This window comes from Zingiber officinale, chromosome 7A (genome assembly GCF_018446385.1).
Source record: "Zingiber officinale cultivar Zhangliang chromosome 7A, Zo_v1.1, whole genome shotgun sequence".
In the NCBI taxonomy this organism is placed as follows: domain Eukaryota; kingdom Viridiplantae; phylum Streptophyta; class Magnoliopsida; order Zingiberales; family Zingiberaceae; genus Zingiber; species Zingiber officinale.
This window is the reverse complement of record NC_055998.1, coordinates 33,690,672-33,762,760: the sequence shown is the minus strand read 5'-3', so window position 1 is coordinate 33,762,760 and position 72,089 is coordinate 33,690,672. Positions and strand designations below refer to the sequence as shown.

At 36.2% G+C, this 72,089-nt stretch overlaps 3 protein-coding genes and 1 pseudogene across 7 annotated transcripts; 3 read left to right on the top strand and 1 right to left on the bottom strand.

Annotated features, from left to right (window-relative positions):
* The first annotated feature begins 21,406 nt into the window (after window positions 1-21,406).
* Window positions 21,407-31,924, top strand: LOC122001301 (syntaxin-32-like). 3 transcript variants are annotated; one of them, XM_042555983.1, is made up of 6 exons: window positions 21,407-21,492; window positions 21,796-22,150; window positions 26,693-26,943; window positions 27,038-27,210; window positions 27,544-27,747; window positions 31,512-31,924. In XM_042555983.1, the coding sequence occupies exons 2-6, from the start codon at window positions 21,913-21,915 to the stop codon at window positions 31,669-31,671; spliced, it is 1,026 nt and encodes a 341-aa protein (XP_042411917.1). In that variant the 5' UTR covers window positions 21,407-21,492; window positions 21,796-21,912; the 3' UTR covers window positions 31,672-31,924. The 3 variants fall into 3 exon arrangements, with proteins under 3 accessions (XP_042411917.1, XP_042411916.1, XP_042411915.1); XM_042555982.1 differs by having other exon boundaries at window positions 21,458-21,689; XM_042555981.1 differs by having other exon boundaries at window positions 21,458-22,150.
* Window positions 31,925-33,000: 1,076 nt separating this feature from the next.
* LOC122001300 lies at window positions 33,001-43,805 on the top strand. Of its 3 annotated transcripts, XM_042555980.1 has the most exons (6): window positions 33,002-33,208; window positions 33,303-33,385; window positions 33,457-35,854; window positions 39,154-40,896; window positions 42,482-42,728; window positions 42,805-43,805. In XM_042555980.1, coding segments are annotated over exons 2-6 (4,926 nt in total). In that variant the 5' UTR covers window positions 33,002-33,208; window positions 33,303-33,383; the 3' UTR covers window positions 43,341-43,805. The 3 variants fall into 3 exon arrangements, with proteins under 3 accessions (XP_042411913.1, XP_042411914.1, XP_042411912.1); XM_042555979.1 differs by having other exon boundaries at window positions 33,001-33,208; window positions 33,303-35,854; window positions 39,157-40,896; XM_042555978.1 differs by having other exon boundaries at window positions 33,303-35,854.
* A 4,345-nt stretch (window positions 43,806-48,150) lies between these two features.
* Window positions 48,151-48,738, top strand: LOC122000044 (annotated as a pseudogene).
* Window positions 48,739-53,126: 4,388 nt separating this feature from the next.
* LOC122001299 (leucine-rich repeat extensin-like protein 4) lies at window positions 53,127-55,636 on the bottom strand. The gene has a single exon (XM_042555977.1). It carries the CDS (start codon window positions 55,465-55,467, stop codon window positions 53,668-53,670), a length of 1,800 nt encoding a protein of 599 aa, XP_042411911.1. The 5' UTR covers window positions 55,468-55,636; the 3' UTR covers window positions 53,127-53,667.
* Window positions 55,637-72,089: the final 16,453 nt, after the last annotated feature.

Here is a 72,089-nt window from a genome sequence, read left to right as displayed (position 1 = left end):
GGAATTAGGTTATTGTTTGATAGTAATCTCCACTCTTGATCTTGATCCTCTCCTTGCTGCTAATCTAGGTCACGGATTGGTGAGGTTTTGTGTATTGTGGGGTGTTTTTGATTCCGACAGCAACCCCATCCTGCAGCATCCTGTTCCAGCACCAACAGTGGTTAGGTAGTGAGGTAAGGAGTAGAGAATTGTATCCTTGTTGTAGATTCTGTGTTGTTTGGACTATTGTGATGATAGATTTGATTTAGATATGAAGTAGAACTGGCTGTGGTGATTGTTCTTGGTGCTGGGCAGCAACTCCATCTAGCTATTCTCTTTGATTTCCAACAGCAAGAACGGCTGTGGAATTTGAGGTAAGGGAAGGGTTTTGATTATGTGTTGATTAGGGTTCGTTAATTGTGTTGGATTGGTTAGTTGGATCCAATTTAGAACTTCTTAATTGGATTAGAATTTAGTTTAGCTAATGGTTGTATGATAAAAATTAGTTAAACTAGGCATTATGTTTGATACCACAGGACTTTGACGCGAGACGAGTATCTGTTCCGGTTAGTCACTACCCGATACTTGTTTTGCATCTCATGTTATTTCTTACCTGCTTATACATGCTTATAGGGGGTAGTGATATACCATGCTTCACCATGTTCAGGACCTAGGTTTTATACCTTGTCTTATCTATGTACCTTTGATTTGATTCATTGACCTAAGGTGCACCTTATATATATATATGGATTAGCTCAGGATATTTCCATGGTTAATGGCATGCATCATTAACATGATTGCATGTTGTGCGATGTTCCACTCAATTATTGTTGAGCACATCGCCAGTTACATGGATCTACACACACCACCACTCATGGGTTAGTGGTCGATTCAGGCAGAGTGTGTTGCAGCAGGGACTTTGTTTGGCTTCGTTGGTCCGCTCATGGGTAGTGTGACGCAGCGTGGTAGCCGGCAGAGATCGGGAGATGAGAGCATTGTGCTCCCCCATTTATGATTTGGAGTAGGAGGATAGGTGTACTCCGACAACATCCCGTCCACTCGGTCACTCATCAGGAGCAGTGACGACAGAGTGCACGGTTGTCACAACCCTACCCTCTCTGTCTCACTATTGTGTGTGAGATGGTTGACTGGTGTCAGGGGTGACCAGGACGCATCATTGGCATCATATGCATTGATGCATTTATTTCTTGTGATTGTGTTTGCTGCATTTATTTGCTGCATTTTGGTTGGATGGCCATGCTTGACATGCATACAGGATTTCTATACCTCTCGGACTGTTTATCCTTGCACCAGGTCCTGGTTAGTACAGTTTGCTCCTGTTTACTACAGTTGCATTTTATCCTTCTTATATCAGGAGATTGTACGCATGATTAGTCTAGATGTTAATTCTCTACTATGTATATTAGTTGTTACCCGCTGAGGAGTTGACTCACCCCGTGGATATTTACTATTTTCAGGTTGATGCTATCAGAAGAGAGTTTCAGTTGCTAGTCCCCTGCAGCCCACGAGGATGTTTAGTTATATTTTGGCTTTATGTACTAGACTATGTTTGGACTTGTTTTGTTTTTGATACTTGGAGCATGCATGGATTGTACTTGTCGATGGATTTTTAATTGGATTTGTTTTACTATATGTCTGCCTAGATGGCAGAAGAGGTAAGTTGATTTGATCGTCGGATCTGTGTTTTATGGGTGTAGTTGAGTAGGGTGGATTTTGAGTCTTATTATCATTGCTTATTAAACTACGTGGATGTCTTTATGTTGTGATTTGTTTATTATTGTTATTTATTCCAGCCGCATGTGGCTGAGGTATTTGGTGATGTAGTAAAGTTTCAGATTGTCCGCCGTACAGGGGAGATGCTGCCAAAATTTCTTCGGACTGGGAACTCCTCCGGGGCGTGACAATGGTAATCTGGTATAATTTGTTACGAGCAATAAATATTGTGAGTAAATTTATTCAATCTAAAGATATGGATATTGATATTACAATCAACCTTTTACAAGGACTTGATCAATTTCTTGATAAGTTTAGAGAAGAGGGATTTGCTAGTTCCATGAATGAAGCTGTGCAAATCGCAAGTGAAATGGGGATTGAACCTAAATTTCGAGAAAAATGTATCATTCAAAGAAAGAAACAATTTGATGAAAGTGACAATGATGTTGTGACGTGATCAGGTGAAGGGTCTTTTAGAGTTGAATATTTTCTATTTATAATTGATCAAGCTCGATCTTCTCTTCAAGTTTGATTTGTACAATTTAAACAATATCAAGAGATTTTTGGGTTTTTATTGAATTTGGAAAAGTTAAAGAGTGAGCCTTTAACTAGCCTGATGAAGTCTTGTATGCAGCTTCAATAATTTTTGAGTCACAATAGACGTTCAAATATTAATGGTGATGAGTTGTGTTAAGAGTTGATGGTCGTGAGATGCTATTTAACAAATGAAAAACGAGAAATTGATATGCTACAATGTATGACAAAACTGAATGGTTTATGCCCAAATACTTACATTGCCTATAAGATTTTGTTAATAATACCAGTACCAATTGCATCGGCAAAAAGAAGTTTCTCGAAGTTGAAGTTAATTAAGAATTATCTTCGATCAACAATGTCACAGAATATACTAAATGGGCTAGCAATGTTGTCGATTGAGAAAGAAATAATCAGAGAATTAGATTATACAAATTTGATAAATATTTTTGCTTTTAAAACAGCTAGACGAGTAGTTTTTATGTAATTATTTCAAATATGTATTAACTTTTTATTGATATAATATATTATTTTTGGTTTATTTATGTATTTAGTGTATTGTTATGTGTAAACTGAGCATTACATTTATTTATCGTCACAAAAGGGCCACTTTTAATTTTTGCTCCTGAGAATAGCCAGGCAGAACCTTCAACAGAACACACCAATACTCCTATCAGACCAGAGTACCTAACTTTGGCTCAACTTAAAGAACAAAATAAGGCTACAGCTTTACAAAGAGCATCTGAGATGCGTCTGGCAGGTTTCCCAAATACTATTCCTAAGGATATTCATACTTATGTTCGCAGTCTGGCTGAAAAATCTACTTTACAAACATTTATAGAATTATGTGAAGCCCTAAAAGCTTTTCACAAAACACCTCCTGAAGGAATGACTATTGTATATGAAGCTGAGTTCAGCCCAAAACTTAAATGCCAGAAGAAAGGACCACCTTGCATAGAATCAGATAAATATGGATGCCAATGCCAGCTTCTCTATGCTTTCAGAAGAGCTAACAAGGATTATGAATCCTACATTACTACGGCTTACAAAGGGAGACAAATTACCCCTTTTACTCTTCTTGATTATGGCCTCTTACATAAATTATGGATTCATGACCCAGATTCAGTTAAAGATTTCCCAAAGAAACTTGGTACTGTTATTTCTACTGCTTCGGAAGAAGAAGAAACGTTTGTAGTATGCACATTTGATAGTACTCCTCCAGAGTGGTTGGATCTCAAGATAGAGCCGGCCCGACATTTAGTAAAAATTGACGTAAATGAAGTTGGCGGTTACCAAGCCGAGTTACATGACTATCCTACAGACCCAGACTGTGATTGGGAAGCTCCTCCCTCCTTTTCAGACCAACTCAAACATTGGAGAGCTTCAATCCAAGGGACGCATAGGGGCTGGGACAGACTTGAAGATCATGATACCTATCTCCTGGTTGGCGAATCATTCATTGAAAAAATTTATTGGCCAAAAGATATGGGTACCAGATTTTTCCCTTTTCACTTTACTACACAGCATACAACCCTGTTTCAACATTACCAGAAGAAGACAGAGAGAATGAGTAACAAGAGATTAGCAAGTTCTGCCCTTTCAGCTAGAGTTTATCGAGTTGCCTTAGCCAGACACAGAGCACCAAATCAAGCTTCCAGCTCACAAGCACCATCTTTAGACTCAACCGGAGAAGACAACATTAATAATATGATGGACAGCTAAGAATGACAACCACCGTACTCAACAGCACCACCACTACTCAACATCTATATGATGGACAGCTAAGAATGACAACCACCGTACTCAACAGTGCCACCACTCACCAATATCTCCACTAAAACCAATACTACTTTCCACCTGTCTCTTTTGCATATGCCTTCCTTTCACCCTAAACAACACCTTCCTTCCACCTATCTTACTTTCCAAGATGCTTTCCTTCCCTCCTAAGCAAATGTTTCCTTCCTCCCGAAGACATCTCTCTACTCTTGCCTATAAAAGGCCATCTTCCTCTGCCTCCCAAGGCAATTCCCCAAGCACAACCTTCTCTCACTCTTTACCTCCTCAAGCTCTTGCAACTCCCTTTCCAGCTCTCTTTTAAAACCCTTCTTTTCCCCTGTAAGTATGTAAAATATGTCAATTTCAGTATGTAATGTCTTTTAAAAATTTCGATCTCAGTATGTAAAAACTATGTAATTATTAGTTTGCTAAGTGTAATCCCTTGTAAAATTTCTCCACTACATAAATATATGCTTGTTTTATAATGAATTGAGTTCTGTCTTGGTTCTTTTCCTCAGTCCTTATCTCAGTAACCAACAGGTGAACAGTAACTGTATCAGGAATAACCAAAATCATATAAGACCTGTGCTGGCTAAGTAAGAAGGGTATAAACCCAAAGTCTTACGCATAAGCCGGGGCACTGATTGAAGGTGAGATCCTAAACAGGTGAGGCTCACTGGAAAACAAACAAGAAAAGAAAGCAGAGTAAAAAAAAAGAGTAAAAATTACAAAATCATTATATTTACCTGCAACAGTACATTACTGTGGTGATCTACTTAATTTATGTAATTCACTACTACTGTAATTTTTTTACTATTTACTATTTACTGTCTTTTTACTTTTGTTACTGTTTACTATCTACTATTTACTTTTTACTGTTATTAAACTTTTTACTATCTACTGTCTGTTTACTTTGTTACTGTCTATTGTTTACTTTTGTTACTGTTTACTATATACTGTTTACTTTTGTTACTGTTTACTATTTACTGTCTGTTTACTTTTGTTACTGTTTACAATCTATAAAAAAAATCTATAAAAAAAAAATTTTTGGTATCAGAGCCTTAAGATTCTCTTCGGACTAGTTTATGAACAAGCTCCAATTTTCTAATTCTCATTACGAGAAAGCTTTAGACTATTCCCAACAATTTGCTAAATCCAAAGACATACGCTATAGCAATTCTGCTTTAGTAAGCCAAGGAGACCAAATTCTAGTACAACAGAATAATACGATCCTAGCCTTACTTACTTCTTTGCACTACAGACTTACAGTCTTAGAAAATCAAATTCTTACTTTGGAAAATCACATACATAAAAACACTCATACACAGGATCTAATGCAAACATTAGAAAATATAAATAAAGATCTTAGTAAACATTCCCTAAGAAAAACTATTACTAAACACCCACCTACCACATATAAATTCTTAAAAATACAAGATTCACCTACTAATGGCTCTACAAACAAAAACACAAGTTGAAAGTTTTTCTGGCACCTCACATACACTAAGACCTCAAACTAATCTCTCCATGATATCCAGAAAATCTACAAGCACTCAGGCTACCTATCAATTAGAAGAACTTATAGATATTGACCAAAACTTAGACACTTTCTCTAATGAACAATTAAATACACTAAACCCAAAATGATTATATCATCAGGGATTGTTATCTTTTTCCACTTCATTTTATAGACATCATAGAACCCAACCATTACACCTACCCGATGGGGGAGAAGAAAGATTTAACCTTATGAATGTAGATCTGCTAGACTACTCTTACAAAGAAAACATAACTATATTCACCTAGGACTTATTGTGTTTGGCCTCAGAGGACTTACTCGAAAAAGCATAGGAGCTAAAGTTTTCTTAGTACTATATGACTCAAGGTTCTCTGACAATGACAAAGCGGTTATTGGACTCATAGAAGTATATATGAATAGTAATCTAGGAATTATGTATTTTTGTCCTAATTTTAATATGACCATTCCAGACTTTATTGACCATATTAAAATTTCTGTTCAAGCCAGGGGATATGGTGATTTTCAGAAACATAATATTCAAATAGACCTAATATATCTTGGAAAAACAATGACTAGCATAAATAACAGTTTTAAAGTACAAATTAATAATATAATAGAAACTCTCATGACAAGGGGAATTTATTTCAAAAAACCCAAAGACTTTTCATCTGACTTACTTGCTGGATTAGACTGGAATCTTAACATAGATCTAAATATTACCCCACAAACACTACAACCAAGAGAATCCATAATCTATAAAGATAGACATGGTAAATCAATAGTAAGATTTCATAATTATAAAACCTCAACTTCCCAAGAAGATAGTCAGGAAAATAACCAACCTACTTTAAATCTAATGAACATAGAGATTAATATACACTCACAAAAAGAAAAAGATAACTTCCTATTTTATGATGATTTAAATGAATACGTCTACCTTCCATTTGAAATAGCTAATTATTTTACACAAGAAGATCTTACAGAATTAGAAACTTTTGACATACTGCATCATAAGCTAGACGAAGATTGGATGTTATATTTTGATAAAGACCATAATATTATAGATAAAAAGAAAGACTACTTTTCCAACGTTGCTTTAATGAATCCTGCAAAATCTAGTGCTACCAATACACCACAACCTTTACAGGTAAGATACCGAGAAAGTTCTATGAGAACTATGGATTATGGAGAATGGCATCCTCCAAGAACACAAATTCACCCTTATACCAACAATAATCCTTTGTTAAGAACTATAGGGAAAAGAAGACCACTAGAAATTACATACTTTGGAAAGAATTCAGTCTTACTTAATGTAGGAGAATGTGACGACCCACAAATGTATGACACTTATTTAGAACAATGGATAGTCTCTGTCAAAAGAGACTACCAGGCAAAACATGAATTAGATATAGAATCTGTTGAAGCCATGATAAGAGTAGGAGAAAATTATTTAGGTGATGTAGCTAGAGCAGCATGGGAATCTTATAAAACTACTCACCCTGAAGAAATAGCTAGGATTGCTTCACAAGGTAATAATATACTTAATTTTTGTTATACTATCCGCAGACTTTTTACAGCAAGAGACGCTAATACAGGATTAGATATTAGACAAAAAGAGGCTATGAGAGATTTAGAACAATTACAACTTTTTAATTAGAATTGGATTAAACCTTTTTGCAATGACTTTCTTGCCTTAACAGCAGTATCAGGAAATTACTGTAACCCAGAATTAGGAGAAAGACTATTTAGCAAACTTCCAGGGGAATTAGGAAAGGAAATACACAAGGCCTGGACAGACATGAAAGTAACACCACAATATGACAATATAGGAATACGTATATAACACATAATTTCTATATTAAAAGAAAAATGTACTTATATCCATATTCAAAAACAACTTAAAAACCAGCAATATGGGTTTTGTAGTCAAATATATACCCCCCAACAGTATGGTTCAATGGCACCTAAACAAAAACAAAAGCATTATCGAAATACTAAAGCAACTACACAACCTGCTAAAACTAAAAATGTCAGGCCAAGAAAAACATATTATGTTAGGAAAAGAAGAGAAAAGAAACCATATTTAAATAAAGAAAAACATGTCAGAAAATATAAACCAAAGAAAACATATGCTAATACTATTACTTGTTTTGCTTGTAATGAACCAGGACATTTGTCATCTGCCTGCCCAAATAAGAAAAACTTATACACTAGAGAAGCTAAATTAGTTACTTGTACAAATTTAGACTTAGTAGAAATTCAATCAGATGTCTCAGACACATCTTCTATCTATTCTATTATTTCTGTAGATGATATGGAAGAAACTCCCCCCCTCTTTCACTTATAGCTTAGTAAATTCCTTTCTACAACACTCATATTATACAGACTTTGATTACAATTCAATAAACTTAGAACCAGAATTATCGAATGACTCTCCTTTCATGGATACCAACTTAATGCTCACACAACTAAATACAAACTTAGGTGACTCTAATTGTACACATGATTGGAAATTAAAAACAGGAACAGATAACATACCCTGCTATTTGTGCAGTTATTATCCAGCTATTGATAAAAGAGGTACCTGTATAACTTGCAAGAAACATGCCTGTAATTTGTATCTTCAAAGTTATTTTAATGTTCTAATCCCAATAACACAGCCCATTAAAAGTAGTACTAGAAATATCCTTTTAGAAACAAGAGTATCAACATTAGAAACCAGAATAAACCAACTAGAAACTCATGTGGATATAATAACAAATCAAATAGAAGAACTAATATCACAGGAGTCGTTACCATCTAACAAGGGTAAAACTTTACAAATAACAGAGTCACCAAACACTGATATGGTTTTTATAAAACCCCTAGTATTTGTAATACAAATAAAACTCTTGATGTTAGGGTAAAATGCTTAGTAAATATACATGGCCATGAATTTACATTACAAGCTTTCTTAGATAATGGAGCCACTAATTCAACTATAGATGAGGCTACACTTCTGTCTATTTTACCTAAAAATTTGATTAAACTTCATCATAACCTTTAATTAGTACACAATTTGATGGCCAACAACTTACTAGTACTCAATTTGTCACAAACATACATATAAAATTTTATAATAACTGTGGCACCTATAGTACTCCCCAAACTCTCTCCAAATTATGGGTTAAACCGTTACTACATCAGAATATCCACCTTATCCTAGGACTAAATTTTCTTATATCACTAGACAGGGCCTTTTTACTTACAAAAGATGATGCTCTATTCTTCTCTAATCCAATAGTTGCACCTATTGTATCAGACTACCCCTCGGTAGTTAAGCCTTTAACAGCTTCAATAGAAACCCGAACCCAGTCTAAGGACAATACTTGCCAGTGTACTATAAAAGGGACATGTAAACAGATGTCATCTTGTGACCTTGCCTTTTCTGAATATCAGGAAAACTAGACTTACTTGGCTGGACAAACCCTCTAAATGATCTTTCCTCCTGGGATATTCCTAATGATCTACTTCTCCCTAAACAATTGCTTCAAACAATTAACACCCATCAGCCAGATATAGATTCTCTTATATCTCGACTAGAAAAACTAGAGATTATTGGCGATAACCCAACCAAATACTGGGAAAGAGATAAAATTTATTGTAAATTAGCAATCATTAATCTAGACCTAACTATTAAGGCCCAAGACTTAAGATACACAAACTGGGGAACTGAAGAATGCAAAACACATATTCAATAATTACTCCATTTAGGAGTCATTCAACGATCTACCTCTAGACATAGAAGCCCATCTTTTATAGTAAATAAAGGAGCTGAACAAAAATGAGGTCAATCCCGAATGGTATTTAATTACAAAAGGCTAAATGATAACTGCCAGGAAGATGGCTACAAAATACCAGATAAAGACCAACTTCTGAATAAAATTCAACATTCTAAATGGTACTCAAAGTTCGATATGAAATCAGGATTCTGGCAGGTACGAATGCACCCAGACTCAATAGAATGGATAGCTTTTTCCTGTCCTGAAGGCCACTTTGAGTGGCTTGTTATGCCTTTTGGTCTTAAAACAGCTCCTCAAATATTTCAACGAAAAATGGATGATATTTTTAGAAATGTTGCTCACTTCACCTGTGTCTATATAGACGATATCTTAGTTTTTTCCAAAACTAAACAAGAACACTATGCTCATTTACACACAATCTTCAATCTATTTGAAAAACATGATTTGATTATTTCACGAAAGAAAATGAAACTAGCTGTTACATATGTTGAATTCTTAGGGGCTGAAATAGTCCAAGGACAAATCACTTTACAACCTCATATTTCAGCTAAGATTCTGGCCTTTCCAGACAAAATGGAAGACACTAAACCTTTAAGAGCTTTTCTAGGTCTTCTAAATTATGCAAGACCCTATCTAAAAGATATAGGAAAAATTAGTGGACCATTATACAATAAGACATCTTTGATAGGACAAAAACATTTTAACCAACAAGATATTGCTTTAGTTCAGCAAATCAAACAACTGGTTAAAACTATCCCTAAGTTAACTTTACCCCTTGACTCAGATTATTTAATTATTGAAATAGATGGTTATGAGACTGGTTGGGGTGGTATCTTATATCGCAAAACTTCCAAATATGAACCTAAATCATCAGAAGATTTATGTCGTTATGCCTCTGGAAAATACCATGAAAAAGGACTCTTAACATCATTAGATTATGAAATTTTAGCTGTTATTTACTGCTTAGAAGCTTTTAGACTATTTATTTGTAATAAACCAGAAAATCCTTATTAGAACAGATCGTGAAGCCATAGTCAAATATGGTCAACAAACTAAAACAGTCAGAAAAGGCCTCAGTACAAAGCGTTGGTTAAAATTTACAGATGCCATAATAAATAAAGGACTTAAAATACAATGGGAACATATTAAAGGGGTTAATAATTCTTTAGCGGATACATTATCAAGATTGTTACATTAACATTTTTAATCCTTACAGGATGGACAGACCAAGGAAAGTTCGTACTTTTCCCACTAAAACCATGCGTTTTGGCACTCAAGATTTATAACTTTTCACACAACCATAAGATCATTTTCGCTTTGTTGGCAGAGACAGACTTGACCACATCCAAAATCGTCTTATTGACAGTATTTGGCATATCCCTACACTTCCAGGAAGCTCTGGACATAAAATTACAGTAATAAATGATCTTTCCAACTACTTTCTTACCACTATCCAGAAACCAGCAGGAAAGAAATTTTCCTGTTACGTGGTCTTTTCAGGACCCCAGGCAGGGGTATACTCTACATGGGAAGAAACCAATTTAGCCATTCAAAACCTAGAACATCCATACTTTAAAGGCTACTATTCACTTGATGAGGCTTTTACAGCAGCCAGAGCCCATCTAGGACCACATTTCTTTGTGAGTACAACTCTACAAACAACACCAATACAAGCTACTAGCCCTGATACAAATACTTTTACTTATGCTCAAGTTGTGCAACATACTCCTAAGAATAGCCTGGCAGGACCTTCAACAGAACACACCAATACTCCTATCAGACCAGAGTACCTAACTTTGGCTCAACTTAAAGAACAAAATAAGGCTACAGCTTTACAAAGAGCATCTGAGATGCGTCTGGCAGGTTTCCCAAACACTATTCCTGAGGATATTCATACTTATGTTCGCAGTCTGGCTGAAAAATCTACTTTACAAACGTTTATAGAATTATGTAAGCCCTAAAAGCTTTTCACAAAACACCTCATTAAGGAATGACTATTGTATATGAAGCTGAGTTCAACCCAAAACTTAAATGCCAGAAGAAAGGACCACCTTGCATAAAATCAGATAAATATAGATGTCAATGCCAACTTCTCTATGCTTTCAGAAGAGCTAACGTGGATTATGAATCCTATATTACTACGGCTTACAAAGGGAGACAAATTACCCCTTTTACTCTTCTTGATTACGGCCTCTACATAAATTATAGATTCATGACCCAGATTCAGTTAAAGATTTCCCAAAGAAACTTGGTACTGTTATTTCTACTGCTTTGAAAGAAGAAGAAACGTTTGTAGTATGCACATTTGATAGTACTCCTCCAGAGTGGTTGGATCTCAAGATAGAGTCAGCCCGACATTTAGTAAAAATTGACGTAAATGAAGTTGGCGGTTACCAAGCCGAGTTACATGACTATCCTACAGACCCAGACTGTGATTGGAAAGCTCCTCCCTCCTTTTCAGACCAACTCAAACACTGGAGAGCTTCAGTCCAAGGGACGCATTAGGGCTGGGATAGACTTGAAGATCCTGATACCTATCTCCTGGTTGGCGAATCATTCACTGAAAAAATTTATTGGCCAAAAGATATAGGTACCAGATTTTTCCCTTTTCACTTTACTATACAGCATACTACCCTGTTTCAACATTTCCAGAAGAAGACAGAGAGAATGAGTAACAAGAGGTTAGCAAGTTCTGCCCTTTCAGCTAGAGCCTATCGAGCTGCCTTAGCCAGACACAGAGCACCAAATCAAGCTTCCAGCTCACAAGCACCATCTTTAGACTCAACCGGAGAAGACAACATTGATAATATGATGGACAGCTAAGAATGACAACCACCGTACTCAACAGCACCACCACTACTCAACAGCTATATGATGGACAGCTAAGAATGACAACCACCGTACTCAACAGTGCCACCACTACTCAACAGTGCCACCACTCACCAATGTCTCCACTAAAACCAATACTACTTTCCACCTGTCTCTTTTGCATATGCCTTCCTTTCACCCTAAACAACACTTTCCTTCCACCTGTCATACTTTCCAAGATGCTTTCCTTCCCTCCTAAGCAAATGTTTCCTTCCTCCCGAAGACATCTCTCTACTCTTGCCTATAAAAGGCCATCTTCCTCTGCCTCCCAAGGCAATTCCCCAAGCACAACCTTCTCTCACTCTTTACCTCCTCAAGCTCTTGCAACTCCCTTTCCAGCTCTCTTTCAAAACCCTTCTTTTCCCCTGTAAGTATGTAAAATATGTCAATTTCAGTATGTAATGTCTTTTAAAAATTTCGATCTCAGTATGTAAAAACTATGTAATTATTAGTTTGCTGAGTGTAATCCCCTGTAAAATTTCTCCACTACATAAATCTATGCCTGCTTTATAATGAATTGAGTTCTGTCTTGGTTCTTTTCCTCAGTCCTTATCTCAGTTACCAACATGTGAACAGTAACTATATCAGGAATAACCAAAATCATATAAGACCTGTGCTGGCTAAGTAAGAAGGGTATAAACCCAAAGTCTTACACATAAGCCGGGGCACTGATTGAAGGTGAGATCCTAAACAGGTGAGGCTCACTGGAAAACAAGCAAGAAAAGAAAGCAGAGAAAAAAAAGAGAGTAAAAATTACAAAATCATTATATTTACCTGCAACATTACATTACTGTGGTAATCTACTTAATTTATGTAATTCACTACTACTGTAATTTTTTTACTATTTACTATTTACTATCTGTTTACTTTTGTTACTGTTTACTATCTACTATTTACTTTTTACTGTTATTAAACTTTTTACTATCTACTGTCTGTTTACTTTTGTTACTGTCTACTGTTTACTTTTGTTACTGTTTACTATCTACTGTTTACTTTTGTTACTGTTTACTATTTACTGTCTGTTTACTTTTGTTACTATTTACAATCTATAAAAAAAATCTATAAAAAAAAAATTGGTATCAGAGCCTTAAGATTCTCTTCGGACCAGTTTATGAACAAGCTCCAATTTTCTAATTCTCATTACGAGGAAGCTTTAGACTATTCCCAACAATTTGCTAAATCCAAAGACATACGCTATAGCAATTCTGCTTTAGTAAGCCAAGGAGACCAGATTCTAGTACAACAGAATAACACGATCCTAGCCTTACTTACTTCTTTGCACTACAGACTTACAGTCTTAGAAAATCAAATTCTTACTTTGGAAAATCACATACATAAAAACACTCATACACAGGATCTAATGCAAACATTAGAAAATATAAATAAAGATCTTAGTAAACTTTCCCTAGGAAAAACTATTACTAAACACCCACCTACCACATATAAATTCTTAAAAATACAAGATTCACCTACTAATGGCTCCACAAACAAAAACACAAGTTGAAAGTTTTTCTGGCACCTCACATACACTAAGACCTCAAACTAATCTCTCCATGATATCCAGAAAATCTACAAGCACTCAGGCTACCTATCAATTAAAAGAACTTATAGATATTGACCAAAACTTAGACACTTTCTCTAATGAATAATTAAATACACTAAACCCAAAATGATTATATCATCAGGGATTGTTATCTTTTTCCACTTCATTTTATAGACATCATAGAACTCAACCATTACACCTACCCGATGGGGGAGAAGAAAGATTTAACCTTATGAATGAAGAATCTGCTAGACTACTCTTACAAAGAAAACATAACTATATTCACCTAGGACTTATTGTGTTTGGCCTCAGAGGACTTACTCGAAAAAGCATAGGAGCTAAAGTTTTCTTAGTACTATATGACTCAAGATTCTCTGACAATGACAAAGCGGTTATTGGACTCATAGAAGTAGATATGAATAGTAATCTAGGAATTATGTATTTTTGTCCTAATTTTAATATGATCATTCCAGACTTTATTGACCATATTAAAATTTCTGTTCAAGCCAGGGGATATGGTGATTTTCAGAAACATAATATTCAAATAGACCTTATCTTTCTTGGAAAAACAATGACTAGCATAAATAACAGTTTTAAAGTACAAATTAATAATATAATAGAAACTCTCATGACAAGGGGAATTTATTTCATAAAACCCAAAGACTTTTCATCTGACTTACTTGCTGGATTAGACTGGAATCTTAACTTAGATCTAAATATTACCCCACAAACACTACAACCAAGAGAATCCATAATCTATAAAGATAGACATGGTAAAAATAGCTAATTATTTTACACAAGAAGATCTTACAGAATTAGAAACTTTTGACATACTGCATCATAAGCTAGACGAAGATTGGATGTTATATTTTGATGAGGACCATAATATTATAGCTAAAAAGAAAGACTACTTTTCCAACGTTGCTTTAATGAATCCTGCAAAATCTAGTGCTACCAATACACCACAACCTTTACAGGTAAGATACCCAGAAAGTTCTATGAGAATTATGGATTATGGAGAAGGGCATTCTCAAAGAACACAAATTCACCCTTATACCAACAATAATCCTTTGTTAAGAACTATAGAGAAAAGAAGACCTCCAGAAATTACATACTTTGGAAAGAATTCAGTCTTACTTAATATAGGAGAATGTGACGACCCACAAATATATGACACTTATTTAGAACAATGGATAGTCTTTGTCAAAAGAGACTACTAGGTAAAATATGAATTAGATATAGAATCTGGTGAAGCCATGATAAGAGTAGGAGAAAATTGTTTAGGTGATATAGCTAGAGCAGCATAGGAATCTTATAAAACTACTCACCCTGAAGAAATAGCTAGGATTGCTTCACAAGGTAATAATATACTTAATTTTTGTTATACTATCCGCAGACTTTTTACAGCTAGAGACGCTAATACAGGATTAGATATTAGACAAAAAGAGGCTATAAGAGATTTAGAACAATTACAACTTTTTAATTGGAATTGGATTAAACCTTTTTGCAATGACTTTCTTGCCTTAACAGCAATATCAGGAAATTACTGTAACCCGGAATTAGGAGAAAGACTATTTAGTAAACTTCCAGGGGAATTAGGAAAGGAAATACACAAGGCCTGAACAGACATGAAAGTAACACCACAATATGACAATATAGGAATACGTATACAACACATAATTTCTATATTAAAAGAAAAATGTACTTATATCCATATTCAAAAACAACTTAAAAACCAGCAATATGGGTTTTGTAGTCAAATATATACCCCCCAACAGTATGGTTCAATGGCACCTAAACAAAAACAAAAGCATTATCGAAATACTAAAGCAACTACACAACCTGCTAAAACTAAAAATGTCAGACCAAGAAAAACATATTATGTTAGGAAAAGCAGAGAAAAGAAACCATATTTAAATAAAGAAAAACATGTCAGAAAATATAAACCAAAGAAAACATATGCTAATACTATTACTTGTTTTGCTTGTAATGAACCAGGACATTTGTCGTCTGCCTGCCCAAATAAGAAAAACTTATACACTAGAGAAGCTAAATTAGTTACTTGTACAAATTTAGACTTAGTAGAAATTCAATCAGATGTCTCAGACACATCTTCTATCTATTCTATTATTTCTGTAGATGATATGGAAGAAATTCCCCCCTCTTCCGCCTATAGCTTAGTAAATTCCTTTCTACAACACCCATACTACACAGACTTTGATTACAATTCAATAAACCTAGAACCAGAATTATGGAATGACTCTCCTTTCATGGATACCAACTTAATGCTCACATAACTAAATACAAACTTAGGTGACTCTAATTGTACACATGATTGGAAATTAAAAACAGGAACAGATAATATACCCTGCTATTTGTGCAGTTATTATCCAGCTATTGATAAAAGAGGTACCTGTATAACTTGCAAGAAACAGACCTGTAATTTGTGTCTTCAAAGTTATTTTAATGTTCTAATCCCAATAACACAACTCACTAAAAGTAGTACTAGAAATATCCTTTTAGAAACAAGAGTATCAACATTAGAAACCAGAATAAACCAACTAGAAACTCATGTGGATATAATAACAAATCAAATAGAAGAACTAATATCATAGGAGTCGTTACCATCTAACAAGGGTAAAAGTTTACAAATAACAGAGTCACCAAACACTAATATGGTTTTTATAAAACCCCCTAGTATTTGTAATACAAATAAAACTCTTGATGTTAGGGTAAAATGCTTATTAAATATACATGGCCATGAATTTACATTACAAGCTTTCTTAGATAGTGGAGCCACTAATTCAACTATAGATGAGGCTACACTTCTGTCTATTTTACCTAAAAATTTGATTAAAACATCATCACAACCTTTAATTAGTACACAATTTGATGGCCAGCAACTTACTAGTACCCAATTTGTCACAAACATACATATAAAATTTTATAATAACTGTGGCACCTATAGTACTCCCCAAACTCTCTCCAAATTATGGGTTAAATCGTTACTACATCAGAATATCCATCTTATCCTAGGACTAAATTTTCTTATATCACCAGACAGGGCCTTTTTACTTACAAAAGATTATGCTCTATTCTTCTCTAATCCAATAGTTGCACCTATTGTGTCAGACTACCCCTCGGTAGTTAAGCCTTTAACAGCTTCAACAGAATCCCGAACCCAGTCTAAGGATAATACTTGCTAGTGTACTATAAAAGGGACATGTAAACAGATGTCATCTTTTGACCTTGCCTTTTCTGAATATCAGGAAAACTAGACTTACTTGGCTGGACAAGCCCTCTAAATGATCTTTCCTCCTGGGATATTCCTAATGATCTACTTCTCCCTAAACAATTGCTTCAAACTATTAACACCTATCAGCCAGATATAGATTCTCTTATATCTCGACTAGAAAAACTAGAGATTATTGGCGACAACCCAACCAAATACTGGGAAAGAGATAAAATTTATTGTAAATTAGCAATCACTAATCTAGACCTAACTATTAAGGCCCAAGACTTAAGATACACAAACTGGGAAACTGAAGAATGCAAAACACATATTCAACAATTACTCCACTTATGAGTCATTCAACGATCTACCTCTAGACATAGAAGCTCAGCTTTTATAGTAAATAAAGGAGCTGAACAAAAACGAGGTCAATCTCGAATGGTATTTAATTACAAAGGCTAAATGATAACTGTCAGGAAGATGACTACAAAATACCAGATAAAGACCAACTTCTGAATAAAATTCAACATTCTAAATGGTACTCAAAGTTCGATATGAAATCAGGATTCTGGCAGGTACGGATGCACCCAGACTCAATAGAATGGACAGCTTTTTCCTATCCTGAAGGCCACTTTGAGTGGCTTGTTATGCCTTTTGGTCTTAAAACAGCTCCTCAAATATTTCAACGAAAAATGGATGATATTTTTAGAAATGTTGCTCACTTCACCTGTGTCTACATAGACGATATCTTAGTTTTTTCCAAAACTAAACAAGAACACTATGCTCATTTACACACAATCTTCAATCTATTTGAAAAACATGGTTTGATTATTTAACGAAAGAAAATGAAACTAGCTGTTACACATGTTGAATTCTTAGGGGCTGAAATAGGCCAAGGACAAATCACTTTACAACCTCATATTTCAGCTAAGATTCTGGCCTTTCCAGATAAAATGGAAGACATTAAACCTTTAAGAGCTTTTTTAGGTCTTCTAAATTATGCAAGACCCTCTCTAAAAGATATAGGAAAAATTAATGGGCCATTATACAATAAGACATCTTTGACAGGACAAAAACATTTTAACCAACAAGATATTACTTTAGTTCAGCAAATTAAACAACTGGTTAAAACTATCCCTAAGTTAACTTTACCCCTTGACTCAGATTATTTAATTATTGAAACAGATGGTTTAATTATTTAACTATCTTATATCGCAAAACTTCCAAATATGAACCTAAATCATCAGAAGCTTTATGTCGTTATGCCTCTGGAAAATATCATGAAAAATGACACTTAACATCATTAGATTATGAAATTTTAGCTGTTATTTACTGCTTAGAAGCTTTTAGACTATTTATTTGTAATAAACCAGAAATCCTTATTAGAACAGACCGTGAAGCCATAGTCAAATATGGTCAACAAACTAAAACAGTCAGAAAAGGCCTCAGTACAAAGCGTTGGTTAAAATTTACAGATGTCATAATAAATAAAGGACTTAAAATACAATGGGAACATATTAAAGGAGTTAATAATTCTTTAGCGGATACATTATCAAGATTGTTACATTAACATTTTTAATCCTTACAGGATGGACAGACCAAGGAAAGTTCGTACTTTTCCCACTAAAACCATGCGTTTTGGCACTCAAGATTTATAACTTTTCACACAACCATAAGATCATTTTCGCTTTGTTGGCAGAGACAGACTTGACCACATCCAAAATCGTCTTATTGACAATATTTGGCATATCCCTACACTTCCAGGAAGCTCTGGACATAAAATTGCAGTAATAAATGCTCTTTCCAACTACTTTCTTACCACTATCCAGAAACCAGCAGGAAAGAAATTTTCCTATTACGTGGTCTTTTCAGGACCCCAGGCAGGGGTATACTCTACATGGGAAGAAACCAATTTAGCCATTCAAAACCTAGAACATCCATACTTTAAAGGCTACTATTCACTTGATGAGGCTTTTACAGCAGCCAGAGCCCATCTAGGACCACATTTCTTTGTGAGTACAACTCTACAAACAACACCAATACAAGCTACTAGCCCTGATACAAATACTTTTACTTATGCTCAAGTTGTGCAACATACTCCTGAGAATAGCCTGGCAGGACCTTCAACAGAACACACCAATACTCCTATCAGACCAGAGTACCTAACTTTGGCTCAACTTAAAGAACAAAATAAGGCTACAGCTTTACAAAGAGCATCTGAGATGCGTCTGGCAGGTTTCCCAAACACTATTCCTGAGGATATTCATACTTATGTTCGCAGTCTGGCTGAAAAATCTACTTTACAAACGTTTATAGAATTATGTAAGCCCTAAAAGCTTTTCACAAAACACCTCCTGAAGGAATGACTATTGTATATGAAGCTGAGTTCAACCCAAAACTTAAATGCCAGAAGAAAGGACCACCTTGCATAGAATCAGATAAATATAGATGTCAATGCCAACTTCTCTATGCTTTCAGAAGAGCTAACGTGGATTATGAATCCTATATTACTACGGCTTACAAAGGGAGACAAATTACCCCTTTTACTCTTCTTGATTACGGCCTCTACATAAATTATAGATTCATGACCCAGATTCAGTTAAAGATTTCCCAAAGAAACTTGGTACTGTTATTTCTACTGCTTTGGAAGAAGAAGAAACGTTTGTAGTATGCACATTTGATAGTACTCCTCCAGAGTGGTTGGATCTCAAGATAGAGCCAGCCCGACATTTAGTAAAAATTGACGTAAATGAAGTTGGCGGTTACCAAGCCGAGTTACATGACTATCCTACAGACCCAGACTGTGATTGGAAAGCTCCTCCCTCCTTTTCAGACCAACTCAAACACTGGAGAGCTTCAGTCCAAGGGACGTATTAGGGCTGGGATAGACTTGAAGATCCTGATACCTATCTCCTGGTTGGCGAATCATTCACTGAAAAAATTTATTGGCCAAAAGATATAGGTACCAGATTTTTCCCTTTTCACTTTACTATACAGCATACTACCCTGTTTCAACATTTCCAGAAGAAGACAGAGAGAATGAGTAACAAGAGGTTAGCAAGTTCTGCCCTTTCAGCTAGAGCCTATCGAGCTGCCTTAGCCAGACACAGAGCACCAAATCAAGCTTCCAGCTCACAAGCACCATCTTTAGACTCAACCGGAGAAGACAACATTGATAATATGATGGACAGCTAAGAATGACAACCACCGTACTCAACAGCACCACCACTACTCAACAGCTATATGATGGACAGCTAAGAATGACAACCACCGTACTCAACAGTGCCACCACTACTCAACAGTGCCACCACTCACCAATGTCTCCACTAAAACCAATACTACTTTCCACCTGTCTCTTTTGCATATGCCTTCCTTTCACCCTAAACAACACCTTTCTTCCACCTGCTTACTTTCCAAAATGCTTTCTTTCCCTCCTAAGCAAATGTTTCCTTCCTCCCGAAGACATCTCTATACTCTTGCCTATAAAAGGCCATCTTCCTCTGCCTCCTAAGGCAATTCCCCAAGCACAACCTTCTCTCACTCTTTACCTCCTCAAGCTCTTGCAACTCCTTTCCAACTCTCTTTTAAAACCCTTCTTTTCCCCTGTAAGTATATAAAATATGTCAATTTCAGTATGTAATGTCTTTTAAAAATTTCGATCTCAGTATATAAAACTATGTAATTATTAGTTTGTTGAGTGTAATCCCCTGTAAAATTTCTCCACTACATAAATCTATGCTTGTTTTATAATGAATTGAGTTCTGTCTTGTTTCTTTTCCTCAGTCCTTATCTCAGTAACCAACAGGTGAACAGTAACTGTATCAGGAATAACCAAAATCATATAAGACCTGTGCTGACTAAGTAAGAAGGGTATAAACTCAAAGTCTTACGCATAAGCCGGGGCACTGATTGAAGGTGATATCCTGAATAGGCGAGGCTCACTGGAAAACAAGCAAGAAAAGAAAACAGAATAAAAAAAAAGAGTAAAAATTACAAAATCATTATATTTACCTGCAACATTACATTACTGTGGTAATCTACTTAATTTCTGTAATTCACTATTACTGTAATTTTTTTTACTATTTACTATTTACTATTTACTGTCTGTTTACTTTTATTACTGTTTACTGTTTACTATCTACTATTTACTTTTTACTTTTTACTGTTATTAAACTTTTTACTATCTACTGTCTGTTTACTTTTGTTACTATTTATTATCTACTGTTTACTTTTGTTACTATTTACTATTTATTATCTATTTACTTTTGTTACTGTTTACAATCTATAAAAAAAAAAAATTATATATATACATATATATCATATGGGGAGGTGTCCACATGTATGGTCCATGCGCGTTGTACATGTTAACAATTGTCTATAAATATATATATTAATTTTTTATTTTTTATTTTTATAAGGTTGATATAGTTGTCCTTAGTGTGTCTCAATATTTAAAAAAATGTATAAAAATTAGATAAATTTATTTCTAACCACCAGGTATCTCTTTCGTTTGCCGAAGCCGCAGGTACGGACTCCATGACAATGCTCCAGTTACTTTTCTAGTTTTCTTCCTCTTTGATCGACATCCTTCCGATTGGTTTCTACTTTATCTAAATCTCCGCGATATTTGATTCATCGCGACGTCTTCACCTCGGATCATAAAATTGGTGGAATCGAACCATGTTTATTCTCTGTTCCTGGGACCATGAGCCCGGATCTAGGGTCCTTTAACTCTTGCAAATTTGGATTCATCATTTTTTTTTGTTGATTTGGGCGACAATATATCCTTCTTCTTTTTTTTTTTTTTTTTTTACTTTCGATGTCTCAGATCTGGCCAGCCGATTCGACTCGTAGATGATGAAACCCTAAGGCCAACTTTGGTGGCGTTGATTCCTCGAATACTTCATCGTCGCTGTTCTTCATTGCGATTATAAGGTGATCCGCGATGAATTCTAGGGCGGGGCAAACGTCATATCGTGATCGGACGCATGAGTTCGTTAAGGCTGTTGAGAATTGCAAGAAGTCCTTCTCGTCGACTCTAAATGGGCCGAGCAGCAGCACTGCGCCTAACTTGGAAGGACCTAAATCAGCAGCCTCCATCCAGTCGGAGTTCAGCAGGAGGGCTTCGCAAATTGGACTTGGTATCCATCAGACTTCACAGAAACTTGCTAAGCTTGCGAAATGTAAGTAATTGGTTATGGTTGCATTTCATTTTTTACCTTTTTTTTTAAAGTTAAATTTGAAGCCGAAATTGTTATCATTCGATGGGGTCTCTGATATGAACAGTTCATGGTTAATACACGATCCTTGATTAGACATGTTTGCCGTCCAAAATTTTACATTTGTTAAATAACATTGGAAACTTGATACTGCATGTTCGCATCTCCTTAGTACAATCCTTAGAGCAGTCTTTGTGCTTCTTGGTTTGCTTGTGTGTGGTGTCACAGGTAATAGGTTATGGCCTCCCAACTTGTTAATGATTTTCAAAGTTGTATGAGCTGTTCTATCCATTACAAACTTGATTTTCAGGAGTTGGTTTTCCTATCTGAATATCATATATCAATGTCTTCTTCAGATATGAGTTCACTTTTAACCGTATCTCCTTTTATGCATACCCACAGCTTGTGTGTGTATGCGTGTGAAGTATGCATAAAGTAATATATTTTATCACATTTTTCTATAATTGTTATTTTGTTCATTAATTTGAAGAATATTACTTATTTAACCTACCTTTAAATAAAAAGATGTATGTTCTTAACAATAGTGCTTGTCAGGATTTTTGTTATATCCAAGTTATAAAATGAATGTAGCTTTTTTGAAATTTAAAAATTTTAGTCTGATTGACCCTATCTGATAATGTTTGTGTTTTCTTTTATTTAGGAGCACATGTTAATTTTTTTATTTTGGCATTTCCTGAATCAAAATATATTCTGTACTACTTTTGTTTGTCATACCATCACCTCTCACTAGCTTCATATGGGTATGAATCAAACAATATATATCTAACAATTGCGTCCAAAATACTATTTATATCCAATGGCAGTATTAAAAAGTTGCTTTCAATTCAATATTTTATTATTCAGCTTGCATACATATGAGTGGAGTCTAAATCATTGTAAGAAAGTATTTTTCTTGATAAAAATTGTAATTTGAACCACTGCACAAATTACAAGAAAGTTGTTTCCTGATAACAAATGTAATTTAAACTAACTCACCAAATATCTTGAAAACTTTGAACCAATTCCTTGTGGTTATTTTCTTGCCAGTAGATTGTTTTGTGTTGCTGTGTTGTTGTGTTGCATGTGCAGCCTTCAAGAGGAAGATGATAATTAGGTATTTATTGTATCTATAGTGTTTCCCATTTTTCTTGTCTAAAAAAAGTGTTTGGCTTGTGTGGACATGTATATCCTCCTCAGTTCCTATTTTAATTTGTATCAACCTTGTCAATAGTTTTTTTATAGTACCATGAACTGTATCACCATTAAATGTTGATTATGATAGTGTTCATGTGATTTTTCTCAGGCAGTTCTTGGGTTCATACGTAATTACTTTATACAGCTCATGCATAGGCTTTTACTTCTTTATTTTCTTTGGATGATGTTGTATCAAATTATTAATTATAGTCAATCGAGTTTTTTTTAATAGCATGTCCAATAGTGATCTTATCACTATGCTTAAGTTAGGGAAACAAAAGGAAAATTTCCTGTGCCCCATTGTGTTGTCAGGATAAAGGTTATATATATAGATTTATATATATTTGTAGCTTGAAAATGACTAAGCAAACTTTTCTCAATCCTTCACATTAATCTAGGAAGTGTTTGGAGCTAAGTTTATAGGTTTTGGAGTACTGATGGCTGTGACAGTTCACATTAACTAGGGAAGTGTTTGGATCTGAGCTTCTAGGTTTGGAATACTAGGGCTGTGAAAGTTTCATGCAGTTGTCTGCAAATAGTTTGGACATAACTTTGTCTTATTCATGGTCTAGAAACTTAAACAGTTAAACTTTGGCTATGCCAGTAAATGTTATTGTACTGATTTTATGAAGATAAAAAGTTAGACCTCAATTTTAATCTGATTATGTGAATTGTACATTTTGCGTTAATCATATATAAAAAAATCTTCACATTTTGCTTATATGCAAAACTTGCATCTGCCGATCTGCGATTGAACTGGACGCTACTATGGGTGATAAAGTGGAGATACCTAATAGACATTAGTACATTTTGCATGGATGCATTGTAACTTTATATAACTGATAATAGTATTTTTGCGATGATATTGAATGTTGTACTGCAATTGATAAATGCTATAATTAATTATCAAGTAAGGTTGTTGAAACGAGATTCAAATCCTGAATTGTTTTGTTGGTTTTACAAATCGCAAGTCATAAGCTTCATGTAAAACAACAATAACAACTAAGCCTTTTCCCACTAGGTGGGCTCGACTATATGAATCTTTTATACCATTGAGCTCTATCTTCTACTATATCATCATCTATACTTAAATAAATTTTATCTTGTTTTATTGTTGCTAACCAAGTCTTTATTCTGTCTTCTTCTTCCTCGTTTGATATGCGTATTTGTCATAGTTTCACATCGCCGAACTGGAACATTTATTGGTTGTCTAAATACATGTCCATACTATCTTAAACGTGTTCTCGAAGTTTTTCCTCAATAGATACAACTCTAACTTTCTCTCCAATGCTCTCATTTCTTATTCGATCCATTCTCGTATGTTCACACATCCACCTTACCATCCTTATCTTTGCAATCTCATCTTTTGCTTATGTGCTTGAGTCATAGCTTATCATTCAATTCCATATAATATATCTGGTCTAACTACGGTTTTGTAGAATTTTCCTTTAAATTTTAGAGATACTTTACGATCACATAAAATACCAGACGCTCTCCTCCATTTCAACTATCTTGTTTGTATTCTATGTAAGACATCTCTCTCAATCCCTCCATCATTTTGCAAAAATGACCCTAAATATCTAAATCTCTCGGTTCTAAACAACTCATCATCTTCTATCTTAATAATTGTCTCATTATATCTAATATTGCTAAACTTAAATTCTGCCCGTGACGAGATAGTCATGGGCGGTCCTAAGCCCGAATAAAGGAGGAGGGTTGCGTTGGGTTGCCAGCTAGTTTTAAAATTATGGCAAATATTCAATGAATGGAGCTTCAAGTGAAAATTATAAATAAATGTGAAAAAGATAAATAAAAAAAAATACCTTATTTAAATTTGCAAAAGCATTATATTTAATATCTAGTATAATTAATACATTGCCAATAAATAATAAAATACATTATATAATTAAAGAGTCTAAAGGCCGTATATCCTTAAACTTTTCATCTATGATTGGAATATATAAACAAAAACTTGTTAAAGAGACATGTCTAACTTGTATTACAATCACTATGTATTATCTCCACTTAAAATGTCCTCATCTTGGTTTAGTATAACCATTTGTTCCTCTTCTTTTCCTCTTCATCTTCATCCTCAATAATTGCTCTCACCTATGAAGGGAAGAAGCCTCTAACGTCTTATGAGCCAATAAGTTATCGCTATTAGCTGAAGACTAGGACTAGGAGACAACGATGTAATATAATTAAAGAAGCTTAGGAATAAATGAAGGTTGCTAAGAATGATAGATGTTCTCCGGTCGAAGGTACTCATGGAAGATAGTTGTCGAGAGGGGTTGCTTGGAGGACTCACTTAAAAAGTATAGATATCGCTTTCGGGATCCTCTAGCCGATGATTGATTACTGACAATAAGTGCCAAAAGGTGTTCTTTAGTTGCAGACACACAAAGAAGAAGTCATTAAAGCTTTGAATGAGCCAAACCACTTGAGAGATGTTCACCAAGGGTTGAAGACGACGAGCCACTATTGAATAAACAACCTTTGATGTGCTAAGAGTCTTAGACAATGAGTTGCCATCAAAGCAACAACCTCTGATGAGTAAAGGGCTGAAAACAATACAAGGTGCAAATGGTTGAAGAATTATTGAACAGGATAAAATACGAGATTTTTAAATCCTAAATTAATTATCTGTAACTATTTATTTGTTGGATTAGAGCTAATTAATATCTAAGTTTAGAATCAGGAATTAGTTGATTGGTATCGAATCGGTCCTAATTGTATCAAATGAGATCGATTCTAGAAACAAATGACTCGCCCATATGGTTCGAACCATTTTGGGTGTGAATCAAATCAAATTATGAATCATATGATTCTAATTATTATTAACATACTCATTTTTTAAAAATTCAAAGACTATTTTAATGCAAAATTTAGATGGAAATTAGGCTTTTGACAAAGTTGGTGATTTATTTTTCTAGGTTAAATTTATATCTTGAAAATATAACAGGAGAATTCTTCATAAGATAACCTAGTCTGTCAAACAGATAGTTTCCTGTCAATGTCATCTTAGCTGATAGCTTAAGTGTCTATGCAAGCAAATTTGATATACAATAATATTTGTATTAAATTGAATTGGGAAGTTGCTTAATTATGTTAGCAATTAGTTGGGTGTTATTAACATTCTACAAATACTAGCATTAATATATCTTACTTTTTTGAACTTATGGGATGGTAACATTAATTCATTATTTCTCACTTCTATTTATGTTAGACATTACATAATCTAAAGGTTTAGATGGTTGTATTTTTCCTTGTTAAATTTATCCATCATAGCTTAAATTGCTTCTTTGCTTTCAGTGGCAAAAAGGACATCAGTTTTTGATGACCCTGCTATGGAGATTCAAGAATTAACCTCAGTTATCAAGAAGGATATTACTGCTTTAAATAGCGTAGTTGTAGACCTGCAACTCCTCTGTAACTTGCAGAATGAAAGTGGCAATATGTCCAGGGATACTACCAATCACTCTACTACTGTTGTTAATAACTTAAAGAATCGTTTGATGAGCACTACAAAGGAGTTCAAGGAAGTATTAACCATGAGAACTGAGGTAAACTAAACCCTACCTTATATGACCTCTTGGTGATGCACCAAGATTTTTTATGTTTTAAAAAAATTAAATTTCTGGTTTTTTTTCTCTACAGAATTTGAAGGTTCATGAGAGTAGAAGGCAGCTGTTTTCTTCATCAGCATCAAAGGAAGCAGCTAATCCTTTCCTTAGACAGCAACCCCTTGTTTCTAAAGGAAGTAATGAGTCTCCTGCTCCCCCAGCACCATGGGAAAATGACTCAACATCTTCATCTCCTTTGTTTCCAAGGTAACTTCTTAAATTCTCAGAGCTTTGTAGACTTAAATATGATTATTATCCTTTGATTTAGGTGTTTTTTTTTATTAACTTAGCAACATGTGGCATTTTGTGGTTGTACCTTACATAATCCGATTCTGGCATTATTTCTAGTTTTCTATCATTTTCTGGAATGAAGTATTTCATTTTACTCTTTGTTTTCCTCAGTTTAAACTTCAGTTTGGTGTGTACGGAATGATCTTTTTATGCCTGTTAAAATAGTCCCAGGAATCCTTGATGTTGTGTATAAAATTTACCCTTGTGTTAATCTGCAACCATCTAATAATGATTCTCCTTGGTTGACAGGAGGAAACCAATTGGGGACCCATCATCTACACAGCCTTTAATTCCGCAGCAGCAACAGCAACAACAAATGGTTGCAATACAGGATAGTTACATGCAGAGTAGAGCGGAAGCTCTTCAAAGTGTTGAGTCAACAATTCATGAGCTGAGTAATATTTTTACACAACTAGCTACTATGGTTTCACAGCAGGGAGAGCTAGCAATCAGGTATTTTGTTTTTTTTATTGGTATCCTTTTTCTAATATTTCCTTTGCCCATTTAAGATTGGACATGTGTCATTCCAATGAAGAATATGATTTGACCTTCAAGCTTCTGCTGTCATGATTCGTGTAGAAGCATTTCTTTTTGAACAATTGAGTATAAAAAACATGCTTCAAATGCATTTACTCGATTATATGCATATGCAACATAAAATTTTCCCTTCATGACAATATTAGACGATGTGAAACTATGATAAATGCCCATATTAAATAAAGAAGAGGAAGACCAAACAAGACTTGGTTAGTAATAATAAAATAAGATAAAATTTATTTAAATATAAATGATGATATATTAGGGGATAGAGTCCAATGGTGTATAAGGATCTATATAACCGATCCCACCTAGTGGGATAAGGCTTGGTTGTTATTGTTGGTGATGACAATATTGTAAGGTGAAGGCTTCCCTAAAAACTTACATATTGTTGCTCAGATTGCCACTTGGGCAGCGATACCTTTGACACAAGTATGAATCTATGCCAGATGTAGGATATTTACTAAGTGAAGACACTAGTGCTTGGTAGTAAAAAGTCCAAATTTTAGACATGGGTTCAAGGACACAACAAAGCTTCATTGGCAGAACAGTGGGCACAAGAAGAGAGGGAGTGGCATGTACAACAGTGGTGGAAGTGACAGTAGTACAAGGACATCTTGTCTTCCCCATAGGTTCTATCAATTCTTCCTCTTTGGAATTTGGAGGCATTGCAAGGTTTAAAATTTCGACCCGTGCCGAGGTTTCGGTTTCAGACCAGAACGATACGGTTTCGGTATTGTATCGTGCCGTGTCGATATAGTTTCGGTATTTTTTTTATTTATATATAATAATTATAAGATAAATATAATTATGGTCTATATATAAAAATAAGTTGTATATTGATTTTGTATAAATTTTCAATTATTGAACAATTTAGGGGGCGTTTGGTTTGCGTTTTCCACGCTGTTTTCTGTTTTCATTTTCTGAGAAAATGGAAAACGCGTTTGGTTTGCGTTTTCCACGTTCATTTTTAAGAAAATGAGAGCGTTTTCTAAGAAAATGAAAAACGCGGAAAAGTCATTTTCTAAAAAACGAAAAATGTGCGTTTTTAAGAAAATGAAAATGAAAATGGGATAAACCAAACACACCCTTAACATTGTTAGAAAAAATAATTAAAAATAGTTTTATTTAAATAAAATTGATAGATCAATAATTCGAATTAAATGGATCTATCTATAGTAATAAGTATAAAAATTAATATAAGATATTACTTTATATATAATAATAATTATATAAATTAACTATTTATTTATTAAATAATATATATTTTTAATAGTAAAAAATATCAAGTAAAAAAAATATAAAATAATAAAAAAATATCAGAATATAAATATTATTTATTAGATTTTTAAAAAATAATTTAGAATTTTAAAGAATTTTTAAAAAATTTTAAATGAAATTTAAAATAATACAAAATATTAAAAAAATATAGTAGAAATTTTTAAATGAAATTTAAAACATTAAAAAATCAGAATATTAATTAATAAAATTTATTGAATTTATTTTAATTTTAAATATATTTTTATATATTTTATTAGGATATTTTAATTAGGGTTTATAAAAGCCTATTCGAAATATCACCGATCCTTAGGAATTGTTTAAATTAATTAAATAAAATAATTATTTATCAGAAAAAAAAAGAAAAAAAAGTGATCGTGAACCCGCTATCGCGATAGCGAACCCACGATCGCTCACCGCGATCGCCGCGGGGGGCGTCCGGCAGCGCCGGAAGGGTCGTCCGGCGACGCCTTCGGCGCCGCAAAAGACTTCGCTCCACACTTGCCTTCGATGCCGAAGGCTTCGCGAGACCGCCGGAGGCGTCTCGCAACTTCTCCAGCGCCACCGGAGACATCCCGCGTCTCCTCCTGCGCCGCCGGAGGCGTCCGCGACTCCTCGAGACGTCCCCGTCTCCTGTGCCAGTTTCGACCGCCCGGCGGAACAGTAAAAACCGTTCGTGCCGGGCGGCACGGAACGACATTTGATTCCTTGAGGCATTGTTCTTTCTTCCTCGTCAAGACACAAAAGTGGTCGACTATGAAGTCTCCCTTCTTCCTTCAAGACATGGTGCAAACATCTATCATGCCCTTGTGTCTTCCTGTTTGACATGGCACCCTATCACTATCCAACCAGCAAACCTTCATCTTTCTCTTCAATGTGGTTCCTTTTCTTTCATAGAGATGTGGCATTAGAGGCAATTCTCCTCTGCTTCTTTTCTTTCCTCTTGTCCGAGTATCATAAGTTGTCCATATTGCTGGAAAATACTTTTTTGTTCATCATTCTATATTATGAGCTGTTCATTGTTTTTTAAAAGAATCTTGTTGTAGGACAAAAAAAATATATTTGTTTTTAATCTTCATCTGCTTATTATGATATAAATCTCCATTCCTTGTGGAGAGAATACCTTCTCTTCAGTTCCTCAACTTGATCAACTGTGAATTTCTCAAAGAAGCCCAAACTATCTTCTTTTTCGTTTATCATTTTAAATTGTTTATGTATCTCCTATTTTTTAATTCTCTTGCTTTTTTAGTGTAAATAACTCAGAGATAAGATGTTTCCATATGGTAAATGGAAATTTATGATATTCATAGAAGCACTAATTATATAGTTTACTATCAAGAAAGCAGAATAAAATAGATTGATCTTTGCCTATTATTATTATTATTATTATTCCAATAGTAGCCCTACTGCATTCATTTTTATTGGAAGCCTAACACAAATAACAAATAACAAATAACATAACGCATAAGTAAAGAATATGAAAATGAAAAAAAGAATGTGTTTCTTTGGCCATGGCACATCAATCTCATTCCTTTCATGGGAGATGTGCTTCTAAAGTTGAGGTAGCGAATTAACTTTTGTTTTTGCAAAATATATAAAAGAACTCAACACGTTTTAAAATTCCTGATAATGGGATGTTTAATCCATTATATTTTTAAGCTTTTAGCATTCATTTCCTTTTCTTATTTTTTTTCTTGGTTTTATAAATGATTGTTTTCTGCAATTAAAATAAAACTACTTAACAAAGTGGTGTATATATTCCTGTTTTGATTGAATTCCTACGTTAATAGCATTATGTCTAGGAAGTAGGAACTACATATAATTCTTCACTGAAAAACTCACTTTTGTTACATAAATTAGAGAAAAAGAGAACTAAAATTAAGTGTCTTGCTCCCTTGGAGGGAATTGAGAGAGAGAAAGAAAGTGAGGGAGGGTACAATGACCATATTTCCTTGTTTTTTCTCATCAAGTCAGGCAAAAAATAAAGGGAAATTGGCCGATTGATTCTTTTTGCAACTCTTGATTTCCCCTTATCTACAATTGCCATGAAGTAACATAAATGATGAAATTGAATTTCCATTCTTTTCACAACTTGGATAATTTTCTTTCTGCCCTTCCCCTCAAACACTCCAAGTAAACATGATGCATGGAGTTGCTTTTTTCCATGGCATTTAATGCCTTGCTAACTTTTCAATCTCCTATATCTTTTAAAAATCAATTTTCTTATTTATCATAGTTAATTTTGAACTATCCTAGCATTACTAGCATCTTCAACATGAGCTTGCTACAGTGGCAGGATCGATGATCTTACATTAAATATATAGCACGGGGGCGAACATCTGGTAGTCAAAACATATCCTTTTGTAGTTAAAAAACTAATTACATGGCATTGCTGATGGCAGGATTGATGAGAACATGGATGACACGTTAGCCAATGTGGAAGGAGCACAAGGTCAACTGCTGAAGTACCTCAACAGCATATCCTCAAATAGGTGGCTGATGATCAAGATATTCTTTGTTCTTATGGTTTTCCTTATGATCTTTCTCTTTTTTGTTGCATAATTCCACCTCTGCTTTAGCTGAGTTATTTTGTGCCAGTGATCTGTACTCCTCACACTTGTTCCTTGAGTGGTTACTTCCTTGCATGGAGCCTCTAATCTCATTTGGTACAAAATGAACAAGCCTTGTAGATCAAATGTCCTGAATCATTAAAAAAATGGAGAGAGAGAGAGAGAATGGAAATGTAGGACCAAGTGTATGAAACTCTAGTGGAATTACAATTGGAATTCTTGTGATATGCAACTACTTTTTAACATACAAAAAAGATTTTGTTATTCAGTATTCTGATAAAATGTTGGCATGAGCCGTGTGTCACAAACTTACCTTCAGATTAGTTAGTTCTTCAAAGCAACTAAATCCTGGAAGTGGGTGTACTAACGTGTTTGATAGGAGTTGTTACTTTCTGAACGTCAGATTCAATGTTCAGATGTAACTGGCTTGTCCTCGTCCATCTCGGTTTTTCTCACAGAAGAATAAACATTTAGATTTGCTAATGAGAGCATGCTGTTTGACGTCTGATGATAATTCAACCACCAAGAACAGTTAAGCAAATCTAACCTATTAGTTTTGAAATATAATCAAAAAACAAATGTTTAGCGTATTCCATTCGATCTTAATCAACTACCTAATTAACTAATCTGAGCAATTTATTCAGTTTCCTTTTTCACTCAATCTAATAAGATTTCACATGATAAAAAGTAACTCGTTCATTTAAACACTCCTCATTGTTAGTCTTATAAGGGAATGAAGGAAGTAAATCATAATGAATCCAATAGTGGTCTCTTTATATGAGAAGACTTTTATTTATACCGGAAATCTTTGAATAATTTTGTCTTTCCCTGTGAAATTTTCTTCTCTATATTAATTCCCCGTATTTTTTCTACTCTTTTTTAAATAATGTTGTAGACAGTTTCTAATTAACTTTGATTCAACAAAAATACAGCATCATCATGGAGCCCTACCAATCTCTATGGTAACAACAAGCGTGTAAGATTAAATGACATTATTGCCATTTAAATTCAGAAATAATATGGACCCAAATGTAAATAACTCACCACCCGATGACTAAACAGAAAAGAAAAAGATTGAGGAGACTTTTGCAAATTCTACTTTACCTCTCGATCTCCGTCTCTCCCACCAAGTCGCATAGCGATTAATCCGATGTCCACCGTTCGTTTCGTGAAGGGAAGCGATCGTGTCCGTGCGCTGCTTCCCGGTCGTTTGCGATTTTGGTTTTCCGGCTGATTCGTCGGGCGTCTCTACAAGGCACTCGAACCGTCAGTTGGGGATCCAACGGTTACGGTTTTTGTTAATTTTTCTTTTCATTTTCTGTTTTTGTTCCTCTTTTTCGCCCCGATCCTTTCCTTACGTGTATGAAACCCTAGGCCCCTTCGTTTTCTAGGGTTGGAAAATCACCGTCGTGAACCTCGATCAATCGCGCGATTACTTCGGGAAGGTGGAATTGGACTTCAGAAACGGGTTTCCCTTCGATTTCGGATCTGATCGATAGGAGATTTGTCTGGAGATGTTGTATCTCTAGGTATGTTATTCCTTCATTCCTTTGTTTAATCGTTTCGATATGGGTGGGGATCGATGGAGCAAATGATTCATATCGATTTTTTTTCTTTGTTTAGGTTCGATTTAGGACAGATTTGGGGATCGTTGGCTTGGAATTATGTTTTTGGATCCGAAATTAGGACGACAGTCTGCTCGCCATGTAAAATGGGTGATGAAATTTGGATTTTATTCATTATTTCTTTGAATTTTGTAATTGTTGATGGAAATTAGGGTCGACAAGAATGAGGAATCTGATATACCTAAGAAGCCAAAATCTTTGGATCTCCAGAGTATTTATGTGAAAAAACCAAGAAATTCTGAGAGGAAATCCAGCGTCAAGAAGGAGGTTTCAGTGTGGGAAGTAGAAAATAAAGTCCTCAAGAAGAAGCTAGGCTCCCAATTTGAGGAGGATGGAGAAGTTCTTTCAAAGCCAAGGAAAAAAAACAGAAAAGAGGTATCCTTGAGCAGGCTTGTACCTGCTTCTAAGCGGCAGAGAAACAGTTCAAATGTCCCAAAGTCAGATAAAGATCAAATTTCCAGTGTCCCCAAGAGTGATGATACCTCCAGTAGAAGTGATGCCACACATAATCTGCAAGGAACAAATGGAGATGCACAAAATTCAGCTAAGGACCATTATTCACAGCCCACAAGGGAGATAGATGATGCATCTATCGCTGATGAATCTAAAAGCAAAAATTATACAGACGATGGTTTCCTTCTTCCAAAGCGGCGTAGGGGCATTCCAAAGTCAAGAAAATCTAAAGATCCCATAAGCTTGGAAACTGAAATATCTAACTCTTGCCATGCAAAGGTTAATACTAATGTTCTGGATAATAAATTAATTGTCAAAGACAATTTGAAGCCAAAGGAATTGAGTGAAAAGAAGAGGAAGAAAAAGAAGAAAGTAGATGAGTGTGATATAAGTGGGTCCCATAAAGATGATTCTACTCCTTCCACCAGTGTTGGAAATCACAGTTTTATCAAGGATGGGAATAGAAAGGTTAGAAACAGACAGGAGAACACAAAGATGTCTGAACAAAGAAATCTTGTTAATCAGGCACGTTTTGCGGACAATAGTGTGAATTCAGTTTCTGTTTCTCAGGATGATGATGAGGAAAACCTTGAGGAGAATGCTGCTAGAATGCTTTCTTCACGTTTTGATCCGAATTGCACTGGTTTCTCTGCAAAGAGGTCAAAAAGTGGAGCTGATTCAGTGAAAAACTTATCTTGTTCACAATCTGACCATGAGAGAATGAAGGGTTCTCAAGGTGAGGCTTGTTCAATTGATTCATCAGGTAGGAGTCTTCGCCCAAGGAGACACAATGGAAAAAGCTTTGCTCGGAAGCGCCGCCATTTTTATGAAGTCTTTTTGAGGGATATGGACCCTTATTGTTTGGTTAAACAACGAATCAGAGTTTTCTGGCCTTTGGATCAGAATTGGTACTTTGGCCTGATTAAGAGTTACAATCCTATGACTAGGTTGCATCATGTCAAGTATGATGATCGAGATGAGGAGTGGATTAACCTCCAAAAGGAAAGATTTAAACTATTACTTTTCCCCAGTGAAGTTTCTAGCAAATTTAACTTTGAGAAACCAGGGACAGAGACACAAAACAAAAAAGTTGAAGAGGTAGACACCGCAGAGAGCAGTTATCTAGGAAGCCTCACAGAATCAGAACCCATTATCTCCTGGCTGACTCGTACAACCCATCGAACTACATCTTGCCCTTCCAATACCACAAAGGGACATCTTAGAGCTAGTCCTTTGAAGGATACCAGTCCTTTGCTGTTACCGGAACCGAAAGAAAACATCCCTATGATTCAACTGGATACAATATCTAGTGACTTATTACCAAATTGCAAGGGATCACATCAGTCATGTGATTGGAACAATAATGGTGTATCTGAGCAGAAGAAAAGTATTGATTCTCAAAGCAAGAAGTTACCTTATGTTTACTTCAGAAAACGGTTCCGAAATAAAAAGGAAGATTTTAAAACCAAACTGGCACAACATGCTGTTGATAGTGATCAAGGTGGTTCTGCAAGCATTCTCTCTATTGTTAGCAGTATGACTCCTAGATGGGAAGCTGAGAAAAAGTCGACTATGGTGAACTTCCAACAAGTTATTGTTGAATTGAGCTTACCACTTCGATGGACTCTGGACTTCACTTCTCAAAGCCAAATCTTTTGGCTTTTTCGATCACTTTATAATGCAAGGCATGGTAAACTGGTTTGTGGATGGCCTAACGTTCACATGGAGATATTTTTTATTGATGGCATTCGTGGACTAAGGTTTATTTTGTTTGAGGGATGTTTAAAGCATGCGGTCTCTCTTTTCTGTGTGATCATCAAGATACTGAATCAATATGTTGAAAAGAGCAACTGCACCAACACTTTAATTCAATATCCGTCAATTGTGCTAAGCATTTCAAGATTGAACAATTCAGGTGAGAACCTTCTTTTTTATAATTTGTTCTCCAAGATGGAAAGTTCAAGATGGAGGCACTTTGAGGGAAAGTTTAAAAAGCTTTTCACAAAGGAGGCATTGATCTCACCTCCTTACATCTGTTCAAATAAACTGTACCTTTCTACCAATGAAATATCACACAGCTCTGTTAAGCTGCTTGAGGTACTTATTTCTATCTGGAAGGTTCTTGCTTTGCTGACAAAATGTGCTCTTATTTATTTTCTGTGCAATTCATTTACTGCTCTAGTTCATGGTATCATTGTACTATCTAACTTGCTTTTCTCTACTTAACAATATAAGCTTGGTTATTCAGCGGATTAGGAGTTTAACGTGTTAGTATTCCATTTATATTTTCTGTATTAAGGAGTATCTTAGACTTGTCCTTTTGCTATATCTTTTGAGCCTTGCTAAAAGTTACATTGTAGTTATGACATGTTGGCCTTCCTCCAAATGCAATGTTATGACTCAAATAGCGTTGAATAATAGTGGAAAGATTTTAGAACATTATGGTTTCTATTTTATGAAGGGGAGCCTTGGCGCAATGGTACAGTTGTTGCCATGTGACCAAAAGGTCAAGGGTTCGAATCTTGAAAACAGCCTCTTGCAAAAAGCAGGGTAAGGCTGCATACAATGGATCCTTCCCCGGGACCCCGCATGATGAGAGCTTCGTGCACCGGGCTGCCTTTTTTTATGGTTTCTATTTTATGAATTGAGGCATTTAGTCATCTTGTGATTTTTTGGCTTGTAAAATTTTACAAGCCTATTGTAGGATCAGTAAAACTACTATTTGGGTCAAAGTGATTGGCAATTAGGAAATTCACCTGCAAAAAATCAACATAGAGAATTAAGATGAATTTATGATGTTAATAGAAAGGAAGACGATGACGACAACAACCAAGCCTTATCCCACTATGTTGGGTCGGCTTATGTTAATGGAAAAGACAATAGAAACAAATGCTAATACAAGGAGTTGTTGTATGGGTGGCTTTGAAAAATGATAAAATGAGAGAAAATATGGACTTGTTAAAAGATAATTAATAGTTTCCAAATTTAATCAATTTGAAGGTCTGAGTCAAGGGGTGGCAATTTAGGTTGATGGGTTATAGACGGATCATGTAGTGTTGACCCATGATCTGAATCTTGACACAAACTCAACCCATTTAATAAATGGGTCAAAACCTATGATCGTATGATGACCCACTTATAAATGGGAACATTTTTATGATCTCATAAGCAGGTTATTTGATACAACCCATATAATTAAATGGAACATAAATGGGTCAGGCCAACACAACCTATTTAACAAATTCAAACAAATTTTAAATGCAAAGAACATATCTTGAATTATAAAACACTGAAAATATAATCCATAAGATTATATGATATAACATGTATATGCTATTATACTATATATTTATAATTTATTTATTAGATTATATATTTACAGTTTATATAGATTACTACTAAATAACTAATTAAATATTTATATATTTATAAATGGGTCATAAAAAGTGATTTAACAATTTCATATTACTAGTGATATGACCTTGTCTAGAGTTCAATGATATGATAAGATTGATGTATCTAGATCCTATTAATTGGGACTAACAAGTCTGTTGTGGCTAAGTGCTTATTTTGGTTGTGGACTGTCTATGCACCACACACCAAGTCAACTGGTCACAATAGTTTAAACTATATATGAACAGAAGAGTGTTTTTCTTGCCCCTTTTTGCATTATGCTATCTAGCCATGTAGGATGTTAAACCTAACCATGTTGGAATAATATTTAAATACCACTAACTTCATTAATGTGGGCAATAGCTATGTGGAAATCCTTTGAGGTTTACTTTGTTTTCTGATTCAGATTTAGAGACCTAGAAATGTTTTCTAGAATACAAGAGAAATCCTTACTATTTGAGGTTGGAAATATGGATCTTATTATCTTATACACCATGAACTCAGTGTAAGACTATATTGCTAGTAATACTTAGTTTTTTGTTGTTGTTGTTAGAATTTGTTCATAATTGGAGCCATTTACAAATTATTTTTGTTAAACATGACATGGATTTGCTTATAGTTTTTCTTGGGTGGTTAATCTGGAGTTCTTTTGGTCTATAAACACAACTATCATGTTTTTTTTCCCATATCTGGTAGACAGTAATGTTGCCGACCCCACCTAGTGGGATAATGCTTGGTTGTTGTTGTTGTATCTGGTAGACAGTAATGTTTTATTCATACCTGATGATTCAAATCCATCATTCATATAACTGCAACAGATATAGACATTGTATCATCTGCAAATATTGAATACAAATCTATATTTTTTTTTTTTTGTTATAAAAAATTTGATCTTAAGTAGGTTTCGTCATTGGCTAGATCATCACATTGCCCCTATGTTTTAGTGTTGCTCTTTACCTATTTCAAGACAAATTATTGGAATTGTTCATATTAGAGACAATTGTTTGAAGTAGTTTTCTGCTGGGAAGGCATTTTATTATCATGAAGCATTACTCGATAAAATTCATTGATGTTTAAGGTTTGCATTATTTAAATTCATTTTATGTTATTTCAAATGAGTAGAAGAGGATTCAATTTATATATCTGTATAAGACAGATGAGCTAAAAGCCTAAAACATCTGGTTCCTGCCAATATTAGGGTCCATGGTGATCAATTTACGGTCCAACCTTAACCTTAAAAGTTGAGGATTTTCCAGAAGTTGAATCAGAGTTGTCTAGGTCACATTAGAAAACTTACCAACTCATCAAACAACTTTCCCATCATCACAGATTCATAGTAGGGAACCTTACTATCTATCGTCATATGATTGTATTCATCAAACTTATCATCTAGGTCATAATATACAACATAATTAATTACTAAGGTTTCTGTTATTCTTCTAGTATACTTTTTTTTTCCTTAAATAGTATAACCCAAGATTGAATCTATCAAGTTAACTTTTCTTGGATACCTTATATATTTTATTACCGGTTTTTTTTTGGTTTTTTGTTTTCTTTTTTAGGGGGTGCCAAATGGACCTGATTCAATTTTACTAAATTTTGAAGGTGATTGCTAACAAGTTGATAAAGATTTTGGAACTTGTTGCCATCATGTTCACCAAATGAAGACTTGCTGCTATATACTAGTACTATAATATTTGACTAGGCCATTTCCTAAAACAATACTTTCTTAGAGCGTTGGTTTTCATATCCATGCCCTTGGTTTAGAGAGGTTTTAATGTGTTCCCCTTCCCTGGAACCCCGCATTGACCGGAATTTCGTGTACTGGGCTGCCCTTTAGAAAGGGTGCACAACTAATTTATACCGAAACCTAGTTCTTTGCTAGCTTTGTGCACCGGGCTGCCCTTTAGAAAGGGTACACAACTAATTTATATTGAAGCCTAGTTCTACTTTGTCAACTAGGAATGATTTTATCTGACCGATGTTGTTTATTTCTTTTGCAGAAGTTTTGGGAAAGGTCAAGCCTATTCTGTAGACCTGATATGAATAATGCAGTTAATCCAGTTTTGAATAATTTTGTTCATTATGTGACTGAAGAGCATGAGAAGCATTATCCATGTTCCCTTTATCTTGCAAAAGGATCATCCTTTTCTCTAAGTCTGTATCACAAGTTGCCAATTGAGAAAGAAACAACTTCTGGAGCTCGGACTTCAGTTTCTTCACCAAAAGATGCAGATAATACTAATAATACATCAACGTCTGATCTCTGTGTTTCTTTTGATGAAGCCCCTAAGCAAGCTCCAGAAAGGCTTGGTAGAATGTGGTCTTGCTTCAGTGAGGCTGCAGTTGATCACATATCATCAAGTACACATACTTTGACTGATGGAACTTATGGTAATAGATATGCTAACAACAATAAGTCTAATGGCCATCAAGATCTTGTAGCTGGTGATGATGGTGTGGGGAATATTGCCGACCATGGGTGTGTCTTGCTATCTGGAACTCCAAATGAGTCTGCAACATCTGTGCACACCGTTCATTTTGGTTCTGAATATGCTGAAGATTCATTTCCTCTGAAATCTCATAATGATAGACATATAATCAATACCACCAATATTGAGGTTCCACTTGAGGAAGTTGAGAAGCATAATATTAAAAAAGGTTTGTTGATGCATCACCCTGCTTCCAATTTGATCCTTGAAATGAAAGAACATGAAAACCCTAGGGCAAACGTTCCACAAAGTATGTGGCATCGCAATCGCCATACTTCACTTTCACGGACATTTATTCACAGTCCGAAACTGGGTTCCACAGATCTTATGGCCAATGGTGTTTCTAGTGGCTACAAGAGACCTCGAACCCAGGTCTCATATTCAATGTTACCTGGAGGTCATGAACATGCTTCAAAATCTATAATTAACCATCAGAAGATAAATTCTCTTAAAAAGGTTAAGGAACTTGTTGCAAATTCATCTTCTGGTTATTCCAGAAGTTCACGGAATTCCTCAAATTCACTTATCTGTGAAGCTAATGTCCTCATAACTCATGCTGATAAATGTTGGAGAGAACTTGGAGCCAAAATTCAGCTTGACCGAGCTGATCAGAAGAATTGGAGGATATGCGTACAGGTTTCAGGTGTTACAAAATATGTATACAAGGCACACCATGTTTTACAGCCTGGGACCACAAATCGATACACTCATGCTATGATGTGGAAAGGAGGAAAAGAATGGATGTTAGAGTTCACTGACAGGAACCAGTGGTATATTTTCAAACAAATATATGAAGAATGCTATAATCAAAACATTAGGGCTGCCTCTATGAAGAATATTCCAATTCCAGGTGTTAGGTTGTTCTCAGATAGTGATGATGGTTATATTGAGGTGCCTTTTGCTAGGAATTCTTTAAAGTACTTTCGATATATTGGCTCCGAGGTTGATTTTGCCCTGGATCCATCTCATGTGTTGTATGACATGGACAGTGAGGATGAGGAATGGATATCCTCAGTGAGAGTTTCTATGGACTCCACTGATAATAAGATTCCTGAGGTTACAGAAGCTATGTTTGAAAAGGTTATGGACAGGTTTGAGAAACTTGCATATACTCAACAATGTGAGGAACTTACCAATGAAGATATAGAGAAATACATGGCTGATGTTGGACAGACAGACTCAGTTGAAGTTGTTTACGACCATTGGAGGCAAAAGAGAAAGAAGAAAGGTTTGCCTCTTATCCGGCAATTCCAGGTACATTGTTTTGGTGGTTGATAATGCTATGATTATGGTGGATGAAGTCAATTGCCACTGAACTGATTGTATCGATTGCATAAACCTGCTCGAGGTTTTAATATGGTCATTGTTCATTTGTGCACTCATTAAGTTGTCCAACTTTCTGACCTTTTTGTTTCTGATCTTGATGGGATTTACCTAACCTCCTATGGACATATAAGAAGTTATGCAGATAAGTGTAGACTGCTTTTTTGACAAAGATGTTTACCTAACCTCCTTTTGGAATCACATAATCAACAATTTCAAAAAATTGAATAGCTGAGCAGCACCTTACAATATTTTTGCAGATAATAATTACATTGGCATAGGTTGGCATATTCCAGTTAATAATTACACTTTATTGTGTTGAATAGTGCATGCCAATTGTGTCTAGTCCTACATAGCTAGGGAAATTACATTTAATTGCTATTTGATTAGGTTGTCGTTTTTCCTTTTCTTCCCTCTGTTGCCTTATTCGATGCCTAATTGGTTGGTGTGATTTGCTTTGTTCCTGGATAAGCCACCTTTTTCCATACATATTAATACATATGATGATGCTAGTGTTCTTTCACCAACATGAGATAATTTGTCCTATTTTGGTTGTAGAGTTAGTTTTTATAAGTATTTCTGTAATCCTAATAATTCCAGAATTTCATCATTTAGAATGCTTGATGATTCTAAACTTTGATAGGCTAGGTTAATTTGCTTATTTCCTGACATTCTAACCTTAATCGGTTGATGTTATTTGTACTTCATGCTTTAGCCTTGGCTTAAACCATAGAATCTAGCTATAAACTGACATTGTCAAAACTCAAAAGCACTTGAACAGTCACCCAACTTTGGGAGCCATATTCCTTTCCTTGGGTAGAAGTATATTCCTAAGAAATTATCATATAGAGGTAGGATGAGAATTGCTTCCGCCAAAGTCTCACCACTTCATTATTTAGAAATTATCCCGCATAAGGTATATGATTTTTGTGGTGGCTGAATTAGGTATCTTAATGTTCATACATGGAGGGAAACACATTGAGTTGTATGATCATGCATTGTGGAGAATTAGCACATAACGAGAGCAAATTCAAATGGCTTTCATTATGTAAAGGGTAATTGAAATTGTTCTTATCCAATTTTTTTCTGGCGTATGTATCCTGGTATCATCTACAACTATATAGATGCTTAGAGAAATTTTCTATCAACTATATAGATGCTCTAAGAATTTTTCAACCTACTATAATATGTTACGTCTTGTTTTAAATTTTATGACGCCTTTGAATTGAAAGGAATATATGTTGCTGGGTGGGCCAAGCTAACAGAGATTGGTTAGAGAACTATGTCAAAGCATAATATTTAAGGTTGTTGATATAAAATAAACTCTAATTCCTATCCTCTCAAGTGATCATTTGGATGATGTGAACATACACATTTGTTTGGAAGTTTAGGTGTTTATATGGTTACAATCATCTTATGCATCTGTATGTTTTAGTATCTTTCAACTTGTGATCCTTGAAGCCACTTTTTGGCATTAGTCCTTAATGTCCAATGCTCTTGTTCCTTTGGCTTTCAGCCACCTCTCTGGGAACAGTATCAGCAGCAACTGAAGGAATGGGAATTAAAGCAGAGCAGAGTCCCTATCCAATCCGGAGGATGCCACGACATAGCAGATTTAATGAAGAAACCACCTATGTTTGCCTTTTGTTTGAGACCACGAGGCTTGGAAGTTCCTTTATCAAAGCAGAGATCTCATAAGAAGCTCATGTTCAATGGCCACCATAATGTTTCAACGAGAGACCAAGATAGCTGCTCTAATCTTGGTACTTTTTTTTTTTCTATATCTCTTGATTGCTTTGATCTTATGTCTGCTGATTTCATATTTTACTGTACTACCAGGGAGAAAAGTGGATGGCTTTTCACTCGTGGAGGTTACTGGTTCCAGCTACGAATCTTCTGATTCTTATCACGGGCTTCTGACTCAATCTACCTTTTCACCACGGGATACTGCAAGCACTGAATCCTTGTTCGCTCATGATAGTTCAGAAAGGTTTCTAGACTCGAGATATTCTCGAAGCAATTCAAAAAGGATTGATGCATTCCTGTCTCCCAGGTATCTTCAAAAGGCACCATTCACATATAATCAAAGACCTAAAAATGAAGTCAATAAATGGACTTCAGACTATTCTGAAAGTTCTAGCATAAAGCAAGCTTCATCAAATGGGTTTCAGAGGCATCTTGCTGATATGGATGAGTTTAGGTTGCGTGATGCAACAAGTGCTGCTCAGCATGCATGGAACATGGCTAAGCTTAAGAGAGAGAAAGCACAGTGGTTGCTACACAAGGCTGATCTTTCACTTCATCGAGCCACAGTTGCGCTAATGACAGCAGAGGCAATAAAATCATCTGAGAAAGGCATTGTTGGAGATGGGTAAACAATAAGGATACTGAGGCTATATTTGCCAGAATTATCCTTGATTCATCACGGTTGTACTCATTTTGCTGGATAAGAATTTTCTTGGGAGTTGGCCCTTGAGATTTCTTATAGCTAAACCAAACAGATTGAAGTGATATCGGACATGGAGAGCTACCCAAAGAGAAGTTCCTTTTTGAGGATTTTGTTCAGCCACTTCAGTTTAACAATTTCAGCTTCGTCTACTAGCTCTTTCATTTGTCCCTGGAGATAGTGTGTAGTTTTCAATGCTAATCCTGTACAGATTTGTTTTTTCCCCTGTTTTCATCTGTATTTCAGAAAATGTCTACTGATAGTTCACTCGGTACGTCTGCCGAGAAGTTTTTCTATATCAGATCACAAGCTACTGACAGGCGAAGCTGGGTTAAATCGCTGGCCATTTGTACTGGTATAAGTTTTCCCATATTAACCATAATCTAATTTTGCATCGCCTAGTGTTTATTCCCTCGGTGTAAGTTAATTTGGCAAGCGTCCAGCTATATTTAGCAACACAATCTTTATTGCACGCAGTTCCAAAGAAATGTTTGAAATGTTCATCCATCTGTTATGAGCATGGATATTACTCACTTGAACTGCAAGATGTTTGTTGCTTTAAAGCTGAGTTCCATCAGCGGAAAGCCGGTAGGGGAAAAACAATGTAACTAAAAGTTGCTTTCTATGTTAATAATCCTGGTGTATACCATTCAGCAATGATGCATATACTACTGTTTCGTCTTCAATATTATCTTTTTTCTGGCATGAATCCCTTGATATCTCAGCCATTGCTCAAACTTGTGAACAATTTATAAATTTATTTCGGTGGCAAAGGGCCGAGGTCTTGATATGTTCTGAAATTTGATCAAGGGTTTGGTATATGGTTATTGATCGGAACTAACATCCTATTTTGAATGTATTAGAGTTAGATTGATATATTGAAGTGGAGTGGCACAATGCTTTGAGCTCCCAGCAGCTACTCATTATCCATGATTTCCATGATCATCTCAGCATCGACCTTTGGAAGGGGCCCTTCATCTCCTTCACCACTGTTGCGCTCTCCTTCACTCGTCGCCTGCCTCCACTTAAGCTATGTGTGCTTCGTTCATTGCTGCTGACAAGACGGAGGGTGAGGTCGTCGTGAATGTCTCCGTTGATAGATTTTGTCTCTCGTCTCATCTATCGCTCTTACAACGCTCCTTATGTGCTTTTTAATAGTTGTATCTCACCTAGTAAGTGGCAATGACACCGGAAGAGAATGTGTGTCCATAGGAGTTGGTCGTGCCCCAACTTCCTTGGGTGAGTCGTCATAAATCTTAGTGTGCTTTTTATTTGAATCTTTAAGCATAATGTTAGAAATCCACCAATTCCTTCAGGTTTGTAATTGATTATCTATTTATATTTTAGAGTATATCAACTTGTTTTATAGGTAGTACTAAACTAGTATATCACAAATCTATCAATTCATTCACTGCACAAATCAGTTTGCAAGCAAGTTCAATTTGGCTAAATTGCTGTTGATATAATTCAGGACGGATTTAGGAAATAATGTTTGGGTGAGCTTACTAGAAAAAAAAAATTAGAGTTGGTATGGTTGAAGAAGAAAAGGAAACTAACTAAGTTATGGTTTTGAAAAAAAATGAAAGAGAGGAGAAAATAAATTTTTTAATGGTAAACAATCGATTAAATCAGTTTAATCTAATTAAATTTGATTTGATCATAACTAGATTAAATCTAAATTAATTTGGATTTAGAATATCATATTTCTTATCTTCGTACCTATTTGATGAATTTTGTTTGATATCGATCTAATTTTAAATTAGTACCTTTATTTCATCTTCAATTATTCAATTCATTTATTTTATTTAAAAGAAAATCAATACTCAGTGTGTATGGATATATACGAGAATTGAGTCACAAAAGGAATGGGTTATAGTCCAGGACTACCCTTACGGAGCTCGTCTCTGATATAGATGGTTTGGTTTAATTCAATTCAGTATACCAAGTTGGGTTGGTGTTGCGATGATTTTCTGTAAATTAGAATTCTATCCTTAGTTTTTCTCCATTAACACTCTCACTTCTCACTTATTATAGTAAAAAGTAATTGTGCTCATCTCAAACGCTTCTTACAAACCGCCACCAAATTATATATAAAAAAAGTAAATTATAGAATCAACTTATAGCCGACCGTAAAATAGTTAGAGAGTGAAAGAGTTTTTTTCTCGGAGGACATGCATCCACCGAGAATTAACCTCTTGTCCCATTATAGTAAAATTGTCACTCTCTAACCAACTGGGCACCTTACATTGACAAAAATAATTTAATGAGTAGTCAAGTGAGATCTCCTTTATTTATTATCAAAATAATATTCCAATTTCAATATTTTTTTTTTAAAAAAATTATTTTTAACGATATTATAACAGCTACAAATCATAAATTACTACACTAGAAACACTTCAATTTTGATTAATACTAATAATATTTTATTATAATAGTAAACTAAACTATTACAATATAAACACAAAGATCAATAACGAATTATAACTACTATAATATATAGTTTAATAATATATATTAAGGGGGTATTTGATTTAGGGGAATAAGAGTAGAGAATAGGAATAATAATTATTGATTATCATTGTTAATGTTTAGATTATATGAATGGAAATATAAATAAGGGGATGAATCCTTATAATTAGGTAATACTCATTCACATGTTCCCCCCTCAATGAGTCATTACTCTATTTTCGACAATCAAAATATTCCCTTATTCCAAAAATACTCTTGACCTAAAACTAAAATTTCCCCTTAATATCAAATATCAAAATATATTTATTTAATTTTTCTTTCATATCACTTTCTCTCTCCTTATTCTCTCTCAGCATATTTTCTCTCTCCTTATTTTATCAATGTCAACTCAAGGCATAGGCCACCTAGGGCCTAATAAAATTGAGGCCCCTAATTTTCCATATTTTAGTATATATATATTTAGAATTTAAGATTTTAAAATTTAGGGGATAGATTATAATGAATTTAAGCTAATAAGATTTTCCTCTAGGATTCAGAATTCCCTCTTGAGTTTTAGTATTCAATATAAATAATTTTAGGTATTCACGGGGTATAATATATGTATTAAGGATTTTTTAAGGATTTTTAATTTTTTTAAATTTTTAAAAAATTTAAAAAATAGAGTCGGGGCATCTGGATTTAATCTGGAGCTCTGACCAAAATTAAAAAAAATCTAGGTGCCTATATTAATTTCAGGCACCCCGATAAATTTGTCGCGGACTGTTCCACATGGAATGGTTCGCAACTTATCATTCCACTATTTTTAATATATACTAGTGATCGTGCTACGCCTTGAATCACTCGGCCATCTCTCCTACATAATCTTATTATTGACCAGAAACCGAGTGAATAGTGAATAACGAGTCATTCATATTATTGCAGTACAAGTACGACTGATGAATAGTTCCATAGGAAAAATTCCTTTCAAATCAAATAAAATTTTCTATTTCTCAACAAAAATTTAGCTCATTAGCTATCCCATAGATCTAATACAAATTATTGAATCGTCCCATGTATTTTTATATTTAAATTGTATGACATAACATATGCATGTTATGCAAACAAAAAAACAAAATGAAATAATTTTTCTATAAAAAAAATGGATTGGACTAAGGTAAGTATCCGTTTTGTTTTTTGTTTCTTCTTTGGATCATAACCAAATAAAAACTTCTCGAATTATCAGAATCCGCAGTACAATCCTCTGTTCGCAACTTATCATTCCACTATTTGTAATATATACTAGTGATTATGCATACGCGTCGCGTGTGTAATATAATACATTAAAATCACATTTACCCTTTATAATGAAATTATAGACGCGTGTGTAATATAATACATTAAAATCACATTTACCCTTTATAATGAAATTATATTAATTAAAGCATTTTAGCATTAAAATACTAGGTTCGCAACTTATCATTCCACTATTTGTAATATATACTAGTGATCGTGCACACGCGTCGCGTGTGTAATATAATACATTAAAATCACATTTACCCTTTATAATGAAATTATATTAATTAAAGCATTTTAGCATTAAAATACTAAAGTAGAGTCATTAGTAAAGTCATTAGAGTAAAGTACCTGACTTTTAAAAATCTAAATTATTTGGGTCTTTGAAAATCCGAATTATTTGGATTTTCAAGTGTAACCCTTATGGTTTCCCTATGAAAAAAATTAATTTAATTTAATATTATACTTATATTAGTAAAAAAAACTAAGAAAAGTATATTTTTTAATATTGTCGTCCTAAAATATTTATAGAAGGTTCTTTGATCATAGTATTGTCAATTCTAAGATGTGAGACTAAAAAGAACTATATTTTTTTTATATAAAACAACTAGAGAAAATTAATGGTAGAAAAATTCATAATAATATGTCGCAGCTGAGTCTCGAACTCTAGATCAATGATTGTTGCGCTTGTGAAATTACTAATAAACCTTGGAATTATTTTTAGTATGAATAGAAAAAGGATATTAACGTAAATTCATTTTAGGCTTCACCAAAATTAGTTAATAAAGGGGAGAGATTTTTAATAAAATAGTAAGATAATATATATATATATATATATATATAAAAGATCTCCTACGGCAGGCTCCGTGCGGTTTGGTGCGGCGCGCATCAAAATTAGTATTGGATCGATCTACTGATCGATCCAGTGAGGCTAAATTGATCCACTGATTGATTCAGCCCCGTCGCCCGTCTTCTCTCGCTTGTCTTCTCGCGCCCGAATGGGGAATTGCCTAGCCTGAGGTGGCAGCGGTGGTGATTCAGCACCCAGGAGGGGAAGGCGGAGAGGCTTTACTGGCCGACGAGCGCCGCCGACGTGATGAAGAGCAACCCGGGGCACTACGTGGCCCTGGTGACGCTCACTGTCTCGGAGACGAAGCAGGACAGCGGCACCGTGAAGTTCACCCGGGTGCGACTGCTGAAGCCCAAGGACGTGCTGTTGCTCTGCCGGGTTTACCGGCTGATCACCTCCCAAGGTCCCAGCTCGTAGGATTTTGAATTTGCAATCTTGGATTTCTTGCTTTATGGGCTAATAGTGTGAGGCATTTTAGCGATCGGCCAGAAGCTACGTAGGCGATCATGCAGAGAAAGCAGAACAAGCTCAAGAAATACTAGGCTGAATCATGCAGAGGACAGCTGCAAGAAGAGGAACACAGGAAACCTAAAGCTGCTGGAGAGGCACAGCAGGAGGATACAGAGAACGAACCTCAAGTTTGTGTTCTTTGCTACGATTCAGGTGGGAGGGAGGACGGAGACCAGCAAAAGAATAGCACACAAGCAGCGACAGCAATTCCCCATACGAGCGTGAGAAGACAAGCGAGAGAAGACGGGCGATTGACACGACGGGCGTGAGAAGACCGGCTAAATCGATCAGTCTATATATATATATATATATATATATATATATATATATATATATATATATATATATATATATATATATTCATCCTTAAATTTAGATAATTAAAAAAATATCAATTTTTAAAATTTAAATTATTCTAATTTTATTTATTTTTTATTTTTTTCAATTGTGTATCTTATTTTTTTAAAAAACCCCCGAATTGATTCTTTATTTTCTATGTTGATCGCTAAAAAAACATATTCTAATAATTATCGATAATCTCATAATTTTTTATTTTCTTATTAGTGCTTTCACATCTTTTTTCTCTCTCACTCGATCTCATATCTTTCTCCTCTCTTGTCAATAATATTTTTAAAGGACATCATTTTCTTCCTTACTCATGATCTACCTTACACTTTTCTTCCCCTTTATAAGAACATAAAATAAGGATTTTTATTCATTTGATTTGATACAAAATAGTATATTAGTTTTTTTAAACATTAAATTGATTTCGGATATTAAAAACATATTATTCAATAAAAATATGAACTATATATTTGTTATTAATGTTAAAAATAAAAACTCAAAAAAATCAATTGACAATTGACATGAAAATCACTTAAATTTTTCTTAAAGATAATACTTTATAAAAAAAATATAAATAATAAATTCAAACTAAAATCTACGTGAGATATTAAAAAACATTTTTTATACATGAATAACTTATAATACTACTAATAAAATTTGTTAATATAAAGTTATGAAAAAAGTTCTTAAAATTAAAATTAATAAAATTTTATTTATGTTCAATAATATCTCATAAAAAATAAATAATTTAACAATTTTATCCATAGAAAAAAATTATTATGAAGCTTAAATATAAATTTTTAATTAAATTTTTCATCTAAAAAAATTTAAAAAAATTACATTTTATATAAAATAAACTAATATTGTTTTCTGAAAATAAAAATAAAAATTTGCCTAGGGCCTCCAAACCAGTTGGGACGACCCTGTATTTTATCACACACTTTCTCTCTCTTTGATCTCTTCCATCACATTCTCTTCCTTTTTTTTTTTTCGTCACACTTTCTTTCTTATCATACTTTCTCCCCTCTCAATTTCTCCCATCACACTCTCTTTTCTCTTTTTTTCTCATGACACTTTATCTCTCCTCAATCTCTCCTATCACACTCTCTCCTTTTTTAGCACACTTTCTCTCACATCACATTTGTTTTCTCTTTTTTTCTCATGACACTTTCTCTCTCATCACATTTTCTCTTTTATCATACTTTTTCTCTCCTTAATCTTTCCCATCACACACTCTCTCCTCATTTTTTCTCATTTCACTTTCTCTCTTTTCATCCTCTCCAATAATTCTTTCTCTCTTATCATATTTTTTCTCTCATTACACTCTCATTTCTCATTTTCTGTCATTACACTTTCCCTCTTTTCATTTTTCCCATCACACTTTCTCTCTCATCATACTTTCTCTTTCATCATATTTTTCTCTCACATCTAATTTTTTCTATTATTTTCCTTTAAAGGTAAAAAAGAAAATTTTGATTTATTCCGATAGAAAATATTTAACTAATTAAACATTACTTTTAAGAGTAATATTCATATTCATTCTCATTCTCATTCTCATTCCATAATACTATGATTTTTATTTGGATTTATATTTTTAAGAAAACCAAATGCCCTTTAAATCTCATTATTAGCTCAGTTGATAAGTACATAAAATAATGACTATAATAATCAAAAGAGGTCTCCAGGGCATAGCACAGTTGGAGGCATATGGTTTCGTGGCCGAAAGGTTCAGGGTTCGATCCTCGGGATGTCATTGCCTGGGGTTAGCGTCTCGGCTATGCGTTTTCAGCTATGTACCTACATTTACCTCCCTCCATATTCGTAGGATCAATTTTAGGGGGCCGCTGATGTGATGATTTCATATTTTTTTTATAATAATTAAACGGGTCAAAATTCGATAGAAGAGACTCCATATCCACCTAGATTTCTACTGAACTTTTCCGGCGTGGACCGTCGCACTTTTATTTAATAATAATAGAAATAAATTACGATGGGAATATATGTTGTTTTAATAAAAAAAAAAAAGTCTTTTTAATTTTTACCATTTTCCTAGCAAGTAGCAACCCTTCCTCAGTTGAGCAGGAAACTTTAAAATGATTATTAGATGAAAGTATCAAATACAATCTAAAAGCTTTAATCACTTATGGATGTGCTTTTGCTGCACTATAAATATTACTAGATATTTAACAAAATAAAAGAAAGTCTTAATATTTTATTAATATCTAGTATGCAATGTAACAAATAAAAAAAAAGATTGTTATTTTAAATATCATTGTAATTCTGTCCTAGTGTTGAGATAACAATATAATTCTATATCCGAAATTTTAAATAGGGATGATATTTTTTTGTCCAAATGTTAAAAAAAATAATGTGTGAAATTGCATTATCTCTATTTAGAATTTCTTTTACAACGAGGCTATAGCCTTATTCGACTAAATGAGACCAGCTAATGAAATTGTAAATATGTGAAAATAAAATATTTACCAACAGAGAAACATCTATATATAGAATAATAAGAATGTTTATTCAACTAAAAAATGAAGCTGTTTTTTGGTATTTTTTTTATTGAGCCACAAAAAAGTTTTTTTCTACCATTCTGAAGAGTAATGTAAAAAGATTATTCAAAAGGCTTATTTCAAGTAGAAGCTTTAATGTCATTGCTATCTTATGCATGTAGCCACTTTCTACCATTTCATTTTTCTTGAAGTTGGTTAGAGAGCTTGGAGTTCAAGAAGTTTTAACTCTGACCACTTTTACTTAGAAAAGAAGAATACAAAACTACATCAAATGTAATAGTGCAATCAAGCATTAGATCGAAATGATAAAAAATGAGATAGACAAATTAGGTTACCCTAACTGTAGAGAAGAATATAAGGAGAAATCAATTGTCCCATGCTTAGCTTGAATTGTTTTAAGGCTCCATACAGGCTTCTTTTGCTCTCTCCTCTCAACATGTACAATTGGAAGAAAATGAAATTGAACTAATGATTTGTTTTCACCTTTTACAAAAGGTCATACATCAACTCTTACACTTTTTGGACTCTCAAGTCTTAGCCATGTGAGGTGACTCACTCTACATTGAAACTGAATGGTTCTCCCTAAGCTACTAAAGGTGCCCTGCACTGGTAGGGGTTGGTGAAAGAGGACATAGCCAGCTTAAATAATGAAGGTGGAAGTCCTGCCATATGTCGAATGCCTTCGGTCCACACACAAGTATTTGTACTGAGCAACAAGCACTATACTTGTCATACCTCCAAGTCAAACCCATTGCCATATTTCTCACAAAGTTAGAAAATTTTCACCATATCCACCGGCGTTAATCAAGGAACTAAGATCTGTTTTTCTACACTAAAAAGTCCAGAAATGGAGACTAACCAGCTTGGATTTTCATCTCAATTCATTTCTGTCCATTCTCTCTTGTCCTATTTTATTCCCCTCCACCAAACATAGTACTGGTACTATGAATGCTTCTTCCTACGTGGTTGGTTTGCCGACACAAAAGCATTATGTGATCGCAGCTAAAACCCAAAGAGTTAACATTAAAGAGGACATGTCATTAAAGAAGCTTTCGGCCATTGTCAGTATTTCTCTATCCAACTACTGTAAAGAATGCCCAAGTCCGTGTACAAATCTGTCACATGGTTACCGGTTCAGCTAAGCAAGTCCATGCATACATGTTCCATGTATAACTAGTCTAAACTACCTCAAGTACCAAATTAAATTGCCAGCTTCACCGACAATTATGGCACGAAACAAGGCACATGCTGGAAAGGACAATAAAGCCAAACTAATTGACTATCATATGATTGCAGAATGCTCTCCTAACTTACTTTGCACGACTATGAAACATAAGAAAGGAATTTGACAAATGAATATAAGAACTAAAGAGTGCTTTAGAGATAAAGAGATGAAACATTCTGAAAGTAACACTTTGATGATAGTAACTATGGTGGACAATCTGAGGGGAAAAAGAAATTTTTAAAGATAAATAAAAGTTAAAAGGGAGGTAAATCACAAATAAACGTTGTTCTAGATTATAAGGAAGGTAGCTAGCTATGACACAGATATATACAGTGTTTGTTTGAATCCTCCATTAACATACATTTTCAAGGAATAGAATGCAATCAGAATCGATCCAAATTGACAAGTATTTTACTCATTTTAGAAGCAAAGATCATAGAAGCATCACTTGCAAACAAGTAAAATATGACAGACAAAAGTGATGTGACTCGACCAATAAATTTAGGACCACGATGATAGCTTAATTAGTGGCTAGAATAATGTGCAAGCACATAGTTGTTATTCAAACACAAGCACTCATTACAAACTGACAATGTATAGACACCATTGATAATAGTTGCAAAGCATGCTTTGAGAATCTGTGTTCATGATATAAAAAATAAAATGAAAATAACAAAGTATAACAAAAGAAGATGATACCCCGAAGTGATCTGCATATCTTGAGTCTCATGTTCTCTGTACTAACATTTTTCCCTTGCACTTACTCCATCTCTTGCTGTCAATCATTTATTCACAAACATATATATTTGTAGCTCAACTTACTGTGGAGATGTTCCCCAGCGTTCCCTTACTCCATTGCTTTGTCCAAATGATGGAAGTTGCATGCACAAAGCAGTGGTAATCCAAGTAAAACTCGCTTCTTTCATCTCGAATTTAAGATTGCTTGATAAGCATCAAAATGTTCAAAGAAATAATCTGATAAATCAAAAACATGATGGAGAATCAAGCACCATAAGAATCACAAATGAATGAAAGATTTCTTTGGAGGATGAGAATAATTCCAAAAGAATTAATAGAGAGGAGGAGGGGGAGATGCGTATTTGACTCCAACAACGGGTGGCAATGGAGCTTCGTAATTAAGTTTTGGAGGCGGGGGATATAACGTGGGTGGTGGCGGTGATCCGTAGTGGTAAACCGGCAGCGGACCTAAATTAGGTGGCGGCGGTGATCCGTAGTGGTAAACCGGCAGTGGAGGTAAATTAGGTGGCGGAGGCGGAGAGTAGTAATACAGGGGCGGTGGAGGTGGTGAATTAGGCGGTGGAGGTGGTGGGGGCGACGGAGGAGGTGGGGAAGGGGGTGGGGGCGACGGTGGCGGTGGAGATGGGGGTGGAGGAGAAGGAGGCGGTGGAGACGGTGGAGGTGGAGATGGCGGAGGTGGAGACGGCGGCGGTGGAGATGGTGGAGGCGGGGATGGCGGAGGTGGAGAAGGAGGCGGGGGAGATGGTGGAGGTGGAGAAGGAGATGGCGGCGGCAGAGATGGTGGAGATGGAGATGGCGGCGGTGGAGATGGTGGAGGCGGTGAATGTGGCGGAAAGTAAATTGGTGGATGCGGAGATGGCGGGGGTGGGGATGGAGGCGGAGGTGGAGGAAGCTCGGGCACGAATGGCTTGCAACGGAACGTACTACAATCCACCGGGTGCGACAAGAACGATCTGCACTGCTTCGCCGACCGCTGCCACGGCCGTTTCGGCAGGCAATTCCTCCTGTCATCGAAAGACTGAACTTTTAAGCACGACGGCGGCTCGCCAGTGAAGAAATTGTAGGAGTAAGTAAAATTCTGCAGGTGTGGAAGCTCGCAGATGGCCTCTGGGATGTCTCCTGACAACAGATTATGCGCAACGTCGAGCTGTTCGAGGTCAGTCATGCCGCTGATCTCCTCCGGCAGAGGCCCCAGCAGCTGGTTGAAGCTGATGTCAAACACCGTGAGCTTCCTGAGCAGGCCAATCTCGGACGGGAGGCAGGACCGGAGCCCATTGTTCATCAGGATAATCTCGTTCAAGGTGTTCGACATATTGCCAAGGCTAGCCGGGAGACATCCTCCGAACCTGTTGTCGGCCAGAACGATGACGGACACCGGCGAGTTGCCGATATTGTCCGGAATGTCGAACACAAACCTGTTGTGGTTGATGAAGATGGCATCGAGCGGCTTGTCAAAGAGCTTGCGGGGCACGCCGCCCTCGAACTCGTTGAACCGTATGTCAAGAAACTTGAGCGCAGGAAGCTCGAGGAGCACCCGAGGGAACTTACCGGCGAAGCGGTTGTTGCTCAGATCAATCTCGAAGAGGCGAGTCAGCTTGCAGAACTCGTGCGGGACAGTGCCGCAGAAGCGGTTGGAGTTGATGTGGAAGAGAGCGAGATCCGTAAGCAGGCCGAGCTCCTCCGGGAGGTACCCCGCAATGTCGGCGTGGTTTAGGTCGATGCCGGCAACGACGGTGAGCGAACTGTTGCAGGGAAGCGGAGCGCAGAAGACGCCTAAGTAGGAGCAGACGTTGGGTCCCACCCAGTTTCCGGTGAAGTTGTAGGGGTCAGAGAGAATAGCCTGCTTCCACGCCTGAAGCGCGACATAGGCGTCGCGGAGGCGGGGGTTGTCGAAGTGGAAGGAGGGGTCGACGCTCACTCCCTCGCCGCGGTCGCCGTACTCGTCGACGTAGTACAGAAGCTGCCGCCGCCGTAAGAGTCCGGCATCGGCATCCTCGAGGCCATGCCAACCAACCTCCGACTCCGCCGCCGCCGGCGCAGCCGCTAAGTAGATCGAGAAAAGGAAGACGAAGCAGCACAGCTCCAACAATCTTCTACCTCTCTTCTTCATCTCATTGTCAGATTTCAGAAGAAGAGATCGAAAGGGAACGAGGACAAAGGATGACTTCTAGGTATTTGGAGAAGTGCGATGAAGAGGAAAGGCAAGGAGGAGACAGCTAAGCACAGCTCAAAGCCCACCCGAGATTAATGAACGCGTTTAGCAGCTTCGCTAATCTCGCCCGCTTTATAATCGCCTCTTCTCTGCATGCTTCACTATTAATTAATCCCCCAAGCCGTCGGATACCGTCACTCGCGGTGATCCCAAACGTGACACTTTCCGGAAGGGGATATGATTCGCTCATCATGGATTTTGAATGGGCGGCTGCGGTCAAAAGACACGACCAAAGGCATCGCCTTTTAGGGGAACGGCATGACCGCAGTACGATGACCGGTGGTGCTCGTAACAACAACCAATCAAGTCTAATGACTGCTTAGGGCGGTTTATATCGTAATCAGTTAGGGCGAGTCGCGGGTCGGCGGTCAGGGGAGAGAACGGCATCGTGATTTGACGAGAGTGCCCTAGATTTAGAGCCGTGGATAAGGGCAAATGGGACATTTCGTAACGTTGATGCGATGCTGCGCGCATGCGATGCATGGATGGCGATGGGACCACGCGAACAGAAGCGCCCATGTGAGCGGGCCCCGCGGGTTGAGCCCCACCTACGCACCGCGTTCGGTGGCTGCTGACCGCGGGATTATTATTACGCGAGACTAGAGTAATGAACAGGGAAGTTTTCAAAAAGCCTCTAATCTTTTTTTTGTATCTTTTTCAAAACGCCCCTATCGTTCCATTTATCATCCCATTGCACCCCCACTTGTTTTGATTATATTTCAAAGTGGACCCTTTTACTTAGGTTAATAAATCATTCGAGTGTTTATGGTTTGCGTGAGAGCCTAACATTACTTCATTTTACAAGAGTTATTTGTACTTTTTTATCTAGTTATAGTATAAATTATCTTTGTCAAAATTAGAGGTGAGCAAAATCTCCATTAAATAATTAATCAAATTTGGAAATTATTGATTCATAAATTTATTTTTATAAAAAAATAATTATTTTGATTTAGTTTCAATTTTTTAATTTTTATGATTAAATTGAATGGATTGATAGCAATGGAGTAATGTGTTATTCTCAGTCGACTTTGTTCGTCTCTCAACTCTAAAATATTCTCAATCTACGATATTAACTTTCTGACTCTTAACTCTCGAGTTTTACTCTAAAATACTCTTAATTCACAATTCAACTATCCGATCGATTTGATTTTTAACTGATTGTTTAACCCTATGAGACATTGTGTTCGAATTAATAAAGAAAACTTATTTTGAAACAAACATAAGCCTGTAATTGAAATGCCCCTAAACTTTGAGTAGCATGTTGAAAATCTCCAAAATTATATTTTTGCCATTTTTTAGGCTTAGATAAGTGAACTCACTAGCGTTTACATGGAGGACACGACTCCTGATATTGATTTGAGAACTAAGTTTGTTTAATGAATTTATAATAAACTTTAGAATTTATTTTATAGAGAAATGAAAAGTCTTGCGCCCAGCTATTTCACAGCTGTTGTGGGATGAGAAGTCAATTTGGTTGCTATGGATTGCAAAATGAGGACTCTATCACTATCATATAATATCACAATTGGTCAATGTAATAAATTCTCAACACTAAATTAAATTAGTGTTTCATCATTATTATGATGATTATAGCTTTCTTATAGTCAGATAGTATGTGTAATATAATTGTTAACATTATTGTAAAAAAGAATGAGGCAAATATTTCCATTTAATACATGTTATTTACACTAAATAACTTCTAAAGGGTGTACATGATAGCTAAATTATAAATATATATGACGTGCAATAGACATACTTATGATCGAGAGGGAATTGCTAAAAGACATAAGGGACTATTTGAGTCGAGACCTTTCCTAGCTCGTTCCTTAGTTCTAAAAAGCTACTTCAACACCGCGTGCGCGACATTGCAATAGTCTACACCTCATAGCGAGTGCTTAATAAGTTGTCATCCAAATTAAACATGATTAAGTGACAAGTCTTAGGCACTAAGATATGAATGGATTCCATATCAAAGCACTCCTCGACCCAAATTAATTATGAAGCTTACTCAATCACACAACAAAAAGCTTGTGGCCCACTCCCTTAATCAAAAGCATGAAAGCTTCCAAATGACAGTGGGCAATTAGCTGTGTTCCAATTCTCCTTCCTTCAATGGCTTCTCCTTATCCTTCCATTTCTTGCTACATTATCCACATAATTGAGGAACTTTGAGTCTTCTTTGGTGATGATTTTTGCAACACAACTTTTAGTTCAAAAGAGAGTTGAATAGGGGGAGTGGCTTGCATGATACTCTATTATTTTGTTATTTGGAGATAATCATACAAACAAAAGGAAGAGAATATGGTTGGGATTGTTTGGCTTCTTTATGTAGTAATAATAAAAAAAAAGATAATGCTTATCTCAATATATGTTTTTCCACTGTTGGTTCCAAGATTTTATAGAAGAAAGGTAAATTATGATATTTAGTGACCACATAGATGGGAAAAACTTATTTCCTAATGAAATAAATTTTGTAGGATTTGAATTTTACTCTTGTGATATAAATTTACCATCTAAGTACCAGCTTAGTTATGCTTGTGGGAGGCTTGTTTGGTTTCTTTTAGTTGGCACCATATATTCAATTTACACTGATTAATTTTGGGATGATCAGTCTGAACTCATAAAAATTTTTCATCAATTATCAAAGTAAATTGAGAAAGCCGAAACTAAAATTCAATCTTTACAAATTGAAAAAATATCTACAGCTGCACCATTGTGGAGGGCTTTATTTTGCTTGTTTATAATTTGATAGGAAGTAGTCTTAAAAATTTTGCCACTCTGAGGATTTTACATTAAATTTTAAAAAAAAAAACGAGAGAAAAGGTGAAGTTTGGTGAGTCTATTTTTTCATTGGATTGGATTGTTCTGTAGTTAACTTATTGTTGTTGTCGTTCAAAATTATTTGTGATGTTAGTGCGGGAATGTCTGGGGGATAATTAAATGCATTTGGCTGGGTTTGTATAGATGCACACTTGTGTAATTATCCTTTATAAAATACTTTATGATATATTATTTTTTGCATACATTTCATGTGAAGAGATTTATTTTTTACTCTTGATTATCATTTTATGGCATAATTTTCTCTTACAATTAACATGTTTAAGTTCTTGTATAGATTTTTTAGTATCTTATATTTTGATGAGGTACAAAAGTTGACTTATATGGATTCATCTATATTTGAAATAGGGCTCATAGTAATGGAGTATATCTAAAAATTAAATTATATAAATTTTGAAGATGTTGAATATACATATTATTGACATATAAATAAATTTTTTTTGATTGACTAAATAAATAGTAAAATAAATATTGATTGTGTCCTTCATCTGCTTAGGCTCCTCCTCTCTTTTCTCTTTTAGAGTTGTGACAATATTCTTTTTTTTTTTTTAGTGGGCCTACTCCCAAGATCATGTAGGTCAAAGCATGTCAACTAGGGGTCAACATTATCAATGTGACTCCTCTGACAGTCAAGCTAGTACTAGCCGACATATGAAGCTCACATGAGTGCACGAGAGAGTGGAAAGAACTCAAAGGATAAGAATAAGAAAAAAATAGTCTGTGTGAGAGAATAAAATCATATATTCATGAACCTTTATATAGTCACGAAGGTGGAAGGTCCACATAAGCTACCACCGAGCCTTAGGCGAACCATGTGGATGACTGCGCAAGTGAAGCGTCATCCATCGACTAGTCTCACGCACGCGATATTACATTAAGGACAACAACCATTGGACCATACCTCTAGACCTATCGAGCCCTTAGCCAGGCGTCGCCCTCAGAGTGGATTGTCTCACTAGGGTTAGTCCAAAGTTTAAGGATGTCGGAGGTTGAGGTCAAAGAGAGCTCGTTCGACCAGGATTCTTCATTGTTCAGGAATAGTTTTAGCCGCGCAGGTAGAAGAGACTGGGGCTCGATAGGGTTGGTTGTTATGGAGGTCATCGACCACCGTATAAGACCGAGATGGTGATAACGACCTGATTGAATTTACCCGGGTTGTATTTGTTAGAGCAATCTAGTGACCCTAGGTTTTGATGTTTGGGAAAAGGTTTAAGTTAGGTTTATTATTGTATTTGATATGCATTGTGAGTTTGTGGATACATGTACAACAAGAAAAGTCCATGTAGTCTTGACAACGTAAGTCCAAGTGTGACTTGCCAATGGATGAAGTCCCAGGGACACGACCTCTTGGCAAAGGAAGACCCAACAATAATGACAAGGCCGATGGAAGATCCAGAAGGCAAGACGTGAAGGATGGAGAGGCATCCGAGGAACGCCAGGCTGATGGAGGAGGCTAGAAGGCTAGGTCTAAGTTGGTCGGGTAAGGACGAGTGCTGAGTGAATGTACTCGGGGGTTAAATCTTAGGATTAGGATTTTACTGTAGTGTTACTACAGCATTAATGTAGTGTTACTGTAGCAGTATTGTAGCAGTTGACTGGTGTTTTCATCAGTCGACTAGTAGCCGACCGTTGGCTTATAACGGTCAAATTTCACTTAGGACTAGTCGACTGGTGGTTGTACTAGTCGACTGGTGGCGGGGAAAACAGCAGGTGTTTTCCTCCCGAGCTCTATTTAATAGAGCTTAGGGTTCTTGGCTAAGGTTGACGAAAATAGAGGTGGTTAATCCCTATTAGAGTCTCCAAAATCTTCTTGAGTGATCAAGAGCTTATGCGAGTTTGTGGTGAGGTTTCTCCACCCATAAAAAGCTACTCGAGCTAGCCGAAAGTTTTCCGGAGAGTCATCCACTGACGGATCAGGATCGTCCATCTTACGGATAGCCATAGAGTAGGAGCTTCATCTCCGAACCACGTTAAATAACGTGTTAGGTTTGATTTCTTTTGTTAGTGTTTGTCTTGTATTTCCATTGTGCACACTAACCATTGTAGGAAGCGACGTTTTGGGTGAGAAACTATTCACCCTCCTCTAGCGAACGTTAAGGTCCCATCAAGTGGTATCAGAGGAAGGTTAACTCTTGTTGGACTAATCGCCAAGAGAGCGGCTAGAGGAAGAAGATGGAGTCGGAGGGACCTCTCGGATGGGACATCCAAATTCCACCTCCATACGAGCGCGAGGACTTCGACTGTTGAAGGAAACGCATGAAGATGTGGTTCTAAATGAATTGAAACCAATGGATTGTGTTGGAGGAACCATTTAAAGCTCCAATGGATAAAAAGGGAAAGCGTCTCCGACCTCGATATTGGACCGAGGACCAAAGGGAGCAATGGGAGATAGACAAGGAGGTAACTAGAATTTTAATTAATTTATTACCTCCTAATGCGGTATTGAATGTAGGTGAATACGAGAATATAATCGACCTTTGGAAAAAGGTAATTGCGCTTCATGAGAGTCCTACACAAATCCAAGAAGAGGAGGAGCCCAAGAAGAAAGACTCATTGGTCCAAGAAGAGAAGGACCAATCGGATGTTGACATGGGTTCAACATCCGAGGAGGATAAGGAAGATGAGGAGGTATTATCCACATCTTCAAGGGAGGAAAAAGTGGAACCATCTACATCTTCAAGTGAAGAAGAAGAAGAAGAAGAAGAGCAATCCAAGGAAGAGGAGATCTTGGAGGCTCAACCCTCCACCTCAAATACCAAGAAGAGTGCAAAGGATCACATCAAATGCTTTGAGTGTGGTAAGATGGGTCACTACAAAAGTAGGTATCCTTCACTCAAGAAGGTAAAAGAGGTAATCCCAAAACCTAGTAAAGTTTCCTTAAGAACTAATATGGGTTGTAGGGATGAAGTCAAGGAGAAGAAGCATATTCGATGCTTCACATGTGATGAGTGGGGTCACTACCACACAAAGTGCCCAAGAAGAGGAGAGCACAAGAAATTGACACACTTAAAGAAGTGGGAGAAGAAGTGAGCTTCAAGGGTAAGGGAGGTAAATCCTAACTTGAATTCAAGTTCAAATTCAAATTCCTCCATGCATGTTAGAAATAATATAAATTATTTGTCCATGCATATTTATGATTTTAGATATAATGATAGGAATAGGGTTAATGTACGTAATAACCCTAGGTAATCATTTTCAAATGATAGACCTAAAAGGAAACAACCTATCTTGCCTAAAGAGAAGAAGGTGGTTGAAAACCTAGGCATTAATCCCAAGAAGGGGAGACACATGTGTTAGGACCTTCGGATGACTAGAGAAGGGGGGTGTGAATAGCCTCCACTAAAAACTCAATCAATTCCTCACAAAAGCTTGTTAGCACAGCGGAAATAAACAAACAGAAAACTGATGCAAGGAAAGAAAACAACCCACAACTTACACAAGTATGTACGAGGTTCGGGGATAACTTGCCCCTACTCCTCGGCGTGTCCGTAAGGTGGACGATCCCTTGATCTTTCGGTAGATCACACCCCGGACAAATTCCGGCTAAGTATTTCTCCTTCTCGGTGGAGTAACCTCTCTACAAAGTCACAGAAAAGATTGAAATAAAGCACAAGACTTACAGAGTTCAGTGGCCAAAAGGAATGAACAATAAACTTACAGCCACAAAGCAGAACGCAAAGACAGAAAGGATTCCTCAGCCAAGAGCTCAAACACACAGCCTCTTGCTTGATCGACAGAGAGTTTTTCAAAAACCTTTTTCAAACCTCTCTTCTTCCTTCTTCTTATTCTGCTTTCTCACTGTCTTCAGACATAGTCGAATCACTGTCACCTGTATCGAATCACTGCGACCAACTCAGGCATCGCCAATCACTCTTCCTCCTCATCTGGTTCTCTGAACTCACGCCAATACCATCCATGGTCTTCACTGGTGTCTCTGAGCTCGAACCAATAAGCAAGAGTCAAGTTGTTGTCAACTGATTGCAGCCAGTGAACGTTGACGCTCCAATTGCACCATTTGCAGTGAAACACAGTAGAAAGAGCATTTGGTCTTATTCTTCTGATGGAGCTTAATTTGAAATTAAGCACTGGCACGACACCTGCAACCTGTAACTCAAAAATCTCACAACAGATGATTTGATCAGGTGAATCAGAAATCGGAGAGAAACAGCAGAAGACAAATGACATTGTTGTGGATCGGTCAACAGGCCGATCCATAGCCTTTCGGACCGATCAAGACACACCCTGATCGGTCTGGGATGATGCTGATCGGTCTGTGGACCGATCAGCCTATGGGTGGATCGGTCCACAGACCGATCCCCCCTATCGCTCTGAATCCCATCGCATCCCATCGCTTCTTACTGATCGGTCACCAGACCGATCAGATAGCCCACAGATTGCTTCTGTATGGTTACTGATCGGTCACGAGACCGATCAGATAATTCACAGATTGTTTCTGTGTGGTTACTGATCGGTCACGAGACCGATCAGATAATCCACAGATTGCTTCTGTGTGGTTACTGATCGATCACGAGACCGATCAGATAACCCAGGTATCACTGGATCGGTCGACAGACCGATCCAGTCAACCAAAGTATCACTGGATCGGTCAACAGACCGATCCAATGTCTCTGTGTTAGTTTTAGAGCTTCCCAACCCTAAACCCTAACGTCTTCCTGGTCCAGAGAACGAGCTACCGAGCCCTCTCTGACCTAGTCTGGAGAACAAGCTACCGAGCCCTCTCCGACTTCCACGTCCGGTCCAGAGACCGAGCTACCGAGCCCTCTCTGACCTAGTCCGGAGAACGAGCTACCGAGCCCTCTCCGACTTCGTCCGGTCCAGAGAACGAGCTATCGAGCCCTCTCTGACCTAGTCCGGAGAACGAGCTACCGAGCCCTCTCCGACTTCGTCCGGTCCAGAGAACGAGCTACCGAGCCCTCTCTGACCTAGTCTGGAGAACGAGCTACCGATCCCTCTCCGACTTTGCGTGCCAAGTATCCGTACTTGGACTTTTCTTCTCCACATGATCAACCTTGATCATTAATTAGTCTGAGTCTAATTAATATCTGATACAAACTTAAATCAGTGTCAACATCAAAACAACAGCCAGGTCAGACTGTATTAACAACATGCCTAGGAAGGGTAGGTCTAGGAATGTCTATGATGGACATGTTGATTCTAGGGTTAGAACCCTAGAATTGAAAAATCAAGCCTTGAAGGCAAAGCTTGAGGAAATGGAGAAAGTCCTAGAGAAGTTCATTATTGGACCTAAAGGAATTGACATGTATTTGGGTGATAAAAGATCCAAAAATATCAAATTGGGTCCCTCCAAGACCAAAAGGAGGTCAAGTGCTAAGGTGGTACATGACAGTGGTAAGGGAGGAGTGACCAAGGACAAGGGAAAGTCATCCAAGGCTAATAAGAAGGAATATGCTAGGGTAACGTATAATTACAGCAAGAATGAAGTGTCCAAGGTTAAGGACAAGAAGAAATTAACCAAAGTAAGGTATCTAAAGTTAAGAAGGTGAGTTTTGTAGGTCAAGTGTCACCCGAGATGTACCGAAGTGGCATAGCCATAGTGGATGAGTCACCTAGAGAGGTGGCTAAGACTAAGAGCTCTAGGGGGAGGTCAAAGAGTCTTTGGGATATATGGTAAATGAATCTCAATCGGACCATGCTTGGGACTCAAAATGGGTCATCAAATGTGCCAAAGTGGTTTAGAGACAAACTTGAGTCTCAAATCCAAGAAATTTACACAATTGGGTTGAGTATCATGCATGAAAATATGAAAAATGTTTCATATTACATGAAAATTAGTTTTGAATGTTTATATGTCATATAAACTAATGCTAGGGATGTATTATAGTTTAGTATGGGTAGATACATAAACAAGAAGCCAAAACTAAGACTTTATGTCAAGGTCCAATTGAACCATTTAGCTAATTTTGAATTTTATATCAATCTTAGGATATGTGATAAATATATTTTTATATATATTTTTCCCAAGTAGACATGAATAAAATATATCTCTCTCTACAAAATTTGGAATTTTTTGGAGGTCTGTGGAATTTCTGGTGCATTTTGAAGTTGAGTCAAAAAGGTTAATTTTTGTAGAAATAGAGTACCAGTCGACTGGTATAGTTATCAGTCGACTGATAACAGTAATTTTGAGTATAGAATGTCTCTGTAAACTCATTTTGATGATATTAGTCGACTGAGACTTATAGAAGTTGACTGATACGGTCTGAAAATATTTTTCAGCATTAGAAATAACCAAAAGAGTGGTGAACATGTATGTAATCTTATGGGGAATTAATACATGATGTTTATGGTTGATATGGGTTAGGTTTCATGGGTCTCCAATAAGGAAGGGAAAGGAGATAACCAAATGGAGAAGATAGGTCAATATTGGTCGGGATATGCCTCCAGGGAGGCAGACCCATATCGATCAGCATATACCTCAAAGGAGGTAGACTAATATCGGTCGGGATTTACCTCAAAGAAGGTAAGCCAATATCAGCCGGGATATACTTTCAAGTAAATAGGCCAATATCGGTCGGAATATACTTCCAAATGATTAGATCATTGTCGACCGAGATATACCTCTAAGGAGGTAGGCCAATATCGGTCGAGACATACTTCCAAGTAAGTAGGCCAATACCGGTCGAGATATGCTTTCAAGTGGTTAGATCATTGTCGACCGGGATATACCTCTAAGGAGGTAGGTCAATATCGGTCAGGATATACTTCCAAGTAAGTAGGCCAATACCGGTCGAGATATGCCTCCAAGTGGTTAGGTCATTGTCGACCGGGATATACCTCTAAGGAGGTAGGCTAATATCAGCCGGGATATACTTCCAAGTAAGTAGGCCAATACCGGTCGAGATATGCTTCCAAGTGGTTAGATCATTGTCGACTGAGATATACCTCTAAGGAGGTAGGCTCATATCGGTCGGGATATACTTCCAAGTAAGTAGGCTAATACCGGTCGAGATATGCTTCCAAGTGGTTAGATCATTGTCGACCGAGATACACCTCTAAGGAGGTAGGCCCATATCGATCGGGATATACTTCCAAGCGATTAGATCATTGTCGGCCCAAATATACCTATAAGGAGATAGTCCAATATCGGTCAGGATATACTTTTAAGCAGGAGAGCCAAACATCGGTCAGGCTGAATCCTTGACAGGATACTTGATAAAAATCACATACTTGATAAGATATAATTTGGTGCCGGTTAGGATAATAAACATAGAGTAGCACGAACGAGCACTAAGCCTTATGAGAAGTAATAATAATTGATCAAACTGAATTAAGCTCAGCCTAGATCAACACAAGGAACAAAGTTATATATAATATAGTAAAACAGGAGGCACAAATAGGAAAGATAGAAATACCTTAAGAGAACTTGTGATACAGGAGAGAAGTAGCGTTTTCAATAAAATGATTAATGAAGATATTTGTTGTATATGATTGTATAACCTGTGTTATGTACATTTTGGCGGGAAATGTGTTTTCAGATTGTTTCACAGGTACTAGACGACAAAGAAGGTACATCTGGGGTACAAAGAAGATTCCTTAAAAGTCATTTACCACAAGTACACAGCTTACGTCATCTCATAACAAACACTAACAAACCGGGGTCAACTTCATGACTACGAAGATTATATGAAGTGGTATAAAAAGGGAAATCCTCTCCAAAGGCTAGGTAAGTTCACATCATTGCGCACATTCAGAACCCTAATTTTTCAACTACTATTCATCTTCTTCCTCCTTCTTTTTCCACACCTAGAGAGAGCACTAACTTGAGCGTCGGAGGGCCTAGCCAGGGATTCCCACCCCGGTCTTAGGTCACTGATGATAGTGTTGGCTGGTCTCTTGTGCGCAGGAGGTCTTGGAAGCTCCGAATAGGGGTGTCTCTTCGATTGGATTTCTCTCTCGTCGTCGGTTCTTCATGCAAGGAGGGCATTCGATGACCCTATTCTTCCCGATCCGCTTTGGGTTTCTCGGATCATTGTTCTACAGATATCATACTTCACCAGCGGTAGGTTTTTTCTCTCCCGGATCTCCGTCTTATCGAGCTTCTTAGACAGGATCAATGGTCATTAGAGGTCAAAGAGTCCAATAATTTGGATATTGTTGGAGCTTGTTTTTATGTATGGTAAAGAGGAAGAAGTTTAGGTTTAAGTGAGAAACCTACATACCTTTGCAAGAAATCCTAACTCAAGGGGAAGCTTAGATAAAGGAAGAGCGATTGCTCATTTATTTGCAAAGGGGGAGAAGTTTACCTTTTGTGGGAGAGCTTAGGTGAAGGGGGAGCCTAGGATTAGGTTCCATGATTTATGCATATGTAGATTGCATGTTTATTTGCATTATTATTGCTATATTATTTCCCTAACTTAAACGGGTTGTCAAACATCAAAAAGGGGAAGATTGTTGGAGCAATCTAGTGACCCTTGGTTTTGATGTTTGGGCAAAGGTTTAAGTTAAGTTTATTATTATATTTGATATGCATTGTGAGTGTGCAGGATAAAGGTACAACAAGGAAAGTCTAAGTGTGATCTTGGCAAAGGAGGAAAGTCTAAGTGTGATCTTGGCAAAGGAGGAAAGTCCAAGGATAAGTCTTGGCGGTGTAAGTCCAAGCATGTAGTCTTGGCAATGTAAGTTCAAGTGTGACTTGGCAATTAATGAAGTTCAGGCGCGACCTCTTGGCAAAGCAAGACCCAACAACAATGACAAGACTGATGGAAGCTTCAGAAGGTAAGACGTGAAGGATGGGGAGGCATCCGAGGGACACAAGGCTGATGGAGGAGGCTAGAAGGCTAGGTCTAGGTTCGTCGGGCGAGGACGAGTGTTGAGTGAATGTACTCGAGGGTTAAATCTTAGGATTAGGGTTTTACTACAGTGTTACTGCAACATTACTGTAGCGTTACTGTATTAGTACTGTAGCAGTCAACTGGTATTTTCATCAATCGACTGATAGCCGACCATTGGCTTATAACGATCGAATTTCACTTAGGACCAGTCGACTAGTGGTTGTACCAGTCGACTAGTGGTGGGAAAAATAACAGGTATTTTCCTCCCGAGCTCTATTTAATAGATCTTGGGGTGCTTAGCCAAGATTGACGAAAATAGGGGTGATTAACCCTTATTAGAGTCTCCAAGGTTTTCTTGAGTGATCAAGAGCTTGTGCGAGTTTGTGACGAGGTTTCTCCACCCACAAGAAGCTACTCGAGTTAGCTGAAGGTTTTCCTAGGAGTCATCCACTGACGGATCGGGATCGTCCACCTTACGGACAGCCGTGGAGTAGGAGTTTCATCTCCAAACCACGTTAAACAACGTGTCAGGTTTGATTTCTTTTGTTAGTGTTTGTCTTGTATTTCCACTGTGCACACTAACCATTGTAGGAAGCGACGTTTTAGGTGAGATATTATTCACCCCCCCCTCTAATGGACGTCAAGGTCCTAACAGTATTTGTTGGAAAAAAAATTATTGGAGAAGAAATAAAGAAAATTATGGAAGAAAATATGGAACAGGAGGAGAATCTCTACGTGGAAGAAAAGGAGAATAAAATAAAAATTCAACTTTTCTCATTCATTGAAAAAGATACATATTTATAGTCTTATTAGATAAGCACTAATAATCTAGATTTTTTTTAAAAAAAATCTATCTCCACAAGACTCTTATCCTTAGCATGACACCTCATCAAATTATATCCTATCACCAACTCTCATCAATAATTGTCACATCATCATTCTATCTTCATAAATTTTTATCAACTTTTATCTCTAAAAATAATTCCAACACCCCCTCTTAAACTTGATTTTGTGACTCCAAGCAAATATCAAATTTTGATAAAGTATTCAAATTTGAGTGACTTTGTAAAGATGTCAACAACTTGATCTTTAATCTTCACATGGACTAGCTCCACATCTTTGTTTTTCACATGTTCGCGAATAGAATGATAGCGAACATCAATATGCTTACTTCTTTGATGATATACAGGATTCTTCCCTAATGCAATTGCCAATTTGTTATCGATTCAAATTTGAGTTACTTTATTTTGTTCAAATTTTATCTCCTTTATCAAGCTTCTTAGCCATATAGCATGACTAACACATGAGGATGTCGCAATATACTCCGCTTCACAAGTAGAAAGAGTAACAATAAGTTTTTTTTTTTGACATCCAAGAAAATGTCGTATCTCCAACGAAGAATGCAAAGCCGGAAGTGCTTCTCCAGTCATCACAGTCTCCACCCCAATCACTATCTGAATATCCAACAAGTTAAGAATTGTTAGAGTGAGAATAAAATAGTCCGTAATTCAGAGTACCTCAGATATAACGAAGGATTCGCTTGATCACCTTCCAATGAGTCTCTTTAGGCTCCTCCATGAACCTGCTTACAAGACCGACTCCATACAATATATCCGGTCGAGTGCAAGTTATGTATCGCAAGCTACCCACCAAGCTTTTGAAACGTGTGGGATCAACCGTCTTTCCTTTGTCACTCTTGGATAGCTTTGTTCCGCAGTCCACCGGTGTGTTAATTGGATTACAATCATCCATTCTAAATCTCTTGAGGACCTCCTTTGCATATTATTCTTAAGTCATAAATATGCCATCAACTCCTTGTTTCACCTCCAAGCCGAGAAAGTAGGACATAAGTCTCATATCGGTCATATCGAATGCTTTTGTCATTTCTTCCTTAAAAAGTTTTATCATTTGACATGAACTTCCTGTCAATATTAGATCATCTACATATAATGATACCAATAAGATGTTATCATTATCTGCTCTTACATAAAGAGCGTGCCCATAAGGGCATTGCATAAAGTCATTTTCTTATAAGTATGTATCAATTCTTGAATTCCATGCTCTCAGTGCTTGCTTCAAGACATAGAGAGTTTTCTTCAATTTCAACATCTTTCTTTCTTACCCCCTCTTGATGTAGCCAGCCAATTGTTCAACATAGACTTCTTCTTCTAAGTAGCTATTAAGAAATATCGATTTGACATCAAGCTAAAATATTTACCACTTTAGTTGAGCGGCTAAAGAGATTATCAACTTTATAGTCTCCATTCGGGCAACGAGAGTAAACACTTCTTTGTAGTCAATGTCGGTCTTTTGTTTATAGCCTTTTGCCACAAGTTGCACTTTGTACTTTTCTATTTCTCCTTGAGCATTTTTTTTCACTTTATAAACCCACTTCACACCAACGGGTTTGTGGTTATCGGGCAAAGTAGTAAGATGCCAAGTTTCATTCTTCTCAATTGCCTTCATCTCTTCATCCATGGCTTTCTTCCATTTGCTATCTTTAATAGCTTCTTCAAAAGATACAATCTCTTCATTAGCATAGAGACAAATGAGATTAAGTGGAGTTGTCACCTCATATAATTCTTGAAGACTCCTTGTCTTTTGTGGTGGATGATTTTCTTCATCCAAGGATGATGAAGAAGTAGACGACGGTGGTAGAGTTGGTTCTTTCTCCTTCACTTATTCTTCTTCTTGAATCATCGCCATATTAATGCTCCAATTCCAAGCACCATCTTCTTGAAATTCAACATCTCTACTTATGATAACCATTCTGTTCACTGGATTATAGAGTCTATAAGCCTTCAATCTTGCATTGTAGCCAATGAAAATGCAAGGTAAGCTTTTGTCATCAAGCTTCGTTCTTCTTTGATCCGGAATGTGTGCATAGGCAATACATCCGAAAATCTTCAAATGAGATACACATCGCTTGTATCTGGTCCATACTTCTTGAGGTGTAATTCCTTCTAGATTCCTTGTAGACGATCTATTTAGCAAATACACCGCACAGTTTACGACTTCGGCCCAAAATTCTTTAGGCACTTCTTTCATTTTTAGCATACTTCGAACCATGTCAAGAATAGTTCGATTCTTCTTTTTAGCAACTCCATTTTGTTGAGGAGAGTAAGATGTGGTTAAAAGCCTCCAGATGCCATGATTTTTGCAGAATTTTTCAAATTCTTTTTAGGTGAATTCACCACCACGATTTGATCACATTACCTTGATAGTATAGCCAGATTGATTTTCTACCAATCCTTTGAATTCCTTGAACTTCTCAAAAGCATCGTCTTTATTCATCAAAAGATAGACCCAAGTTTTTCTGTTGAAATCATTAATAAAGGTTAGAAAATATCGACGATCTCCAAAGGAGGTCGAAGTGATTGGCCCACATATGTATGTATGAATGAGTTCAAGAGGTTTCTGGGCTCGGTTGTGCGATTCATTCGGAAAACTTGCTCTAGGGTATTTGCCAAGAACACACCCTTCACAAATATCATCTTGATCATTAATATAAGGAAGACCATTCACCATTCCTTTGCTTGACAGAAGCTTTAGAGCTCTGAAGTTCACATGCCCGTACCTCATATGCGATAGCCATGTACTATTCTTTATGCATGCACTTAAACATTTTGCAGTAACATGCTTAATATCAAGAGAAACCATCCTATTTTCAAACATAGGAATATGAGCAATAAGTTTGCTTTGTTTTCTTAAACGAAGACTACTATCTTTTAGTTGCATATTGAAACCTTTCTCAAGCAATTGTCCAAGACTAATAATATTTGTTTTCATGTCGAGAACATAATAAACATTGGTGATGTATGTGTGAGCTCCATCTTTAAGTTTGATGAGAATCTTACCAATGTCTCTTACTTGGATTTTGGATGTGTCTCCAAACGATACTTGCCCATTCACGGTTTCATCCAACTCGGCAAACATATCTTTATGCGCGCACGTATTGTTAGATCAGATAAGTGCGATAGAGGGGGGGTGAATATCGCACTCTTTTAAAACTCTTCTTTTTCTTTGGAAATCAGAATCGTGCAGCGGAAAGTAAAATGGAAGACAAGTTCGTTTACTTCGTTCGGAGTCTAGGTCGACTCCTACTCGAAGGTCCGCAGTCCTTGACCGCATCGATGGACAATCCACTATAACCCTTCTTTCCAAAATTCTCGGAAAGGAGCAGATCATACAAATGAGTACGATAGTAACAACCTACTATCTTACTAATGAAATAATACAATGCAAGCTAAGAAATTGTAAGGAAATAGGTTGCTAAACACACAAACGTGCAACGGAAATACCTATTTCCTCCAGAAGATCCATGCGAAGGGAAACAAAATTATATACTAAGTTTATATCTAAGAACATGATAGAGTATACCTTTGTAGCGTGCACACGATCTCCCGACAGCTCAGATTTCAGCACGATCAAATGTCCGTGCCTCTTTCGGTATCCACACGAACAAGTATTCCTCCGTTTGTCTCACAAACTCACAAAAATATAGAAGAAAAACACTTATAGTTGTGCTAGCAACCAAGAGTGATTTCGGCCAAGAGAGGAAGAAGAAGAGGAAGGATAATCAAAAGTAAGAAAAATAAGAGTAAAATGACTTAAGTATTTTTCATCCAATGAAAACACTTAATGCCATTAATTCCATTAATGAGCCTTAATGAGTATTCACTCTCCATTAAGGGTCATTTTGAAACTCCTCATTTTTCATTCAATTTCAAAAATTGAATATAATGATTCATTGAATTTTGAAAATTCAATGAATATCTTCTCATTTATCCTCACTTAAGTCTAACTCAAGTATAACTCACTTGAGTCTAACTCAAGTCTAATTCAATTGAGTTTTATTCAATTAATTCT

What these genes read in the sequence shown, in the direction of transcription:
- LOC122001301 (XM_042555983.1), top strand. Translation starts at nt 21,913, where the DNA reads ATGAATTCTAGGGCGGGGCAAACGTCATATCGTGATCGGACGCATGAG. An exon ending in ACTTGCTAAGCTTGCGAAAT is followed by an intron (nt 22,151 to 26,692) that starts GTAAGTAATTGG and finishes CTTTGCTTTCAG; the next exon opens with TGGCAAAAAGGACATCAGTT. An exon ending in CAGGGAGAGCTAGCAATCAG is followed by an intron (nt 27,748 to 31,511) that starts GTATTTTGTTTT and finishes TGCTGATGGCAG; the next exon opens with GATTGATGAGAACATGGATG.
- LOC122001300 (XM_042555978.1), top strand. Translation starts at nt 33,446, where the DNA reads ATGGAAATTAGGGTCGACAAGAATGAGGAATCTGATATACCTAAGAAG. An exon ending in CTCTTATCCGGCAATTCCAG is followed by an intron (nt 40,897 to 42,481) that starts GTACATTGTTTT and finishes TTTGGCTTTCAG; the next exon opens with CCACCTCTCTGGGAACAGTA. An exon ending in AGATAGCTGCTCTAATCTTG is followed by an intron (nt 42,729 to 42,804) that starts GTACTTTTTTTT and finishes CTGTACTACCAG; the next exon opens with GGAGAAAAGTGGATGGCTTT.
- LOC122001299 (XM_042555977.1), bottom strand. Translation starts at nt 55,467, where the DNA reads ATGAAGAAGAGAGGTAGAAGATTGTTGGAGCTGTGCTGCTTCGTCTTC.